This window comes from Prosopis cineraria, unplaced genomic scaffold, assembly GCF_029017545.1.
Source record: "Prosopis cineraria cultivar Desert tree isolate PC_DT_omini unplaced genomic scaffold, ASM2901754v1 PC3, whole genome shotgun sequence".
In the NCBI taxonomy this organism is placed as follows: Eukaryota; Viridiplantae; Streptophyta; class Magnoliopsida; order Fabales; family Fabaceae; genus Prosopis; species Prosopis cineraria.
Window position 1 is genome coordinate 3316802 of NW_026555334.1, and position 72089 is coordinate 3388890.

Here is a 72089-nt window from a genome sequence, read left to right on the forward strand (position 1 = left end):
TATATATGAAAACATTAGTAGTTTGATAATTGTTATTGAAATAAATTAATAATATATGATATTTATTAGGTAAGTAATAATACTTGTCTCTTTGTATTCATTTGTCAAAGGAAAATTTACACAAAAAAATAAGTTTAGGAAATCAGATATTACTGAATAAATAGTTGATTGAGAAAAATTTCTTGTAACCATCAAAGGAGGGGTAAGATCTAGTAAAAGAGACCAGTCTCTTATAACATTACAAATCAAAGTTTAAATTTTTATTAAGAAAAGTGTCTACATTTAATGCCCCGACCATGTCTTAAACTAAATTGTTTCTTATGATAAAATACATGTGTATAATAGAAAAAAAGCTCTTCAACCCTTTAAAATTAAAAAGAAACACATAAGTTTTACAACATATTTATGATTATTCAAAAAGAATTTATTTAAAATTTACATATGTATGAGGGGAGGGGAATTTGTTTGCAATAAGAGAGTTGATGGTGGGAGCTGGTATGAAACATGATGAAAGAAAAGAGGGTTATGATGTGTGAGATGACAAGGAAGAAAGAAGCATGTGTACTTTCTATGTGGCTTTTTTTTTTAATAAATAACTATGCAGAATTTAGTCTGATGGAAATTAAGTTTTGTAAAATCTAACATAGAGCATTTGAAATTTGAAATGTATCAAATCGAGTTAGAATTTATAGTATGTAAATAAATATTTTATAAAGTATACTATCTTGATAAATAAATAAATAATTTATAGCCTCAGACAACTCAGTTGCAATGGATAATACTGCAATGATTTACTTCGAAGCCAAGAGCAGTGATTGAGGAAATGAATGGTGTAAAGCAGACGTAGTAGCGTGTAAGCAAAGCTTCTCAGAAACATGAGCGTGACTACATTGCTGATCAACGTACCATTTCCTGCAACATTAATTTACTCACACTTTTGCTCCTTCATCCATAATATATATTCCTCAATTCTGTATATTAATTACTTTTTAAAAGTATAATTTAATTTATTTTATAAATTATTAATTGATAAAAAATTTTTTCCAAAATAAAATTTGTAAACTATCTTTAAAAATTAAGAAAGAAAAAAATAAAAAATAATATTATATTATTTATTTATTTTTAATTTTTAATTTAAGGGTTAGATTTAAAATTTTACTTAATTTTATTTTTTATATTTTTATTATATTAATATCGATAAAGTTGGTATATTTATACATAAATCAGGAGGGAGTATCTATCTGCTCCTCTCTCACTCTCTTCTCTCTCATGCCTGTCATTTCATGATATTCCCTCGGGTCCTTTTCACGAGCTGAAGGTTTTCTCAATTCTTTATATGTGTAAGTCGTCTTTATAAATATTTTTACTAATTTTATAAATATTAATATAAAAAAAGTATAATAAAAATATATAAATTTTTAAATATATCTCCATATAAAAAATTTAAAAAGTAATATTATATTTTTTTTCATAAATGATAATTTTAAAAATATTTTTTAAATATTATCTAAAAAATTATATTATAATTTATAAATGAGATAAAATAGACCTTTTAAAATGTATTTTATAAATGAAATTAAAGAGAATTTTTTTTTTAGCTTTTGTAACTTTTCATATTTAATTCCAAAATTATTCTCCTCCAAATTTTAAAAAGAAATGCAATGTTTCAATTTTTAAATTTAAGATAATTTTAATTCTAACAAATTTTGGTAAGTTAGTAAAAAATGACTTATAAAAAGAATTATCACATTATCCATTCAATCATTCATTAATTAACATCCATTTTTTTCAATCAAAAAATTATCAATCTTGCTGTTTATGTATTAGATTAGACGGATTATCACATAAAATTAGCTTGTTTGCGACTACATGTACGGTTAGAAAAGTGAATTCTTACGCTTGCCACGTGGCTCATCATACAAAAAAGGAACTATTTTTTCGCCCATGAACCAATACCTCAATCATATTCGAAAGCTTCAGGCCCAAAAAAAAAAAAAATTACATACATAAGCTTTACTAACGCCCGCATTCCGCCCCTAACGCTCATCAGACCAGGGGCAATCGTGACCCTTCATTTTAATTTAAATTGATCCCTACAGTTCAATTAAATTAATTTTTAAATATTTTTAATATTATATTATTAAATAAAAAATATAAAAAATTTTAATATTAAATCTAGATGAGTATATTTAAATGATTAATTTATAAAATTTATAAATCTTTTAATATTAAAGTAAATCATCTAAATTATATTTGAATTGTCCAAAATCTATTTAGATAATCAAATTACAAAGTTATAAAATTTTTAATATTAAATTAAACTATTAGATTAAATTTGTATATGTCAGATTGATAATGAATATATTTTTTAAGATTTAAAAAAATTATATTAATAAATATAAAATTAAAAATTTTTTTATTTAAAAATTAATTTAAATGAACGACAGGGATTGATTTAGACTAAAATAAAGAGCAAGGATTGCTCTTGACCCTAATGCTCACGCGCTGCTCATCACTTGAAGCAAATCGGCTTTACTACTTTAACAACTAATTTAAAATTTAAGCCTTCAATATGTGACTACTAAATTCTTCTTGGAATATATATATATATATATACTACACCATCCTTTTTAGTTTACCTTTGGATATTTGTAGGCTGGAAATGCAAGTTTAAATAACTATTTTTTCACTAGAGATACTTGTAGTGTGAATATGATTGACCTCATTTATAAATTTTTTAATATTTTTATAAGAACTAAAAAAATATTAAAAAATTAACTCTGATTAAAAATAAATTTTTAATTTTATTCCTATTAAATACATACTTTAAAAATAAAATATTTTAATATTTAATAAATTTTTCAATATTCAATAGGAGAAAAATAATACTCCTTCTGTTTAAAAATATGAGACATTTTTAACTGAATCTCACATCCTAATAAATAGTTACCTACTTTCAAATTAATTATATCTTTTTATAGTTATCCTTATTAAACACTCTATAATAAATATAAAGTCATTATAAATAAAGATATTTTTTAAAAAATAATAATTACATTTTAAAAGATTAAAAATATCTTATATTTCTAAACATTTAACTCCTTAAAAAATACTTTATATTTTTTAATAAAAAAATAAACATAATAACCGCAAAAATGACCAAACCAAAATAAAACCCTTTCAAGATCTATTTATTTAAGATTAAACAAAAAGTGATTTCTTTTAAGAATTTAGAAATTTTATAAAAAAATGCATTATTTTATAATTGATTATAATAAAAAATAATTATTATATATTTATTTTTAAATTTTATGATATTTTTCATTTTTATTTAAAAAAATAATGTATTTTTTTATTATCTTATTATATATATTTTTGTTTATCTCACTTCTTAAAAAAATTTTTTTATTTACTGTATTAAATTTTTTTTAAAAATTATTTAAAATATTTTCTTAAAAAATTAAATTTTTTTATTTTAATTATTTTTAAAAATTTAAACAAATATTATAAAATAAATGTTTAAATTTAAGTAATTTTTATAAAATAAATTAATACAAACGGGTACAGACATACAATTTCCTAGCCACTAGGTTACTGTTAAGTCAGGTATCACGATTCACAAGTTACTGAAGAAGCCAGACTGACTGACTTTTGCCAAACCCCAAAAGATGACATCTACTTCAAGCTCAACACTACACACATTTACAATTTTTTATATCTTCCATTAACTGTCAGAGGAAAAAAATATTTTCTTCAAACTATAATATAAATTATTTTTAAAAATTTTACTTAATTATACTTTTACTTCATTTATCATTATTTTTTAAAAAATAATATATTAAAATTTTAATTATTATTATTAAATAATTTATATAAAGTATTTAGTGACGATAAAATTAAAGAGATATAAATTTTAAAAAAAATTAAAATTTTAACTAATATTTTTTAGAATTATAAATTAATTATCAACACTTGATATTTTAGTTTGAAAGTAGTGTGTTATTAAAGTGTGTATATTTAATAAAAATAAATTTAAAAATTTGTTAAATTTTGAGAAAAAATTAATAAGTTTGAAATTTTTTTTAATTTCACTGAAACATATTGAGAGTAATATATAAAGACCCAAATGATATAATATAATCTCTCTTTTAAAATATAAACATTTTTAACTAATTTTGATCTAAAATATAAGCAATGTAATATTTGTGAAAAAATATCATTTTCAGCCATGATATTTATTAATCTAAATTATTGTGTCTGTAAATTTTAAAGCATTCTCTCATTCATCATAAGTGAAAATTAAAGATAAAAAATAATACTCACTCTATTTAAAAATGTAAAGTATTTTTTAAGGAATTGAATGTTAAAAAATATAACAATTTTTAGTCTTTTAAAATATAATTATTATCTTTTTTTAAAAGTACCTAGTAACTTTATATTTATTATAGGATGTTTAATAGGAGTAAATATAAAAAGATAGGATTAATTTAAAAGTAAATAGTTACTTTATTAAAGTATAAAATTTAATTAAAAGTATTTTATATTTTTAAAAAAAAGTCTATTTTTTTTATGAAAATAAAGACTTTATTAATATAAACATAACTATATCCGATAGCAATTGATTGGGTATTTTGAGGACAAGTTTGCCTTTGGCACTTTCGTCAACAAGCCGATGGATTTTTTTTTTTTAATATTAATGATGTGGTCAAGCAGTTGACCAATTACTTGAAGTTAGTGTGCGTTTGATTTTCAGTTTGTCAAAAATTCATTTGGTGAAAGTTTATTTAATAAAAGTCAGTTTAATAAAAGTCAGTTGTTGTAACAAAATTTGTGTTTGAATATATTTTTTCAAAAGTCAGTTTGATACATTAAAAGTTGTTTGGTTTGTGATAGTGAGATGTGCTTTTAAATATGCAATTACCAAAAAGGACATTAATTTATAATGATTTATAATTTTTATTATTCAAATGTAATATATTCAAAATATTTAAAAATATAATAAAGATTATAAATAACATAAATTTTGATCTATAATGCTAAAAATTTGATCTCTAATTATTTATATTTTTTAATTTTTAATTTTAAAAGATGTAATAAAGATTTGTAATTTTTATTATATATTAATGCTAAAATTTGACATGATTAATTACTCAATTTATAATACTAAAAAAATTGATACCTAATTATTATTATTAAAATGATAATTATATTTTTAATGAATTAACTATTTTTTAATAAAAAAATAAGAGATTAAACTTAGGGTAGTATGGTCAAATAACATCCTACTTTTTAAATCCACTTTTCAAAAGCTTCAAATAGTTACGTTTTAGAAATTCACTTTCAGCTATTGTTTGAATGTACTTTTAGGATTTGCTTTTCTGCCAAATATTCTATCCAAATAATTTTCAACTTTCTGAAAGTAAAATTTTACTTTCTGAACGTGAAACGGAAAAAATTAAATGTACCCTTAGTCTATTGTTTCTACATTATCAACCAGCAAACTGGACTTTTAAACTAGTAGGTTCAGTTGCCCAACGGTATCAAAATATTTTGAATCAATTGTAGTTTTTTGTTTTTTGTATTTTAAAAACAACAATAGATTCAGCCAAACAAACAGAAAAGCCACAATAAATGACAAGTCCTCGTAAAAGAATGGCATGACAGTCATACTTTTCAGTGCCATTTTTTTAATATTAAATCAATTTCTGATAACTTTATTCTCTCAGATTATGTACAGTAATGTCGATAATATATTATTTTTGAAAAAGTCGATAATCTTTTGTTCACCAAGTGCTTGCAATTTGTCTCCTTTCTTTATCTCCATTTAGTTTATTTTATTGTAAATTACGCACTGTTTGTCTGCCATGTCTTCAGAATGAATGGTCTTTTTTTCTTCATCCTTGTGGTAAGATTTTCTAATTATTATTCTTCAAAAAAATTATTTTACCATCTGGATGAATATTTTATTTGTTTTCTTTTCATTTTTTTTTTAAATTTTACCTCTAACCTAACATTTCACCCATAAGAAGATACACACCCACATACACATACAAACATATCAACACTGGATATGAATTTGAGAATATATATATATATATATTTTTTTTTTTTAAGGAGGTAGAATTGTCACTTGAACTCAACAGCTAACTGTTGACTATTTGTTTTTTGGGTAAAAAAAAAAAACACAGCATGATTGACAAAATTATTTGACGCCTAATGAAATGTGTTTGGACCAGCTTGTAGATTGGACTTATCGGCCTATTAACTAATTTAAAAATCCAAAACCAAACCTCTTGCTTGTTGGGCTTAACGACCTACTCTGTGAAATAAAGAATTAATTGGGCTGCGCCAAAAAGAAGAATTTATTGGGCCAGTTCATATTGCCCTGCATGGTGGAAATCAACGATATGAAACCAACGAGTTGGACCTGACAAAAAAAATTAATCTCTCATGATGTAATAAATTAAGACTTGAAATCTCATCAAAATATGTTTGGTTGGGAGGTTTTAAAAAGTCCCTCTCCTCCCCTCTAAATTAAAGTTTTTTGGAGGGAAACTAATTTTTTTTAACTATTTTATCCTTATTTATTTTTTTAATATTCTGAATATATCCAAAACTTAAAAAAAAAACTCTCATTTATATCAAATTATATTTCACTCTTAAGCCTTGATTGAGCTCATTAAATTTTTTTTAAAAAAATTACAATTCATCATATTTTTATTTATTTTTTATAAAAAATTATTATAATTATAATTATTGTTTTAAGTTTTTTATTCACATATTGACAATACGATAGGATAAAAGTAAATTTTTTAAAAAAATATACAAATTAAATTAAAGTGTAAAATTATTTTTTACAAGAAACAATTAAAATTTTTTTAAACTAATATATAAAAATATAATAATAAATTAGTTATTACCTCCTCTCTCCTTCTAATCCAAATAAAAAATTATTAAAAATCTTCCTCTTTTCTTCCAACAAAATCATATAAAGTAAAATTAAATTACCTCTCGTTTTTTTAAACTAAACACACTCTAAAAATAATGCCAATATTTAATATTTGATAATGCCTAAAACAGAATTATTTTTAATAAATAAATACTTGTAAAAAAAATCAGCCTTATCAAAATTAATGGGGATTGATTATCATATTAAAATAAAAAGGAAAAGAAACGAAAATGTTATGGGGTGTGGGCAACAGGACAGTACGACCTTCTTTCCAGCCTCGCACACTTTGTCTTTTTTTTTTTTTTAAGGAAAAAGCATTACTGAAATACTTAGAAGCATAATTTTTTAAAAAAAATTTAATGACAATATTTCAAATTGAGTTCTTAAAATTTAATATGACGTTTATGGGTAGAAAGTAAATAAAACAGCAACAAAATACCATAAATCCTCAAGAACAAAAAAAAAAAGAACAAATTAATTATTCAACTAGCATCGTTATCCAGATCAACACTTTCTTTCATCACATTACGAACTTAAAAGACTTTACATGAACCTCCTCAAGAACAACATAGACATTTTATCCAACATCTATCAAATTCTAGTTAACATTTCCCCTATTATCAACATAGCAACATAACAAAATGCTTGATTTCATCATAAAAATAGTCAAAACTACAATTTTAATGAAAGCACAAAATGGTTTATTTCCATTAAAACCAAAATTTTAATAATTTTAAACATAAACAAAACACGTAATTAATATTATAACAGACAACACAAACACATACTTTTCCAATTTCTGATCCCAAATAGAAGACAAAATTAGAGTAGCTACTAGTTATACGTTTATTGTCATTTGAATTTTTAAATAACAATTTATTATAGTCATTAATTTTAAAATTAAAATGTTACATATTTTTTTTACTTTCAAGTATTAATCCTCCTAATCAAAATCTTTTAATTGAATCACCATTATTTTGAAAATAATCAAGTTAATTATTAATTAATAGTCTCTCTCTCTCTCTCTCTCTCTCTCACAATTATGGAGTCAACATTGACATAAATATTTTATAATTTTTTAATTTCATCTCAAATTATATAATATTTTTAAAAAAATTTAAATTATGAAAAACTTTAAATAAATTAAATTTTAAATGTAATAATTAATTTATTTTTTAAAATATTAAACAATAAATATTTTTAAAAATTTATTTTTATTTTAAAAAATAAATTATAAAATACATTCAATAAAATTTATTAATATATAAAATTTTTTTAAAAATATCTTATAATTTACAACACACAACCTATCCAGCATACGTAAAAATATTCAAGCACACATTTCTTTCTTCGTTTTAAACATCAAGATCATCAGAAGTAACAAACTTGTCACGCAGTAATTTCTTTATTCCTTAAAATTATTCTCTCAGCATCAGTAGATTTTAACAAAAACTTCACGAACATAAAAGACAACGAATTAAACTTAGCATCCGATAAAGCTGTATGTGCATCAAAATTCATATTCATATCTTCTTCCACGTTCCATTGATGTTCTTACACTGAAGCCTTCGTAGCCTTAACATCTTCTCCAGAAGCAGCTTGATCCTCGGCGATGTTGATCACTCTAGGCCGTCTCTTCGTCTCTTCTTTGTGCTTCGGCACAACGATTCTCAGAACGCCATCTTCAATCCTCGCTCTGATGTGATCCAGATCCGCGTTCAATGGCATTCTGAACTGTCTCCAGAACTTTCCGTTCGTCCTCTCGGCTCTGTGCCACTTCTCTCCCTCCACCTCCGCCGCCTCCTCCTTCCTCTCGCCGCTTATCCTCACTACCCTGTTCTCCTCCACCTCGATCTTCACGTCCTCCTTCTTCATCCCTGGAATGTCCACCGCGATCACGTGCTCCGTTGGCGTCTCCCTCCAATCGGCGCGTGCCAGCAGAGCCAGAGGCGGCGTCTCCATGTTTCGAGGAATGTTGAGCGGAGATTGCTCGAGGATCCTGAATGGATCCTCCGATGGGAACATTGTGTCCCAGACGCTTCTCGTGTAGGGGATTAGGGCTTCGCTGGTGTGGAAGAAAAGGGACGACATTGATGCTATCAGAAGGAAACTGGAAATCAAAGTTCTGGAAGCCATTGTTTGGGTTTTACGATCGAGTACGCGAGAACTGGATTCAACGTGGATTTAGTAACGATGAGTTAATGATGTTTGTATGGCGGAGACGAACGAGAAAGATGAGGTTCTTATATAGCAGCAGGAGGAGATGTGTGTTTGGGTCTCTGGAATTTTCTTGAGATTTTCCAGACCAAAGGAAAGAGAGAGAAGCATCTGGGACTGTCTAGAGAGAGAGAGAAGATGGACTTTCGGTGAAGGAATGTTCGGGAAAATGTTAAAAATTAATATGTTGTTCTCATTATCTCAAATAATTTCTTCCTACCATATTAAATTAATTTTTAAGTATTTTTAATATTATATTTAATAAAATAAAATTCAGACAATCTTGGGTGCTCACCGAAAATTAAATATCAAATTCCTCATCATTCTTAATAAAATTTCAACTATTTAAATTTAATTTTTTTATTTCTATCAAATTTAAATTTTTTAAATAAATTTATTCTTCATCAATTTAGTTAGTATAAATTTAATTTGAACGGATTATTTTAAGTATATTAATTGATTGTTCTTGTGTAGTTTTAATATTATCAATATAAAGATAGTTTAATTTAATATTAAAATTTTTTATAATTTTTATAAATTAATTATTTAGATATATTCTGAATATTATAAATTTAATATTAATTTTTTTAAAACTTTTAGTTTGACAAATATAATATTACAAATACCTAAAAATTAATTTACAATGAACAACAAAAATAATTTTGGAATAAATTGGAGGAACCAAATAAGCTTTTGGGCTGGTGAACACACAATGCTAAGCACCGAACGCAGTCGTGTTGTTCAAGTGCTTGATACTTGATATAGTAGGTTTATTTTTTGGATCAATGGTCATTTTTACTTCTCAACTTTACTTAAATGATTATTAGGTATCCTAAACTTAAATATAGGTCATTTTTATTTTTCAATGTCAAAAATTTTCTTTCTCATTATCCTCACATTAAAACACCTAGAGTCTATTTGTCATTAGTGAGTCTCACCATTTTTAAATATATTTTATTAATTTTTATTAAGTTAAGGGTCATTTTTATCCTTCAATTTTTACCCAAAACAGTTGGGTACTATCAACTCATATATTTATATATAAAAAATATTAAAAAAATAAAATGTGAGGCCTACTAATGTGAATAGATGGTGACAAAATGACAAAGTAATAAAGAAAGAAATTTTTAATGTTAAAAAATAAAATTAATTCATAATTAAATTTAAAATGTTCAATAACTCTTTGAGTAAAGTTGAGGGACGAAAATAACTTTTAATTTTTTTTTTCCAACACATATGCCACTCACTAATTCACTATACATACAATTATTTTTCTCATTTTAAAACTATTTGAAGATTTATTTTAGAACTCTTTACATTAAAAAAAAACAATAACATTTGATAAGAGTGGGCAAAATTGAATAAAACTGATGATTGACCACACCACACGAATTCAATAAAAATTGAATAAATCAATTATTAGTAAGGCTTGTTTTGATTTTATAAATTTAAAACTCACATAATTTGGTTTAAGTTTCAATATTTTTTCTTTAAAATTTTAACCAGACATGAATCATACCTTCTATATAGACTATTAGTATCTATTTTTTTAATTTTAAATTCAATTAAAGTCCAGCTCAAACTCAAAATATTTAATAGAATCCCTAATCCTTCATTTCTTAATTTTTCTATTAGAGAGGAAAATGCCTATACTCAAGTTACTTCAACAATATGTGATCTTTTAATAATTTTAGATATAATTTTTTATTTAAAATGAGTTACTTTTTGTTATAGGCATTAAGAGAATTTGTAATAAAAATTTAACTCATATTGCTTACAAATGCATATACTTTAATGTTTGTTTTGAATATTTTTATCTTGGATATGATGTTTATTTCCACTCGTGAATGATAAAATCGATTATATGACTTAAAGTTGGATTGTTGGAATGTATATTAGGAAAACTGAGAGTGAAAAACTATATTTAGCCTTAATATATGATTTTCTTTGTTAAAAAAAATATTAAAACTCGATCTATGTATAAATCAAATTGAACCAAACTTCCTAAAAGCTGAACCAAATCAATCTTAATTAATAAAAAAATAAATTAAGTGTAAAAGTGATAAAAGATATGGTTTGGTTTGATTTTGATCAAAATATGAATCAAATCAAATCAATCAGTTTGAACAAAAATAACACTTAATTAATTTTTTATTAAAATTATTTTTTGAGAGCAAAAGACATAAAACTTTTATTAACTTGTTTTACGTAACAAAAATAAACATGGTTTTTTGCTATTTTTATAATTATTTAACACACTGTAACCATGAATTAATTTAATAATAAATTTTGAATAGAATCACCAATAAATAGTACACGTAGCATTGATTTAAGAAAAAGACTGAACAACATGTATAGTTAAAACTTGGATTAACATTATTCTAATCAAAATCTTAAAAAATTGATTTAAGTGGTACACAATTAGCAAGATTGCTATCAATATATAACACAAATCATGTCAATATTCCATCATGCCTTCTTTCTCCCTAAATTAAAGGTATGGCTATAAAGATCTTCCTCCAAGCGGCATCATAAAATTTAGTCAATGCCTTAATATAAATATACATCAACATATATATTTTCAATCTCATTAGGAAGAGTACTATGCATATGTATAATTTTACTCAAAATGAAGTTACAAAGTATAAATAATCTCCAAGATTAATTATTTCTAGCATCACTCACGATCTTGAGATTTTCTAGAAGAATACCATCGTGACCAAAACAAATAGTTGAGGAAGTTGAGAAAGCTCAAAGCAGCAAGCAGCCAGTAGAACAAATCCAACCTATCTTTGTTCAGATCATTTTCATGAAGCCACCCACCATAAGAACTTGTACTAGTGATCTTATTCACCAGAGAAACCAAAATTGACCTCAAGTAAAACCCAAAAGAGTATGAACAATAAGTGATTGAAGTCAAGAATGTCTCCATTCCTTTCATGTTGGACTGTAATTGTGAAAGAACTCAATGAGTCCCACTGCTGTAAACATCTCAGACAAGCCAAAAATCAAAAACTCTGGTGTAATCCAAAGAATGTGAAGCTTTTGGTTGAAGTTCAGAGCTTGATCTCTTCTCTTTTTCTCCATTAAAGATGATGAGACCATGGAAAAAGTAGCTACAAAGAGGCCAGACCCTATTCTGGTTAAAGGGGAGATACCAGAGTCATTGCCTGTGAGTTTTCTGGCAAAAGGGACGAAGAAAGTGTCATAGAGAGGGACCAAGAGAATGAGAAACATGTAAGGATGCTTTGGAGGAAAGCTGGAGGAATCTGGAAGGTTCTAAAAAGATGGGTGTCCATGGAAGATCCTTGTTGGACTGAAAATGTCTGGAGTTGAGCTAGGATTGTGTTGAAGATGTGCAGGCAAAGATGGGGATGGTTGAGAGTAATGTCTTCACTTGCTCAACTTGAATAATGCTGCATAATCTCCATGGAATTTCCTCTGGACTAGTCTCACCTTGGACTTTGATACATGCTTTGCCCAAAAACCTAAAATAAGGGTAAATTCTATGCATTTGAGCATATTGTGATTTATGTAAGAACATAATCAAAAAAATTACAAAAAGATGCTTGCTCACTAGTTAAGATATTGAAATCTCAATTTTGAGCCCTAAGGCATGCAGCTGTGTTAAACAAAAATGCCAAAAGCCTTCTTAATAGTCCCATATAGTGAGGGTTTTAAATTAATTTAGGTAGATGGTAATAATATTTTCAGGTTTTGTAAGAATCCAAAATATTCTAGTCAAGAAAAAAGAGAGAAATAAAGAGAGCTAGGGCCTATTTCTATTTCCATGGGGCTTAAAGTGATAGAAATTAAATGACTAATTAGAAAAAACCCATGCTCTTCAAGAGCAACTTTTTTTTTTTTTTTGTCTGTGGCAGTTTAAAGCGCCGCCTGTGTCACTGGCAGCGCTTTTGAAAAGCGCCGCATTTATGTGTGTGTGTGTGTTTGCTGAGATTGTATTCCCATCTATGATCTTGAAGCATGTGAGGGAAGTAAAATTATAGAGACAGGGAGATAGAAGTGGGCTCCTATCTCTGTAAGTACTGTGTTTAATAAATTCATTTTTCAAGTGTTTAAATATTACTTTTTTAAACATATTTACTCAAAATATTAAGAATAAAAATTATTAAAGATAAAATAGAAAGACAGAAAGCCAGTAGAAGTACCTGAACTTTTTCGTGTGACCCAGACCGTCTCCAAGTAAGCTAGTAGACTGGCCAACATTATTGGTTTGGTCTCTATGAACCTTTCTCTTTAATATTGCAGCCACAAAACCTAGAAGGTTATGGCATTACTTATTGTATAGTTTAATTCAGATTGAATTGCTGGAATATAATCTACACATTTTTAGACTAAATTAACTTTAGTTTTCTTTTTTTTTTTAATTGTATGTCCAATATCAAATCTGTCTCATACAAACCTCAATGAAATGTCAGCTCATCCAAACAGCACATGACAACTTTTATATACTCACAAACTATGAATAAATTATTACTCCAAAATTAAGGGCAGGTTAAGAAAAAATTATTTAGTTAAGCTAAATAAGATTGGGAGAAATTTTGGGTAATTAAATATGAGATAAAAAAAATTTTTTACCTTATTTTAAATAAGCTACTCTCTCTGGTTAGTCTTATAAAGCACTTCTATAATATCAAAGGAATGGAGTATTTGGAATAGCTTAACACAATACGCTTAAAAGAGTAACTCCCCCAACAAAACATTCATGTTTAACCTATAGGCCTCCTAGCAACTCCCTCATTTAGCTTAACTAAAATAAATTTTCTCCTCTTAGTCTTAATCTTAAACAAACGCTCTTTAAATATATGTCTGATATAATCATTAAACTACTACCATTAATTCATAAAAATGAGCAAAAATATATAGTCAGACAGGATTGTTCATACTTGAGCAATGGGAGTGAGGATGGTGCCTTGTGGAGTCCTATTCCTATAAAACAAAGTTCCACACATGAAGCTAACAAGCCCCAGAGCCATGGCAGCAGCAGAAACAGCAAAACCAATGTCCATGCCATAGTGGGTTTGGAACCAAACAAGAAGAGTGAGGGCAACAAGTTGACCCACTGAGAATGCAAATAGGCAAAGTTGAAATAAGTTGAGAGGCTCTTTATTTGCTTAGGGTTGTTTTGGTTCAACTGGTCTCCTCCATGAGCTATCATGTTAGGCTTCACAGACCCACTTCCCAGTGCCACCATGTATAGTGCTAAGAAGAACATTGCAGCCTTTATCCCCTTTGCTTCTTGGCATTTACCATTTATGTTTGTGCATTTAGGTGGCTTTAGTTGAGGAACATGAGCTTGTATTGATAATAATATGAAACCTTATCATGAAAATAGAGAACCATATGTATTATATAAATTAAAATAAATAACAAAGATTTCTTTTATGTGCTCTCAGAATGTCATTTTATTTGTATTCTAATTTATTAGAACAATTTAGATCAAATGAATAATGAAGGGTTAAAATATATTTTTGTCATTCAACTATTTACTCAGAGTATCTAATATCTTAAACTTATGTATATGATGCAATTTTCTTTTTCAATATTTAAAAATGATGCATTCAACATAGTTGTTGTGCAGTGGCCACAATTTTTATAGAAAATTGTACCCTTCAATAGTTGTTCCCAGTGTGCCTAGTACAAGGTACTCATTGCATCATTTTCAAATATTAAAAGAAAAAATTATACTACATGAAAGTTAAGTATACTAGATGCTTCTAAATGAATAGTTGATAGGCAAAAATGCCCTTTAACATGATAATAGATAATTATTTTTAATTTTTTCTTCATTTATCTTTTTTTCATTCTCTAGATATACACTTAGGCTTATTCAAATTGAGTGTGATATATAATATGGCATTATAATCATATGAAATGATTTCTCGTTCTAATTAATGCATTTTAAGTGAACTATATAAAGAGAGATTGAGAGAGAATACTGTAGACTCCAATCTTAACAATAAATTTTTTACAAGCGTGGTTGAAAAGAAGGTTGGAATTAATATGACAAATGGATTCTTAAGAAAGAGATAGAGGGAATAAGTTTTATATGTTTCATGGCAAAAAAAAAAAATTCTTTTAGTATTTTATATTAGAGTGAAATTTAAATAGTATATATATATATATTTAATCCAGAAAAAGAGGAAATGAAGATTATTTCTACTATCAACATAAAAAAAATTGATGATTAAAACTAAAAAGAATTAAAATTTTAAGGATATCTTAAAATCGATCAATGTTATTATAAAAATATAAAATTTCTATAGATTCTCATTATTGATAAGTCATGGATTACATAATTCACTTCAAATTTCATAGATTGATACATAGAAAGATGTTTCTATTTTTAGTCACTTATATAATTTTTATATTTGTATATAATATAAAATATATAAAAAATTGTACTATCCATAAATTAATGTGAGACATTTAAACTCTATGTAAAGTTTGTACCATAAGATCTAATTATATATGGCTAAGAGAAGAAGGGCTTACAAAAAACTCAAGAAAGCCGAAGATGAGAACTGGTCGAAAGCTGCCAAGAAAAGAGTCAGCAAGATAGCCCACCAAGGAGAGCCAAAAGGAAGGTAGTCCCAACTCCCAATGAAGTTAGTTACAATGTTCGCTGATATTGGAAGAGAGAAACGCATGTCGTTTATCAAATACGTTATCTGGTTGTTTCCCACTGTTGCTATTCCCACTATTTCAAATGCTTGAAACCCTGTCGTTTCAATTCTTATATATATTTGATACACACCCATCAATTCTACCAGAAAAAAAAAAAAAGCATACAACCCATCAAAATTAATGAGTGGATAAAAAGTAATTAAAACTAGCTAATCCAAAATTTATAAAAATGAAAGTCTAGAGCTTGTTTGATGTTGTTCCACACTTTTTTTTTTAAAAAAAAACCTATTTTATAAACTAACTTCTAAAAATTATTTTTCAAAACAAAATAAAATAAAAATTTAGTTGATTCTATTAATTTAAAACAATTTTAGAATTAACATATTGGCCGATAGTACTGATCACTAGTGATTAACGGAGATAGTTTATGATAGTGATTAATTAATCCTAAATGACAGTGATTATTAATAGTCAAATGTTGTGTGTTTAAAAACAGGAGGAAAAAAAAGGGTTAATAAGCATCCTAAGCCTTAAATTATTACTTGAATAATATCAGGGATCCTAAACTTTTAAAATAAGTAAAAACTTCATTAAACTTGTAAATTCTGAGCAAATTAGCCCCCATTATTTATTTGTACAATATTAATCGTTATATAATCCAGTTGACATGCCATGTGTCAAGAGAAAATCAATACCACGTTAACCTTTGATTAGGCCTCACAAAGTCAAAAGTAATGGCTATTATATATAACTTAACGTTGGAGGTAATTTGCTTGAAATTTACAAATTAAAATAATTTTTGCTTATTTTAAAAGTTTAAAATTCAGAATACTATTATGGACCAAGACGCCCATTCACCGAAAAGAAAATAAAAACAGCTAAGTAATGTTCTAATTTTTGTTTTTAAAAGTAAAAATAAATTATTTAAATTCAAAACACTTGCCCAAATTTTTTTATTTTTAAAAATAAAAAATTAAAATAGAAATAAAAAGCCCTAAAATCATATTTTTCTTGATATTCTTGACAAAGACTAGGCATAGAGTTTAGCTATATGAAATATTGATATTTAATTTAACTAATGTTGGTTAATTAAGTAGCAAACAGAATTACTTTTAGATAGAAATTGAATTGATAGATTTGTATCTATATTTTAGATTTAAAATCTTTCATTTCAAATATCACATTTTAAAATCTATAAATTAAAAAAAATTTATTTGGATAGTTTAAAAAATTTGAAATAAAGAAGAGAAAAGAGTCAAGATTTAAAATAAAAATGAAAAATAAGGAATAACAAATTTATCTTTATTTTTTAATCAATGAGAGATGAAAAAAGATCAATACGAGTCATAGAGATGTCAATAATAAAAACACTAAAAGAACAACAAGATGTTTAAAGTGTCTAAAATTTTAAATCTTTAGAATGTAGAAAGAATTGAAATCACAAAAGAATTATAATAAGAAGTGGAATTTTTTTCAAATTCAGATCTTCATTAATCTAAACGTACGGTAAAAGAGCCATGTTATGAGATATTTAACAACTAATAACATTAAATATTTGATTATTTGTCCACAGTAAAACAAGAAAGTAGAAATCAATTTTAATGAAACTGATTTCAAAACAATTATATGCATGTTTGGTTTTATGTGAGAAATCGTTAATATTATAGTTTTGTTGTTACTTTTTCTTCACTAAAACCATGATTTATGTGGTTTAAATTTCAACATGAATCCAAACATGCACTATAAATACTTTTCGAGACGTAGTATGTTGATAATTTATTTTCTATAGGATCGGGCTCAGATAACTACGAATTTGAGTAGAAAGAATCAAATGAAACACACCTTGATAACGGGAAGGAGAAACATACAAAGAAGTCTAAAATTAGATTTTTTTTTTCCTAAGAAAAAAATAAAATTCAAACTAATGTCTAAAATTGGAATTCATTTACACAAAATTTGTTGACATGATAGGTAACAAAATGATTGATAACCATGTAGATTCATGCAAAGAAGTATAAGTATTTAAGTGCGAAAACAAACTTTAAAATTAAAAACAAACAAAAGAATAAAACACAGTATAAGGGATAATATTAATAAAAATTAAACTAATTTTATTGTTAATTTGTTTTGTTCTCATTTAGTTACACATACATGTTAAGTATTAATTAATATACTTTATATATTATATTATTTATTTTGAGAGTTAATTTGTATTGCAAAATATAAAGTACCAGTCTGATAATTTAAGAAAATATAAAAAATTAAATTACTAAAAATTAAATTTGAGAAATAAAATCAAGAACTAAAATAAATTTGAATGATTGAAATCGCCAGAGTCCAAAATAAGAGCATCATTTACGATCATTGTTAGTAAGGCTTCTAACAACATTACATATATATTGATATTTTAATTATCAATAAATCAATATTGATAATAATGTCAATGTATAACATGTAAAAGCGATGCAACTAACTTCTTAGCTTCAATTTGTGAGGATTGATGCTATATTTATAACTCATTATAAGTATAACTATCAAACCATGTGCCATTTACTTGATCAACCAATCAACTAATAAAAATTAGGAGCTGCAATAAAATTCTGGGATTTTAAAATTTTAAGCTTAAAGAAAGACCAATGACAAGATATATAAACAAGAACCAAAGACGAAGATTATATATGTAATGATTTTTGTAAGTAAAAAATCATCAAGAAGATCAAACAAAAGAAATGGAAAAAAAAAAAAATAGAAGAGAGATGGATATAGAGCGATACCAAGAACAAAAAAAGCAGCTCTGATTCCACCATGCTTATTGGGATTGGAAGGTCTTCTTCTCCAATCAACACAGCTCTCTGATTTGTTCCTATTTGGATTCTCTCTCCTTTCCTTCATTTTCTCTCTCATTCTTTCTTCATTTCTCTTAAGCTTTTGTGTGTGTGTGTGTGTTTCCGCTACGTTTCTTTCGGTGAGAAGAAATAGAGATGAGGTTTGCCCATTCCTACTTTTATATACACAAACCACGCATTATTTGGTGTATAATTCCTTTTTTTTTTTTAGCAAAATTTGGTGTATAATTCATAAGGGTAAAAACTAGAAAAGTTTGCAAAAAGTTGTTTTTGGGCCAAGTTTGCAAAAAGTTTGATTTCGTGGTAATATGATGGTAGGAAATTTAACTTCGTTAAATTTTTAATATACATTCACTTAAAGAATATATATATATATATATATATATACATACATGCAAAAGGGGATTTACCCTTCCCTCACAAAAATCCAAACATAAATACATGTTGAATAAAAGTTGGGTTAAAGGTTGATTTAACCTTTAAATTATAAGTTCAAGAACATTTAGGATTCTAAATTCATATTTTGTATAATGTTCTCCACAACTTTTAAAAATAATACAATGTAGTCCAACCATTTACAAAAGTTAATTTTAATTATTAATTAATTAAAAATAATTAAAAAATTATAGAAAATGATTTAAAAATTATAAATAATGATAAAAAATTACAAGACATGACCAAGAAAATTTTCTTAATTCTTTTGTATAATTTTTTATATTCTTTTATGTTATTTTATGATCAATTAATGATTGAAGTTAATTTATATTAACAACAAAAATCACATTGCACTATTTTTAAAAGTTAAAAGAAAATATTACAAAGAAAAAACTCAATATCCTAGATTATTATGAACTTGTGGCTATAATTTACGGTCAAATTGTTATCTAATCCATTATAAAATTATAAATATATATATATATATATTTACAAAACAGACAATGACTTATACTAAATTTTTAAATAAATAATTATGATAATTTCATTAAAAGATAATAATGTTAAATATTACAAAATATAAGTTTTCTTTTTTCTTCTTCTTCTTTTTACTATCCAAGATATTTTCATAATTAATAGTCGTGGAGATATTCTCTCAAAGAATCTGAATGCCATTTAAAAAATTATATTTTTTTAAGTAATATGTTTCTATACATATCTCTAATAATCGAGTTCTGAAATGATACTTATAAAATTTAGACTGCCGTTATATGCGCTACGCTGACTTGTTTTTTCTTCTTTTTTAAATATGAGTTTCGTTATTAAATTATTAGTTATTATGAAAATATTATTATTAATTAGTTGTGCTCACAAATAAGCCAAGCGCGCGGTAGCGCCAAGCTTAGGCAAATTCTAATTCCACCGGTCCCTTCAAAAACCGACCTTCGAGGTGCGGGTTTCGCTGCTTCGCCGAGTTGGCTCAGTCTTATGGTCCACGTCCCATAATATCGGTCGGCTATCTACCCCGAACGTCATCGTCTCCAGCTTGGAGCTGGTGCTGAAGGAGCATGCACGGCCAGCAATTGGCCCACCGCCACAGTAGCCGATCGGCGGCCAAGTTTAACAGAGACGGCAAGAATCTCATTTGGACCGATTATCGGCCTCACTACGTGAAGGGGTGAGGAGGATTTGCACGCTAGCTTTTCTCTCCCAAGCGCCTTGAAGCCTTGAGACCGATTCGAAAAGACGAGGTCACCACCATGGTTGAGTCCATCTTCAAGGACTCCGCAAATGCTGGTACGCTTTTCGTCCTTGTTACTTCTCGTGGGTCTATATAATTTTGGTAATTTTGGTAGTCCAGAGATGATCTGATTTTTCTTCCACCGCGTTGTGTTTTGTACCTTCCTCTTTACGAAACAGAGGAGAAGTCGATCTGGTACCTTCCTCCGGGTGCTCAACAACTAGAGTCATCCCCCTTTCTCCTTTTAGCTTTAGTCGGTCCAGTAGCTTATTCGAACGTTGTGAACCCAGCTGTACTTGTAGCTTTCTTAACAGCCATTGAAAGATTCCTAGTTTCAGTCAAGCGCCCGGTACTTTTGTTGAAGGTATAATCTTGGCTTTGGTAGTTTACTAGTACTTCACAATGCTTGGTTGATTGATTACATTCCAATTATGACCCTTCATCTACATTTACAGTCATTCATAAATTTGTTCTGATAATGGATTTTATGGACTTTTTACTAATCAGATCGCGGGCATAAAATGGACATCAGTATCAATATCTATAAAATAGTATCTCCGTCAAGTTGTTCGTTGGCTATGATTTGCAGAGTTCTTCTCTTGGATTATACACGTTTCACAGAGAAAATGTCATATTTAGGGTGGGGGGAGACATTACATTGTTAATGAAGAAATTAATATGAAATTGTTTTTTTTTTTTATTTCTCATAGGTATCATTCCATTGTAGTCAATCCAATTCAGGACACGGTGGGGCAGTAAATGTGAGCATCTCTTTTAATAGAAATATAAACCTTAATTCATTATGTTGTGAGAAACTAACCCTTTCTACTAGACCTAAGCTTCATTAGTTAAAATTTTTTATTTCTTTATGGTGTGACTTTATACGCACACGGTTGTTTAGTACTGGTAGAAAAGAAGAAATGTGTGTTCAACTTTGACTTTTCTCTTCCAGTCAGTCACTATTGTTTCTGTGGTTCTTCTTTTTCTTGTTTCTTAGACAAACAAAAACAAATATTCTCTTTCCATGGTGCTTTCCAATCTTCAGACTTCGGCCTTTTGTTTGAGGGTTTGTTGCTCTTTTACTTGGTATCTGGATCCTTCCTTTGATTTCCTCTTTCATTAATTGTTGATCTTCTGCGTTCTTTAAAAAAAGAGGATAACAGTGTGATTTTATGCTTCTGCAAAACAATTTCTTTGTTGTTTCTTTCACCAGTTTCCTGCTTCTTCGTCTTCCAATTCTCAAGCAAAGAGGTAACTATGCATTATATAGATATATAGATAGATATTGCTTTCTGTTCAGTTTTGCAAATATAAATGTCACGAGTTGGGAGAGCTCTAAGAAAAAGTTTCCACACAAATAAAATGTATTTTAAAGTTTGCCAAAGAGATTTCTGACAAGGGAAATTCATCAAATTAAAGGAGTAGAATTTCTTTGCTAATACTGTCTCCTTTTGGTTGTCAATGTGAAGAACTGTTGATCATGTCTTTGCTCGATCCCTTTGGTTTGGTGGATTGAGCATCCACACTTCTACTTTCCAAGATACTAGTTTGATCTCTTGGTTAGTGTCCACTTTCAAACAACTCTTCAAAGATTCACATACTAATTTGATTCAGCACATCATCATCTTACTCAATCAATTATGGATGCTGAGGAACTCTATTATTCGTCCAGGATTAGTTCCTGATTCAAATCTCTTACTAAGAGATTTCAAGAGTCCATGTCTTTTTCTTGATCATATCTACAGATGGCCTTCTCCCCTAGTTTCAAGATTGTCTCTTTCAACAAGCTCACATCTAGTTTCATCTTATTCTACATTTCTTCCTACTTGTGATTTATGGACAGTTTGGCTCTAGAAATTCGAGAAGGATATGGAAAACTGTTTTGCTTTATTGCAAGTCAATTGCAGGTTGGTAAGGAAGCAATCTCAAGATTCATTTAAGTTTTTCTTCGTCTTCTCTTTGGTGGATCAATTCCTTTTGTGCACAACATGCTTTATCTAGGACTATCGTGCAAATCAATAGTGTTCATAAGCACTGCAGTACCATTCTCAAGCCTCATATTTGACACCGTCATCTTGGATATTAATCATTTGCTCCAAAAGTTTCAACATCATCTATTTAAAGTTATCCAGGAGGATTAATTTTACTCCCTTTTTAGTTTATCTCCTTGGTTGTATTGTAATACTTTAGCTTTTTACTACACATTTATTATCCTTTGTCTTAATATAAAAAAAATAAAATTCAACTCATCCTCATTAATTTAAAGCTTTAAATTGTTGGTGAAAATATGTAATTAATTAACATTAATGCTTAACAAAAAAATAATGACTGGTTATATAAAGTATAAGCAAATATTCTTTTTTTTAGGCCTAAGACTGTGGCCTTAACGGCCTAACACTCTACATAGCCCTGATTTGGAATATATAAAACCCACATATATATTAATCACAAATAATTATATTTTTGCTCAAAATAAAGCTACAAAGTATAAATAACATGTTGAGGAAAATTATCATCTCCAAGATACTTATCTAGACTTGCATCACAATCTTGAGATTATCCAGAAGAATACCATCTTGACCAGAAAAGATAGTTGAGGAAGTCGAGAAAGCTCAGTGCAGCCAACAACCAAAAGAACAAATCCAACCTATCTTTGTTCAGATCATTTTCATGAAGCCACCCACCATTAGAACTTGTAGCAGTGATCTTATTCACCAGAGAGACCAAAACTGAGCTCAAGAAGAACCCAAAAGAGTGTGAAAGACTAGTGAATGAAGTCATGAATGCCTCCGTTCCTTTCATCTTAGCTTGCTTGTAAAAAAACTCATTGAGTCCCACTAATGTAAACATCTCTGACAATCCAAAGATCAAAAACTGTGGCGTAATCCAAAGAATGTTAAGTTTTTGGTTGAAGTTCAAAGCTTGATCTCTTCTCTTTTTCTCCATTAAAGCTGCTGAAAACCATGGAGAAAGTAGCTACAAAGAGACCAAACCCTATTCTGGCTAAGGGGGAGATACCGGACTCATGGCCTGTGAGTTTTCTGGCAAAAGGGACAAAGAAAGTGTTATAGGGAGGGACCAAGAGAATGAGTAGCATGAAAGGGATGCTTTGGAGGGAGGCTGAAGGGATCTGGAAGGTTTTCGAAAGATGGGTGTCCATGGAAGATCCTTGATGAACTGAGAATGTCTGGAGTTGAGCTAGGATTGTGATGTAGATGATTGTGCAAGCAAAGATGGGGATGAGTGAGAGTAATGTCTTCACTTGCTCAACTTGAGCAATGCTGCATAATCTCCATGGATTTTCCTCTGGGGTAGTCTCGCCTTGTACCTTGATGCATGCCTTGTTCAAAAACCTACAATTAATAAGAGTACTTTACACACACTCTCTCTCTCGAACATATTGTCGTTTATATGTGTTAATTAACAGAATCATCAACAAAAACATTCAGTAAAGTGAGGAGGGAGATATGGATAAAGGTGGGGTCCATTTATATTGTTGCTAGACTTAACGACTTGAAATCATAGAAGGAACTGAATCCCTAGAGTGAGATAGATAATATTGGGGGGGGGGGGGATAGGATGAAATAGTTCAATTTGCAAAATTTTTCATAAGAATTTTAATTTTAATTATTTGATTGAATATTATTATTTTTCTTTAATATATTCTACTCAAAATATTATTAAATAGAGAAATAGAAAGAGTTGCTCTATTATTATTTTTTTTTGGGGGTGGGGATTTTAAGAGATAGAGGGGGCCCAAATCCCTCACTATGTGAGACAAATTAAATTAGAGATATAGGAAAATAGGAGTGGGTTCCCGCCTCTACATGTACATATATGTCCTATAAAAGTACCCACTTCATTCCCCTCATCTATGTTTTATTTTCATTAATTTATCTTTTAAGTCTTGAAATATTATTTTTCCTATATATGATCTACTCAAAATGTTAATGACTGAAAATTATTATGGATAAAAACCCAAAAAAGAAAAAGAAACAAATTAAAGCCGATGGAAGTACCTGAACTTATTTGTGTGATGATGGCCCAAACCTTCACCAAGTAAGCAAGCATTCCCCCTAACATTATCGTTTTGGTTTGTACGAACCTTTCTCTTTAATATTGCAGCCACAAAAACCTGACAGGATGGCATTAATTACTTGCATATATTTTTAAATAGCCCATATAATTTTAAGGCCTATTTGATAAAATAACTTTTGACTTGTGAATAGAGTTGGCAAATGGTAATTAGAATCAACCTGACTTTAAAGAGTTAATCTTTGAAAGGTCAAGATCGAAAAGAGACATGAGCCAAAAAGCTCAAAATTATTTTAGAATTCTTATTTTTAAAATTTAATTCTAGCCCTTAAAGCTAAAAGGCTAGCCCTATGACTTTGGTCCTAATATTATCAATTTTTAAATTTAAAAACCTGATAAACTTAAATAAATTCACAACAAACCTATAAAACTTAAACACCCAAATATTCAATGGCATAGCAACATTACACTCGTGAAATCAATCACAAGCATACATGATAGTTTTAACATTATTTAGAAGAAGAAAATTTTGATATTTGGTCAAAACATATGAACCAATACAAAAAATTAATTCATTAGCTATAACAGTTATTGAAATACTAAGAATGTTAGTAGCCATCCTTGAAAAAATTGAAAATTGATGTTGATTATTCATTCACCAATTCAATCTCTAATTCTTTCTAATTATAAGACTTAGTATTGGTTCACCCAAATTATTCTCTAGTTTAGACTTGTCTATAGAAAAATCATCTATACTCAAATAAATATCTTGATAATCCTACATTATAATTGTAAAGGATTATAAAATATCACTTAAATTCTAGTAAAATAAAACAAGATAAAGATAACAAGCTTAATTGACAAAGTATCTAAAACATACATTGAATGCACTATCAAATGCTAATGAGGGAGTTTAATAATGTGGGCCATTCAATTATTTAAAATTTTATCACACATTTTTCAAACATTTCTAATATATTGTATTTATGTAATAAAAACTTTAAATCATAAAAATAAATGTCTTTTTTTAATTATGAGACAAGTTCAAAGAGAAAGTTAAATATTGCAGTATGGCAAGTGATAAAGAAGGATTTGTCAAAAGAATTTGGAAACATTTCAAAGCATCAAATCATGATACATCCAATACCCTCAAATCTATCATTCTTGAATTAAATATGTCTAACATAATCAATTTTAGAAAAAAGAGCAACAATATATATAGAGTGAAGGGATTAATTCTTCATACTTGAGCAATGGGAGTGAGAATGTTGCCTTGTGGAATCTTATTCCTATAGTGCCAGAGATCAAGCAAAGGAGACTCAGAGCCATGGCAGCAGCAGAAACAGCAAAACCAGTGTCCATGCCATAGTGGGTTTGGATCCAAACAAGAAGAGTGAGGGCAACAAGTTTAGCAATTGAGTATGCAAAATAGGCAAAGTTGAAGTAAGTTGAGAGGCTTTTGAGTTGCTGTGGGTTGTGTTTGTTGAATTGGTCTCCTCCATAAGCTATCATGTTAGATTGATTACACCCACTTCCCAATGCCATCATGTATAGTGCCAAGAAGAATATTGCAGATTCCAACCCTTTTGCTTCTTGGCAATATTCACCATTATCAATTAGTATGGTGTTACATTTAGGTGGCTTTAATTGGGGAACATGGGCTTGTATTGATAGTAGTATGATACCCTGTCATGAACACACATAATCAACCATTTATATACAGGGTAAATTCGACATATTTCCTTACCATTTTGGCTATTCTTGGATTAAAATGAAAAAATACTTAAAAAATCATTGACCAAAAGTATCCAATAACTTAAAGTGAAAAAAAATACACGAGTATTTATGAAGTTATTTTTTCGGTCCTTCTTCCAATACATTAAAAGTCAAAGACAATGATGGTCATGTTTTGAATATGAAATTTAACAGATTAATCATAGAGACATTAAAAAAATAACTTCATAAACACTCATGCGTATTTCCTCACTTCAGATTACTAGATGTTCCTGACTAATGACTTTTTGAGTATTTTTACCCGTTCACCCTATATTAATCAACCAACCACAAAAATACAAGAAGTACAATACAATAGGTCAAACATTACAGACACCATTTTATCATTCACCACCTTACAATAAAGTGGAGGATGATCAAAAGTCCAAAAAGGATAATATAAATCATAAGAAGCTCTTACTAATATATTAGGACATTCATTTGCCTTTATAAATGACTAATACGAATAGTCCAATTTCTTTGAATTAATCTTCTAGCCTCTAGGATTTCCTTGTGGAGGGGGTGATTTGTAATATTATCTCTAAGAATCAATATTATAAACTGTGAAATTTCTGTGTGTGCTCATCTCATTATTTCTAAGCCATATGTACAGCGCAATTCGCTTCCAATTTTACGAATTAATACATAAAAAATGTGTCTATTTAATCAATCACTTAAATAAACATAGGGCTAAATGACAAATTTATCCCTAAATTATAAGTTTAGAAGCGTATAGAAACTTAAACTCACTTTTGATGTAATGTTTTCTTCAATTTTTAAAAATGTTACAATTACTCCTATAGCTAACAAGTGTTAATTTTAACCATTAGGTAACCACAAAATTATGAAAAAAGATCGAGAAAATTATCTTGGTTTTTGATCATTTTTTATAATTTTTGAGTTATTGTCTGTAATTTTGTCATTTTCATCCTTTTTGCACTTTTCTAATTAACTAATAGTTAAAATTAACTTTTATTAAAAATAAGAGCAACATTATACTGTTTTTAAAATTTAGAGAAAAACATCACACCAAAAACGAATTTAGCTCCTTAGACATCCTTGAGCTTATAGTTTTGTAGTAAAATTGCATTTTAACTTATTAAAACACACATCCGCGCGAACACACACATATAAAGCAAACTATTTTTAAGTCATTGATAATATGATAACCTAATTAGTTAAGAGAAGAATGGCTTACTTACAAAGAGCTCAAGAAAGCCAAACATGAGAAGGGCTCGAAAGCATCCAAGAAAAGAGTCAGCGAGGTAGCCGCCAAGAAGAGCTAAGAGAAGGATAGTTCCAATGAAGTTAGTTACAACGTTGGCTGATTTTGGCAGAGAGAAATGCATGTCGTTTATCAGATACGTTATTAGGTTGTTTGCCACTCCTGCTGCTGCTGTTATTTCAAACGCTTGAAACCCTGTCATCATTTTCATTCTTCAATATTTTAGTAATTAACCAAAATGATCAAAATGAATGAGTTGATATAAAAATAAAAAGTAAAATGCTCCAAAGTTCATAAGAATCATTTTTTTTATTTATATATATAAAACTTTGGAAGAAAATACAATTAGTTTAACCATGGTTGGACCAAAAAGAAATTACCAATAAAAAATTAATTCAATTAGTAAGAATTTGATTAATAACTCACAAGGTTATGGGTTCAAATTTCACTGTCAATATAAGAATCTTGTTGATAGGTAATCTATAAGTATTTTTATAAGCACAGTTTGAACTTCAAGGCATGCACTATTTCTAATGAGCCCCTAATACCTAACTCACCTAAACTTTATAAAAAAAAGCCCTAAAAAATTTGAACTAATATAAACTTTATATTGGCACAATATTATTCTTGAAGTTTTAAAAAAAGGGTGTCATGTTGTCCTATAATAAGTTTAACCAACGTTGATTATTAGTTGAAGAATTCTTACCAGAATTAAAGGGCATTTTTATCTCAAAATTTTTTTTAATAAGCAATTAATATCCTAAACTTTTGAGTGACATAATAATATTTTGAGACTATTAATGTTCAAATCAAAAAAAAAATATAACAACCGTTGTTTTAATGTTAAAAAATGTTTGTATTTCTGGAGTTTGACTAAAGTTTTATTCGAGGTTAGTTGGAAATAAAACCGACTCTACCTTAGTGCTTCGCTTCCTTTCCTTAAGCAAAGTCTTAACTTGTCTTTATTTTACCTATGAGTAAATCCGAACATGTGCCGACGAGCAGGTTTCAGCTTGTGCAACCTTAATCACCATGAGCAAATACAATCTTGTACCAATTTGTCCATGGACAACAATGACTAGCTCATATTCTAATTTATAAGCGTTCATTCTTCCTAGAATATTGTTCTTCCTATTTCAATGGTTCCTTGAGTATAGTTCTTCTTGGAAACATCTCTAATATTAAAAAAAAAAACTTGAAATAAATCCAACAATTAACAATCTAATACAATTTTTTTAAAAATAGTGCCGGTTGTGGGGATATCGTAACCGAAGAAAAAAAAAAGAAAAGAAAATAGGGGGAAAAAAAAGAATAGAAGAGAGATGGATAGAGAGTGATACCAAGAACAAAAGAAGCAGCTCTGATTCCACCATGCTTGTTGGAATTAGAAGGTCTTCCTCTCCAATCAACACAGCTCTCTGATTCGTTTCTATTTTGGATTCTCTCTCCTCACCTCCATTTTCTCTCTCTAAACCTAACTATTTTCTCTCTGTTTCTTTCTTCCTTTCTCTTAAGCTTGTTTTGTTTCTCTGATAATAAACACAGGAATGAGTAAAATGAGAAGAGAGATTTACTTTTAATTATATTTCTTAATTTGTGGAAATTTAGTTTTGTTTAATTTTTAATGCATATACAAAACAATGTAAAAGGGGATTCACCTTCTCTCAAATGCAAAATTCACATTAAATGTGTGTTAGATGCCTTAGAAGAATTACTTCTAATTAAGCACAACAATGTTTGAATATGATTAAGTCAAATAAATATATGTAAAAAAGTGTTATATATATTTTCATTTCTAATGCTTAGAGCTAGAGTGTAGAATGAAGGTTCCAAAGTTATTCTCCTTAAATAATATCTCAAATTTGAGTGTTGTGTGTGAAAAAAATTGACACTGTATGAATTTTACATCAATGTGGTTTGACCCAATTTGATGTAAATTAGTTAAAGTTTAAAATTGCTTACAGAAACCAATTGGTGCATTCCAAAAACAAACATATTAAAAATTCTTTAACAATGCCATATTTCAATTTTTTTTTCGAACTTTATATATGGATGTATGGGATCTAAATCTAATTTGATTAAATAATTAGTAAATATTTATGTCTAGAATTAATTGTACTTAAAGGAAATATCTTATGCAATTAATGTTTATGCTCTTTAGCCAAAAAAAATCTTTTAAAGTAATCAAATATTATTCCTTTTTATTTATGAATTTAAATACTGTATGAATATCCAATTAGTGCAACCTCCCAATTATTCAACAATAGCCAAATTTAAGTTCAATATAAACTCAACCAAAAAAAAAATAAGAGCAATTCACCATTTAAATCAAAAATCAACTAAAAGCATAATATGAAAATTTAAGTCAACATGCTTAGTTGAACAATTAAAACATTAAATCAATATCTTGACTACTTTAATAAAGTGATTAATTTATTATGGTTTTAATCATTAATTCTTGAATCAGTATCTTAACTATTTCAATAACTAATCCGATTCGGTTTCAAGTACCAATTCAAAAGTCTAATAAATCATGACTAATTCTACAATAATCATAAATTTTCAACAAAAGCTTTTAATTCTAATAAAAACTTAGCAAAGTCTTCCCTCAAAACTCTCAATTAATCAACAATAGTCAAAATCAAGTTCAAGTCAAATTCACAATTCAAATATCAAATCAATCAAAATAATTCTCATGAAATGTATACTAGCAGATTTCATCAATGGAAAATCAAGAAAAACATCCCTTGACATGAAATTCATGTTCCATTAATCAATTTCAAAATGCACAACAATTATTGACAAATCAGCTTTTAAAAAAAAAAATCAAGCATCAAGGAAACAAATTCAAATATAAAAAATCTTGAACAGTGCCAATATTTCCATTTATTTTTCAGGCTTATGGATGTATGGGATCTAAATCTAAACATTTATGTTTAGAAACTAATTTACCTAAAAGAAATATCTTGTGCAATCAATGTTTTTGCTAAAAAAAATTCAAGTAAATACAATATTATTCTTGATTTATGAATATAAATATTGTATGGATGTCCATGATTCAATGTCATAATGAGATTACGAGATGAACGTTCATCTCCCCTATGTTAATTACTTCACATTCCTCAAAGTAAATTCATGGATTCTTGAAATTTATCTTCCCCTAAAATTAATGTTCTCTTTATGATTCATTATTTCATTATTAATATGGTTGAGACCTTTAAGTTATAAATCTTTGCCTATACATAAGGCAAGCATCTCATTAGTATTGAAAGAATGAAATAGAAGATTAGAGAAACCATTCTCATTTTATTATTTATTTATTTATTATTATTATTATTATTATTATTATTTGATAAACAAAGCAACCAGCACATTACATCCTGGTTATTATTTGATAAACAAAGCAACCAGCACATTACATCCTGGTCAAACAGTTGTGCATGAAGCCACAATCCTTATCCACAAGCACCGCAAGATCAGACGGCGTATTAAGTACTGCATGGAAACCATTTGCAAAGACAATCCCGCCGCATAATTATGTTCTCCCTTCACGTGCCGCGTATGGACCTCCCCATCCCTAGACAACATGCTTCGAATGTTATCATAAGTATCTCAATATAAATAAGATTCAAATAAACTAACATGCATACATAAAAAATTCATGACAGAATGTGACCTCAATTACCTCAAATATAAATAAATTCACAATCTACTAAACCACTGTAGTTTAACAGAGAGTTCAGAGATAATGAAAAGTATATCATGTTTTGGTAATCGATTGATTGACTTATATAAACCAAATAAGTAACCACTTTTTAATTAATTAATTAATTATCTCAAATTATCCTTGATTCAATTAGTTAAAAGATAAAGAATAACTGACAGCTACAGGGTTACACGTTGGGCCTCTATCTATTGAACTCACTCATATGATCCATCTATCACAATTCATACAAGATGATAAAAATCAATTTATTTGGACTTATTAATTAATGCAAATTCATAAATATTTACAAATATTCCAACATCTAGTCTCCATCACCGCATCATTGCCATGGTGTTCCGCATTGATAGCCTCAGTGATTAGGGAAACCGCATCAGTAGTGGAGTCAGATTCAAGAACCACTTTCCTATGACCATGGTCCCAACCATGTAGAACAACCAAATTCTGCAGCAAGGCTGTCTCCCTCCTCCATTCTGTACATAGACCGTATTGATATTCTTCCACATCTGTTGCGTCCTCGCAGAGTCTCGTAGGACATGAAGAATATCTTCACTCACATGATTACAAGTCGTGCATGCACGTATCCTCCGAACATAAGCCACGGCGTTTTGGACAAGAGTTGGTCAGAAGGCTTTGCTTATAAGCAAGCCACAGAAATGATGATCTATAGCGTTGAGGCACCTTTAATTTCCAAATCCTTCCCCATATATTATCACCTCCTTGATTATCCTCCACAAGTCTCTCATTGGACGAAGAATTATAAAAATTATTTTTTTGGGGGGGGGGGGGGAGGATATTTCCCCGCATCATGACAATGGATGTAAATTATTACGCTATCACCGCAGCCACTAAGAAAAAAATTATGTAAATATTGAGGTCGAAGAAATGAGCATGTCCCCGTGATGGTGAAATACCCTTTTGCTAATATTCAGCACGAATTGCTCCAAATTACTCCTTGCTTCTGAAAAGCTCGAAAATCACAAACTAGTAGCTTTTTCCCCCCCTTTTTGCCAACACAAACTTGTATCATATTTACAAATTATGGCAGAAAAACAACCAATATCTCCATCACGCACCAATTCCCAATCCAAATAAAATTGGGTCCTCTCAATGGCTGAATCGCTATACTAGTTCACCAAAATCCAGAAGTCAAGGATACAAAATAATTGGCTATAGAAATTTTATATTATAAGGACAGTAGACTGTAAAGTTCATTGCATCTAAGACAAAGTTCTTCTATTGAATGATTCCACCGTTAAGTTGGCAGTGAAAGCAGGAATTGAGTTCATCTTCCGAACAAATATCTCAACCTGGGAATGGGCAAGTCACTAATTATGATTCAAGAAAAGAAACAGAAAAATAGTCAAAATTGCATGCATGGCGATATTTCTTTCTCTGAATCAAGTCTTCTTTTTCCATCTACGACGGGTGGGTCTGTTGCGGGGAAAATTAAAAATTAAAAAAAAATTAAAAAAAAAAATCATGTTTAGATTTTAGGATGATTGTAAATCATATATTCAAGGACGGTCAGAGCCACAGGTCCTAATAATCTTTCAAGTGTCAACCGTTAAAAACAGGGATTATTTATAATGAGAATAAAATAGAAATAAAAAATCTCCAAAGACATTAAACAGTCACAAGAAATTAAAACTGAGACAAGGCGAGATACATTATCAAGAGCCATCAAACTAACTGTCAGGACCTAATAAATCCTGACTTTGTTTCTTCCTGTTTGGCAAAGTTATACCGCTGAAATCATAATATGAAAATTTAGGTCAACTTGCCTGATTGAATCAATAAACTATTAAACCAATATCTTCGCCAGTTTAATAAAATACTTCATTTATGACCAGTTTGATCATAGTTAGACTATAGCTTTGACCATTAACACTTGAACCAATAACTTAACTGATTTAATGACTGGCTTGATTTTTAGTACTTGGTTGAAATATAAAACCAAGAAGTAACTACTAAGACTGAACCAAACCTACTCATGTACAAAAGAAACAAAATAAAAAAGGAACCTGATCTTATTTCTGTACAAGATTAAAGAAATGACTGTCCGAGATCTTCCACCTTCAAAGGATGTACATGAAATAAAAGTGACAAAAATACTAGAACCTCCTTACCTGACGGGATATATCAGGCTGTGATGTGTAATCGTTTGCCTGTTACATTGACGGAAAAAAATAAAAGTCATGCTACACATTTGAAAGGATTCAAAAGATATTATTGAATCACCACTGGATCTTTGAAAATCAATCTATGCTTTTTTATAATTACTGAAATCACATAAAATTTAATAAGTCATACCACAGAAAATTCCCAAGGATACAATTCCAACGCTATAATTATGAACTCAATCAGAATTAAATGACTTACCAAAATGTTGGTATTCCCTGACTCGTATTCAAATTCAAGTTTCTCTTCATCACTTTGAGCATAAATTGATTGCAGGGTAAATCGAGTCACCGGGATTCCATTTGACCGCTGGTGTTCGTCCATCACAATCTGCCAACATTTTTTTAATGGAAGAAACCTAATTAGAAAGAAAGACAAATAAAACTAGGTAGAGGGATTAGTTATCTGCTAAAGCAAATTAAACAACATTAAATCATAGACCTTGTAACCAAAAAGTTCACAGCATGCCCTCCTGAAAACTGAAATTCTGTCTGCAAACACTGTTTTGTATCTGTTGATAATCCAGCATTTCAGTTATTCCAGAATCATTTTGAATTTTAGTATCTACAACCCCATAAAGGAGCAACTAGCAACTTATAAATCACCAACCTTTCTTCTCTTTTCTCAAGAGTAGCAATCTGTTCTTTCAATTGTGTTAGCTTATCTGATATGTAGTTATCTACAAATCTTCCAGCTTCACCTGAACAGTAAATAATTATGAGGCAAATATTAATATATTCAAAAATTATCACTACACTGTTGACAAGCTCATGATACAACCCCATAGGACATTTGAAACACTCATTTCATTTAGAAAACTCTCATCACAGATGAAGTCTCACTAAAAGGATCAAGAAGCCACACCACTGAAATAAACAGGAAATTTCATTTCACTAGTAAACATAGGTTTATTTTTCTTTGTTTTAATTATCCCATCTTCACAGTACTCTTCTTAGCAGGGCTCCTCCTACGTACTAGGAATCGTGCCTAGAGTCACACGGTGATGACTTGGCTAATTAATTCAATGATGCTAGACCACTAAGAATGCCGAAGAATCTAGTTCAACATGATTGAATAAAGCAATGGGTAAATCAAATCATCACTTCATCAAGGAAAAGGTGGATTTAGGATACTGAATTTGCCTATGCCACTACAAAGACCCAAGTTGCTCAAGTTCTTGCACAGACTTTGGCCAAAGTAAACTTAGAAGAAACTAAATTCAAATTGAAAATGATTTACATCTACTTCCCAGCTCGAGGGAGGGTGCTAGATGAGTTTAGGACTCCTATGATTTAAACAAAGAAACATTCAGTTTATATCGCATGATTTCCATGTGTATCATAGAAGTTCTCTGGTACTTGTGTGACCAATGTCCCCATATTTATCCCCTCTGCTGTTCAAATAAGATCATCATTTAACGTGAAAATGAGATTTCAGTGCTAAGCTTCTTTAATGTAGATATCTTGCTATAAAACTATAGACTCAAAACTTAAACACTTTTTTATATAATTTAAGTACTTGATGTTGTGGTTTAAAGATGATTATGTTCTTATGAGTGCCTTTTTTATGTGAGTTTGATTTCCATACATGGTCATTGTGAATTGACTTATTAATTTATTAGATTGTACCCTACATTTTCAAGTAGCTCAATAACATAAACACTACAGCATTTTTATAAGGGAAAATGACAATTAGAGACCCCATAAAGACAATTAGAGACCCCATAAGAACATTAATGACAATTACAAATCCTGCATTATTGAAATGCCAATAACAGACCATAGTCCTCAGTCCTTGCTTACAATAAATTATTTTTGTTAGTTGGCTTGAGATTCACAACGGACTTTTGTAAATTTCAAATTAGCATTACAAAGATTCTCAAGTATTTTTGTTGATTTTCCAAGCAATAGCAAAAAATCACAAGCATTTGACTTGTAATTCACAACTAACTCTCATAAATTATCAACTGACGTTACAAATAATTCCAAGTGCATGTTGTAGATTTCCCAAGCAATTTATCTACATATTGACAACAAAAAAATCACAAGCGATTAGCTTACGATTCACAACTAACTCTCATAAGTTCCCAACTAATATTATAAATAATTCCAAATATATTTTCTAGATTTCCAAAGTGGTTTATATGTATATTGACAACAAAAAATTGAGATTCACAACTGAATTTATTAAATTCCCAACTAACATTACAAATAACCCCAAGTATATTTTGTTAATTTCTCAACAAACTATTCACTTTTTTTTTAATTGCAAGTAAGGACAATAGTCTATTATTGAGATTTTAATAATTCAGGGTTTGTAATTGTCATTAATGTTCTTTTGGAGTCCCTAATTGTCATTTTCACTTTTCATAATCTCTTCAATATCTCATATACAACCAGAATCTGTTTCATACTCAAGCCAGATGTTCAAAAGGAACAAATGAAAAGAGCTAGACACTCAATGTGCGTGCATGCAAGCAGAGCAACAATAGAAAATGACAAAACATCCCCCATCAAATACTGGCTAACATAACAAATCTCTTTCAAACATAATTAAATCTTTATATTCACTCTTTGTCCCCAAAAAAGGGAGAATTACATACAAGTTCCAAATAAAAATAAAAAAATTACCCACACGTCTTAGCCACTTGTAAATAGATAAGTTTGACAGGTAAATGGGACTTAGGAAATAGTTAATTTCATTTGTATTTCTCCCCAAAAAAAAAATCTTTATTTCACTGCCCGTCATTAACAAGGTTCATTACCTGATTGATTCTTCAATTCTTCAACAGCTTTTAACTTCTCTTTTGTTTTTTGCAGCTCAGTTTGTAATGCTTCTATGGTTTGTTTGGCCTCATTTTCTACAGAAAGAGTATTCACCATTCGAAGAACTTTTGTATTTGCAGCAGAATAATCACCATGGCCCAACTATAGAAGGAAAAGCAAAATGCAAATCGTTAAATAGTAGGATGAATACTAAAAGCTGGACAGCTTTATAAGATGAACTGTGTAACAGCTATCCAGCAAAAACAAAAATAGCGGGTTTCAGTACTTTATGGGAAGCATTGATAAGTAAGAAAATCATTATTGTTCAGCATTTCCCCATACTCCACAAAGACATAAGCTTCATCTTGCAAACTAGGTGAGACATACCCAAAAATTTCCCCTTTCCAAGTCTATCTGTCATATATATGATTAAACTATTCTCTCTACCCCTGTCAGTAGCAGCATAAATTCTCAATTAATTCTGCAACCTCCAATGAAGAACCAGTTTGGTCATAAAAAAAAGCATTTGCATCACTCCATTGATGGTTCAGTAATGATAAAAGAAAATAAAAAGACATATACGGGATATGATCATTAAAAAACTAAAATAACCTTAAATATATATTCCACACACATGAAAAAAATGTTCAATGACAAATAAATCCATGTATCTGCCAAAGTGTATCCCACACCTACCTTTGCCTCCAATAGAGCAATCTCTGAACGAAGCCTATCGCTCTCCCTCTCCAATGACTTTATTCTTCTAGCTTCGCTATTTAACTTCTCGTTAAGTAGCTTTATTTCCTCATGCTGTCGATTATTAACAGCTCTCTGTTCTAATAAGGTACTTTCTAGTTCCTTTATACAGCCATCTCTTTTTGCAAGAGAAGATTCAAGATCCTGCGTGCAAAAACCGATCAATCCAATGGCAAACAAAGAAACATTGAGAATGATACCCAAAAAGGGATGAAATGCAACCTGAACAAGATTAGAACTTGCCAGCACATCCCCAGCTTTGTCACTCTTCAAACTGGTGGCATTTCTTAATTTGTCTCTTTCCTCAGTAACAATAGCAAGCTGCAGTTCACAATAAATACTATATAAAAGCACACAACTGAAACAGTTGACTCACAATAGACTATAGATGTCAAAACACCTACACCCAAAAATGAAAAACAAAATACCCACCAACCAACACATATCTACCATTTTACCATATGTGTCCCAATAACAAACGCTTTCCATAACATACCGCATGAATAACAATCCCAGAAACATCATCACAAGTATCATCCTCAAACAGAAGCTAGAACTAATTTAACAGAGTCAAAACTTTCAACAATATTAATGACAGGAAATGTTATGAAAAGTGAAAACCATGCCGGTCATTGAACATGTAAGAGCACTGGTTCATGGTTTATTAGTCTAACAATGGTCGAACCGAACATCAAACAAATAGATACATATACTTCTATAATTTCATATGCCAAATTTTTAAGATGACAAATAAATACTAATAGTAATACAGTTAATTATTTTATATGAAATATCAGAACAAAATTCTAATAAAAAAATTACAACTAATGAAACATTAATTTAGTACAAAAATTAAAATTTCTATTTTAATCTATTCCTCTATGGGCTGCAAAATTTCTTTCTTTCTTCATCCTTCTTCCACCATCTTCTCAAATCTATCATTCTTTTCTCATCAGTCATTCTAATGTTCAAACAAAAGGAAACATCGTAGCGTATGCCACACCCTATCAGTGAGTTTAGAAATCTATGGTCATAGCTAATATGATATATTCTTGGGAAAACACAATTTTAGGTCCCTGCACTTTGCTCAAGTTTTGCTATAGGCCCCTACACTTTTTCTTTAATATTTCAGGTCCCTACACTTTTCTCCATCTACGAACCCGTTTGTATTTCAGTTGAGTATAATTGATTATGAAAAAAAGTGATTAATAGAATAGATTTTTACAATAATTGATTATGTTATAATGTGATGGCGTTTGGATGATATTTTTTGAGATTGATTTTGATAAAATTGAAAATGTTTGGATAATTTTAATAAAAATCAATTTTAAATGTACAAATTACAATAAAAGACATGAATTTTAGGGTAAATATTGATAAAATTGCATGCAGTATATGAGATAATTAATCATTTGATTCCTCAAATTTTGACTTGGCTATAATTCAATCATTGAACTTTAACTTATTATAACTCACTCCTTATAGTTATAACTCAATTATATATAACAAATGATTAATTTTTTTCATATTATTAAATTAAATTTTGATTTATTGAACAAAAAAATATAATAGTGATATATTTAATATTTATTAAATTATTTAACAAAATGAATGCATGGGATATATTTGAATGCTAAGAAGATGCTCTGAAGCCTCGCAATGTCATAAATTATGAGCCAAGAAATGCCAAGGGTATATTGGGTACTACTTGTGCAAAATGCCAATGCAATAGAGCATGAATGCCTACATTTGGAAATGCTGACAAATAATAAATGCTTCAACAGCCATAATTGAAATTGAAAAGCTAAGGAGGTCAGCTTAAAGCAAAACACTATTTGAGGCAAATAATCGATTATATAAAAATATGAGTGTTTGGATAATTTTAATCAAAACATGATTTTCCATACAAATAATCAATTATAGCAACTATCCAAACAGGCACTACACCTTAAGTCCCCATAATACTACTCGTGGAGGGACCTAAGGTACAGACCAAAAAAAAAAGTATAAGGACTTGGAACACTAAAAAAAAAAAAAAGTGCAGGGACCTATAACAAAACTCAAGAAAAGTGCAAGGACCCAGAGTTATGTTTTCCCTACATTCTTCTTCTCTGACTTTTTATGATTCTTATTTTCTTCTCCAGATTCTATGACCTTTGATTCTTCTCATCTGAAATGCTCTCAGATTTTTCAAAAAACAAAATGATCTTAGTTTTAAATTGAACAAACCAGTTGAACTACCAATTTATTTAGTTTTCACTAGTTTTTGACCGGTTTTCATTTTTGTCAATGCACCATTATATTCTGAGCCAAACCAACCACTGGTTCACTAATTTTCTAGTCAAACTAGCTAGTCCAGTCTGCTTTTCAAAATTGTGATGCCTGGTGACAACCAAGTCCAAGCACAACAGCAACATACTTAACATTCAAGAAAGGGGAAACAGTATTATAGCCCTCACATAATTCTTAAACCCATTGCTTCATTGCAGTAGCAGAAGTTGGTTGAACCATCTTGACTTGTTCTGTTCATTAAATTAAGAGACCAGAGGCCATAAAGTACACTAATCCCTTTAATAACTAGATGCTTCATTTCATAGGTTTATGATGCAGGATAATATCAAAGAATTATTATTTATTGGTGCAATTATTGTTTGGTTTGGAACATATAGATTCCATAATTAAGTATTAAATAATTACAGTAATTTAAGATTTGCTTAAGAGTTATCAATAAAGAAATTTGAGCCTAATTAAGATAACAAGTTCTCACTTCAGTTGCATGTAATCAGAACTTCAGTCAAATTAAGGTTACACTTCCGAGATATTCAGAAAATTTTTAATTTTCTTTGCATCCTATATCAGTTTAATTTTTACTTCAAAATCACACATTCGTTATGTTCCCAAATATCCAAAATCCAAGCTCGCATCACCTTGTACTGATATATAAAGTTACATCTTAGAAAAAGGCCAAAAGACCAAGGTTGCCAAAGAGTTTTATCAGGTTCTATAGTTTTTTACAAGGTCGTTTTATTGATTTAATGATTTTCTGGTTTGGGTTGCAACTGGAAAATAAATTGTGCACCTTAAGAGAGATCAATAAGCAAGGGAGTTTGGAAGTTTTAACTTTTGACAAGCCATGAAGTCTTTTGCTTGGAATTTTGTCTTATGATGAAATTTCACTCTAGTTAATTGGTATGTTAATTCTAAATACATAGTAAATTAGTTCTTTTATGCTAGGGATAGTGAAACTTTTAGTCCTTCAAGCTTGTCTCATTTATCGATTTAGTCTCTCAAGTTTAATTTTTATCAATTTAATCTCTTTAGTTTGCATCAATTATCAATTTGGTACTTACTGTTTAAAAAAGAGGCAACACTGCTAAAATTTGCTGACATATATAACAAAATATTGATGGCAACCATGTAGACTAATGAAAAGAAGTATCATTATTTATGCAGGAAAAAAAAGACTCAAGCATTTATTGTAATGCAATACCAACTTTCCAATGAAAAACTGACCGTTAATTCAATCTGTTTAATCTCTGATTTCAATGATTCTGCCTTCTCTTTGGCCAACGCAGCCTCAGTTTCAGCATTTTGCTTACCAATCTCCGCAGCATCCAGTGCCACCTCCAATTGTTTCAAGCGGGCATTTCCTTCACCCTCCTTCATTGTGCTATCAATGATCTCTCTGCATTGATAAAAATATCAGTCAATAAAAACTATGTGCTTGCTTAATATGTAAATCTAGAATTTAATCTCGTCACAAAGAGCTCCTGCCCAAGTCTTGCTGACATCCAACATAGAGTCATCACGTTCAAACTGGCACACTCCCTTCATTTTCAAATATAAGAAAAACTACCATGTGTCTCTTCGTTTTTATTTATAAGCAAAACTACAAATTTCAAAAAGTATTTATCACATATTTTTTCTAAATTGTCCTTCATAAAGTCCATGTTTATTTTCACTAGACAAATTTGTTTTATTAATTACATAGATAATTTAGTCCAAATTTTTTTAATTTCAGAAATAATTATTATACTTAACCAACTTTTTAAACTGTGTAAATTGGTTATTTTCTCTAATATTTGAAAATAGAGGGAGTCTATCAGTAGGCACTGCAAATTACCTTATAAAAAAACACAAAGACAAGTCTTAGGGAACACATCCTTGAATACTTATATTTTCCATTTTCTTTAGGAAAAAACCATGAATTGTGTGCACGTTTGTGGACTTTGAATGTCTGCTGCAAGCCTGCAAGTTTGGTGCATCCTCTCACAACAATAGTTTACAATAATTTAAAAAACAAAAAGTTAAAGAGGCACCCATTGAGTAGGACCTAATTGTAAGAGGATTTAGCAAGGGTGCACCAAAAGTTGTAGCAGACCTTCAAAATTCATATTTGTGCAGTGAGTTTGTCCACTAGCATGTGTAACCCCCAAATAAAGTTTTTATAAATAAATAAAAAATCAATAGTATTGACTGTGTTTCCAACAGCTCCGAAAGTAACCTATTAATATACAGTCATATACACAAGAAACTATAGCTACTATCGTACTTCTGTAAAGCAGCAAACTTCAGAGGTACATCCTCAAGACTTGAGACACCAGGAATGTCCTTAATCATCAGTTTCCATGATGACAATTGATTTTCTAACTTCTCCTTACTTAGCTGGACTTCCTGTAGTTTAGATAGTTCTGACTCTGCCCTTTCTCTACGGTTTTTTTCCTCCAATAACTTCTCTTTCAAAAGCTCATTGTCCTCAAAACACGATTTTAGCTTTCTTGCTTCCCTTACTTCAGATTCCTAAAATGTCAAGATAAACAGGGCCTGGTTCAGGTTTCAAGATTCAGATAATTACAGGTGAAAGAAATTCCAGTGAGATATAGTATTTGCTTAGTAAACAGGTTTATTCATTATCCGTCATCTTCATTAACTCAGGAATGAAAATAAGTTTGCAAATGGAAGAGAGAGAAAAAACACCAAGCAGCAAGCACAGGAAAAAACATCTTCAAATAAAATGAATGAGAAACACCAGCCTTGTAAACCAACTGTACACATGTACATTGCACATCATCATGGAATCCAAATCACGTTTTTGCCACTGCATAACTTTCAAAACAACCAACAGTTGACTAGTTAATGTCTATATTTTGCATGACCAGAGAGTCAGTCTCAGTGCAATGATCAGAATTGAACCAGTGCTCGACCATAGGTGATTGGTGGGCAATGTTTATAGGGAAGCTAATAAGTATGCTAACTAGCAGGCAAACAATGCTCGCTCCTCTGTGAGAGATTTTGTTGTACTCCTTGACCCTCATCTGCAATGCAGAGAGCTTTGTATATGAATAAAGGTGATAGTTTACAAGGTCATAATCACCAGAACTAATCCTTTGTATGGTTCGCCATAGCCTTGTGTTAAAAAAAATTTAGAGCTACACCAAATTCTGAGTTGAAGGGTGAATGTAACAATTATCCCAACTCATACGTGAATAGTATTGTGAACTCCACTGTCCAAACCAGCCCAATTGGACCAAGTCCCTACCCAATCTTCTGTTGGTGCTCTCCATATTCTAGTTATAAACCACACGCACTAGATTCACCAACGACCAGCAGAGGGCCAAGTATATGCTATAGAATGCATGCCAAGGCACAAAATTGAAATTAAAATAAGAGCAAAAAAATGGCTTAAGCTTACCACAGAGGAAAGTGATAGAGAGAAGCAAGTGATAGGCATTCACTTATTTGGCCAGGCTCCCTATTTATATGTGTGTGTGCTAGGGAAATAAATTTGGTACCCGTGTGGTACAATAAGATATCAGTAATCACCTAAGCGTAGGGCCATTGACAAGTGAAGGAAGGGAACCACAATCAGTTTGGTGGTTTGGAACAGTCACAGCAGAGAGGAAAAGTGGGTAGCAAGGGAAGCAGGAATCATGGAAAAGAGGCAGCCATGTTACCCTAGCCACTAAGCCCCTAAGCCACTAATTACTCCATTTACCCTCTTTAAATGATTTAAGGATGTTTTATTTATTAATATTTTTTTAATTACTGTTGGCCTCGTTTGGTATGATGGAAGAGTTTTTGATGGAATCGGAATCGGAATTGGAATCAGAATAGAATTGAGTTATAAATGTATGTTTGGTATGAAGATGGAATCTGAATATAATATTAATAAATATATGTATTTAAAATAGATAAAGACCAAAATATCCTTATAAAAAAATATAAAAAACTCAGCCACCATGATGGAGTGTGTACGTGGGGCACTTATGACAATTCCATGGAATTGTGGCAATTCCATCATGATGGAGATGGAATTGAATTCTAGGTATTTTGGTAGAATTGGAATCCATAAGGAATTGGATTCATGCATACCAAACAATTGAAAGCATGATTCCAATTCCAATTCCATTTCTCTTGGACCCAATTCTAATGTACCAAACATGACCTTATTTCCTAGTCTTATAAAGAGCTACTTTAGGTGTGTCTTAAGCAGCTAGGAATTGATTTTACTCTTTTGTAATTAGGAGATGCTCCTATGCTATTTGAGTGGAAAAGTGAGATTGGCACCAATTTAGAAACATCCAAAAAGAAAGGGTGGGGCCTAGAATAAGCCAACCAAGTGTATTTTCTGTTTGGTATTCAAACGATGTCAACAAAATTTTCCCATCATCCATGTTTGAGTTACAATTGTAATTGTTCCATGCATCAATTTATAGTTATAAAACTTTGCAACACAATAAACACAATTGAAAAGGGAAACGACACATAAAATGAGAACCAACATACATAATTCCGAAGCTCCTCTTGCAGATGTTTAATCAAAGAATCATTATTTGATGAATTGGCTTCTTGAAAAGTCAAAGTTGATAGCTTTTTCTCGGCTTCACTCTTCTGGCGCAAACACTGGAACATAAACCATCAAGTAGTGCTATTACAACTCCACTGGAAATAGAAATATGACACCTACCTCATACAAGATACATGAACAAAAGCCAACATAAATATCGGCCAGAAAATCCTTCAGCTAGTTTTCAGGGCTCAATACAAAGGAATATTTAGCATCATTGAGAAAGCAAAAAATAGTTTATAGAAAATACTAAACGGACAATAAAAGCCAGTATGCAATAAGACAGACTTCCAAACCTCATCAAATTGCTTCCTAAGGTGAGCCAGCTGGTCTTTAAGCAGCTGTGCTTCATTCTCAGCATTATTAGCTTTGCATTCCATTCGTTCCAGCTACAACAAATAAGTTAAGCAAATTGAGCTACAGCTGACACCTGTAAATGGCCAATTCAGCCTCACAATAAACAACAAATAACAACTCACATTTGCAGTTATTCTAGAGACAGAGAGCTTTGAGTCACTTTGCAGTTGCGAATGCTCATCATGAAGACGCTTTTTTTCCCTCTCTATGCTCTCCGATAGATGGCCTAGCTTCCCATCTAAAGAGGTTGCTTTCTCTTCTGCTGAAGCCGCATGAGACACAGCTTTCATACGAAGGTTTGTCTCAGTTTGGAGCTTTACCTAAATTCCATTTGAAAAGGGGATTATCACCGTAACCCAAGCAGAGAAGTAGCAAGGTTGGATGGTAAGAATCAAGAAAAAACCTTACGCATTAGCACAAAATTTAATTCAGTTTGAGGTAATGCCCAGCTGTAAGCACCCATATTGCTTCAAAACTTAAAGTCGAATGATAAACCTTATTGGTAAATTTAGATTATCACCAACTATATTTTTTTCTTAACTATTATATGTCCCTTTCCCCACCTATTTCATTCTTTTCCTAATCCTTGCTGCGTAGAACCCAAAGACAATATATTATCAACTATCATTAAAATCTATCACAGTTCATTGAATCTACATCTTCTAATTGACCAAGAATTTTGTACAATGTGAAAAACATTTAATCTGGGTTCATAGAAGAAGAATGCAATCTAAATCAATTTGGAATAAATTCAACTTCAGAACTCAACTTTGAAGAAAGATATCAAGGATGACTCAGGATCAGAGAAAAGAAGGATGAAACCAAACTGAGTCCAAAAATCCAGTATGAGGGCTTGGCTTCAGCTTGAGTTTGAAAGTTACATGTTTGAGTTTCCAAATCCAAGCCAAAAAAAAAAAAAAGAACGCTACTTCACTTCATATTCGAAGTAAATTTTAAAAGAGAAAATAAAATAATTTGACATCTAATTCATCATTTGGTGGACTTACAGACATGTAAGTAATCCAGCTAAGCTCACTCTTCGCTGTGAGAATACATTGAGACCAGGGACAGAGCTACGTACTAACAAAAGGGGGCAATCACCCATTTGAAAAGTCCGTAGATGTATGTATGTATGTAGGCATGTAATCTAGTATTGTCCCCCAAAAATTATTATTTGCCCCCTCAAGCCTTTAGAAATTATAATTCCTCCCCCCCCCCCCCCACATTTTTTTCAGGCTCCATCCTTCATTGAGCCGAAGAAATAAAATTTATTTGTCAGCTGCCATCTCATTGAGTTTCTGCGTGTGTGAGTGTGTAAAGCACACCTGAAGTTTTTTTTTTTTTTTTTTTTTGACCGGACACACCTGAAGTTCACCGTTCAATTGTATTTGCTTTCTCAATCTATCTTGCGAATCTGAGACCTCCTTCAGAAGCTGCTCTTGTAGTGCCTGTTCACGCCCTTTTGCAGCAGCAAGTTCCTGTTCAACAAATAAGAGCTGATCCAGATATTTCTTCCTCTCAGACTCTGAAATAATTAACACTGAGTCAAATAAGAGAAGGTATGAAATGATCTACCAATAACATTATATGAAAAATGAATTCCAAGAAATAAGGAAAAGGTGTATGCAGCAATCGGCATAGCAAGTGAAAATTTTAAATTAAAACATACATTCAGCAATGCATTCTGTCTTTCTCTCTCTGTTTTTTCCCCCCCCTATATTCAGTGATGTGTTACTAAACCTTTAGTCAACAAAAGTTTAAAATAGAAAGACATTTCAAGAAACATCTACCAACCAACTTTGCCGAAATTCTCATTCAAAGTCTCCAGCTTAGATTGATATTCACGAGCCTGCGTCTCAGCTTTGCTTAAGGCGTCTAGAAAATCCACTTTAACCTGCAATAAATAAATAATTGCCACCGAACTATGAAATCAAAAAACTTTTTTTTGCGATAAAACTTCACTTGAAAGCCAAAACTGACAAACCATTTGACGGCACTGATAAGTGCAAAGCATGTGCCCGGAAACGGACGGCTCCTGCGATGACTCCGGCACCGGCGGATCCTCGTAGATAACGAGCTGGCCATCCGCCACAACCTGAGGGCTCTCCGGCGGCCTTGATTCGCCGCGCGACCTCTTCGGAGGTGGAGTTCTCAGTATCATCCTTCCTTCTTGAGGATTCCTACCAGGTTTTTCACGCCTGTGATTGAGAGCGAACGGGCAAAGACAACGCTAGTCACAGAATGTAGGAATGAGCTAATTTAAAAAGCGAAGGCGCCAATTTCCGAGAGACTTTGCGTTGAGCGAGCCCCAACTTTATGTGGCCTTCGGATTTTTAGTAGCCTTTCAGGAGCGAGCAATGAGATCCCGCAAGGCCACGTTTGATACTAGGCATTGGTTAATGAGGAGGAACGGGCATGGGAACGGGTGAAGGTAGGAGCGTTCACAGACTAAATTTTGATCTCTCTCCCATCCCATTTTGTTAGAAGTCGAGACGGAATCAAGATAAAATTAAAACATTCCACCGTTTTGATAAATAAAATAATATTAAAAAAATTTAGATAATAACATTTATTAAAATTTTAAATTATATAATTTATTAAGTTTAAAATCAAAACAATACATATACATAAATTATAATAATTTAAAATTAATTATTAAATTATATTAATCCTAACTACAAATTATAATAACAAATACAAGTGATCTTTATGCTATAAGAATAATAACAACAGGCAAGTCAGCAAATATTAAATCATTGTTCTTCTACTTTAGTGAAGATGTACTAAGCTAATTACTCTTTTGAAAATAAAGCAAGAAATACATTATAAATAAAAGTTATTAAATAGATAGATATAAGAATAAATTATATTAATATAATTAATAAATTATAAAGAAAGATATCACCATGTTTACTCCATATCATTAAAATTATCAATTAAAAAAACTTTACTTTTAAATAAGAATTGCAAGTATTGAAATTATAATTGATATAATTAATATAAGTATAAATTATATTAATATAATTAATATATTTAAAATAAAAAATAATATATATATATTCGGGAGGGGATAGAACGTCCTAATGGTAATCTCGTGTCCCGTCTTGTTCCAAACTCCTTTCCTTTTTTGCCTCGTAAAGTCCCATCCCGATTATTTTCGGGCCAGGACAAGACTCATCTCGATATGATTAGGATGATACTAGGCCAATCAGGACGGATCCAAGTTAAACATTTCTAAGTGAAGGAAACAAAGAGAAAAACAAGGGTGATGGATTAAACATTCTATATTTGAGGCTTTGTTTAGTTGTGGTTGAGGGGGAGAGGAGGAAAAATTTCTTCACCTTACCAAACAAGCAAAGGGGAGCCCTCCTTGCTCTTGCAGGGAAGGGGCTCCCTCCTCCTCCCCCTCCCTCTTCTCCTCTCCCTTATCTTTCATTCCCTTTCCTCCCTTCTCCTCTCTTTGAACCAAACAAGGTTTAAGAAAATGCCCACTTCTTCCGCAACCTATGGGAGAGGAAATCCATGACAAGGATGAAAATTTTGGGGACAAAATTATCTTTGATAATGATATTTTTTAGCCAAGATTACCCTTGTCATGTTTGCCCTAAAATCACCCTAACTCATTTTCTCCAAACAACTTGATAAAATGGTGCATTAATTCTAATTTGACTTGAATTAACGGGAAGATGGATTAATAAGAAAATCAAATTTCAAAAAACCCAAAAATCAAAATCATAAATAGCCACAGGAGGAGGCATTCTATATTCTATAACAATGTTATTATTTTTAAGGAAAACATGATCTCTTATCTTTATAGTTTCATTTGATTTGCTTTTAGTTTTTTTTTTCAGTGAAACCACTGAAAAATTGAAATTATAAATATTTGAAAAATAAAGGTCACTCAATTTTTCTGAAACTATAAAGACTGAAAATACTAAAAAATTACAAAAATTAAAAACAAAACTCGATAAAATTATAAAGACTAAAGATTATATTTTTGCTTATTTTTACCATGGCCTAGGATCTTTCTTTCTTGCCTTCTTTTGGATTTGTAATCAATGATTTATATTTATATTGTTTTGTTTATTGATTTGGGTTGGTTCAACTAACTGTGATGTGTGAATTGTTCGAGTTGAGCCTTATTTTGGATTACTTATGAAAATGATTCAATAACAATATTATTTAGTTGCAAATATGCTGGGCTTGTGTTGAATTATTGGGATACCTGTATTTAATAAATTTGATGTGTTTTATATTCTCTAAATAATATTTTTTGTAAAAAAATGACAATATTGTAGGAGGGATTTGTCTCTCATAATATAATGAACTAAAATTTAAATATTCATTCAGAGTAGTTCTCATATTTATGCAATGTTTGACGGGTAAAAAAATATTTTCTAAAATATGGTTAATACGCCTATCATATATATACATTCTCCATCTTTTTTAGAAAACACTCAATTGTGTATGACCATGTCTAAAAAGTCACTTTGTAAAATTAAATTAAAATCTCATATAAAGTTGAAAAAAGAATTTGCACGTCTTCTTCAAACCTATTATACTTTAATTTTGATGGTAAGAAATTATACTTTAATTTTAATATAATAAATTTTAAATTTTTATTTAAATATTATCATATATATTTAAAATTATTTAAATTGAAGAGCATAGTCAATCAAATTATGTTGACAAATTAATAATTTTTTAATTTTTAACATAATGTCGATTAAATCAATTAAATAATTTAGAATCTTTAACATATGTTAAATATTACATTAAAATGTAAGTTTTAAAAAAAGAGACTAGTCTCTTTAATTTTTTTTTTTTAAGTAGTCTTATTCAAGGCACGGCTAAGCACTAATAGTGTGCTTGACTTCTAAGGGAAAATGAAATGAGAGAAAATGAAGAGAATATAAAAGTAGATGGGTGCAATTTTTTTCCATTATACTTAGTTGAACAAGAGGAAAAAAGTTACTAATTTTATATGATCAATAATAATTTTATTATTTTAAAAAATATTTATATATAATAAAATTTAATATTCTAACATATTATATATATAATAATAATTTCTATCATGCATTATTGATTGAATAAAAACATAATTATATTTTTTATCCAATTTATAATTTTATTTATTAGATTATTGTGTGTGTGTGATAATCTTGAAATTTTGAAACCAAAAATTTAAAATTAACACTTGTCTAATTAATCTAAAAATTGAATATACCATTTATTTAATAAAAGTCCATGATCAAAAGGTAACGAAACTTTAAATTTAAAATTTAGAGATTGGTAGGTAAATTTGAAAATAAAATGTTCTTTTCAAAATTTTCATATTAGGAGAGAATTGTTTGAGGTAAGAATATATGGGTCTTATATCTTATTTTCTTTTCACTTTTCTCTTCATAGCCAAGGGAAAATACTACTTCCCCCTACTTTTTTGTTTTCCTCACTTTTCTTTCTTACCAATCATAGCATAAATGTAAGCTCATTTTTAAGCAAAAATCCGAATCTTGATTCGTCATATTATAAGGAACTAGTTCATTTTGTTAAATCTGCTCCATCAATATAGTCTCTTTAACTTTAGCAAAACTAAATAAAAGTTATATATATATATATATATATTACTTTTTTTTATTACTTATAGATACTTTGTTGTTGGAAACAATTATGCTTAAAGCACAGTCAAACATTAAAATGTGTACATCTCTCATGGTAAGGATTTGAACTTTGATTATCCTGATTGTGAGGGACTAATCTCCTTTATGAGACCCAACTTTTGTTGGTTTATTTGTTTAAAATATATATATATATATATAACTGATAAATGTAGAACTGCTTGAAGAAATATAAAATATTATAAAACAAACAAAACAATATTAAGATGTAGAGAAATAATGAAAGAACATAAATGGGGATGTAAACCAGAAAAAATATGAAAGAAAAAAGAAGAAAAGAAAATTAAAAATAAAATTCAAAAGATATCCTAAAGAAAAATATTATAAAAAATATAGTAAATATAGACCAAGAAAATTCTTTAAAAAAAATACAAATTATAATAAAAAACCTAAAAAATGTAAATGTTATAATTGTGAAGAATTAGGACACTATCACCTAATCATCCAAGTAAAAAAAGATAAGAAAATTATGAAAATAATGGAAGAAGCATATAAAAAAATTTAGAACCAATAGGATATGATGAAGAATTATCTGAAATAAAAAATAAATTAAATAATTCAGAAATAGAAATTTATAAATTAAAAATAGTCAATGAAAGTGAATCTAAAAATAGTGAATCTGAAGAAGAAGAAATAAGTTATATGTATATGATGAATAGATTAGAGGATGAACCTAAGAGTAGTAATCAAAATGAATATGATGAATATAAAAAAATTGTAAGTGTAGAAGGAGGAATAGTTCAAAAAAGAATGACTTTTAATCAAAAATAATATGAAAAAAATAAGAGATTCAAAATTAAATTTAAAACTTGAAGAATTAAAAAATGAAAGTTTTATGAATATAGTTGGAAAACTTGTGAAGTCTTAAAAACAAGAAAAATAGACATGTGTAGTATTAGAAAAGAAACACTCTATAGAATCAACATTAACAAAAGGAGTATTGAGAATACCATTAGAAAGCAAAGTCTTAATAGATATTGAAATTAATAAATTATCATTTAAAGATGAAGTGACAGAAATATATATTGCTGGAGTACAATTATTAGTAAAAGCTTATTTTCAAAAAGGAAGAAATTCACCAATAGAATTATTAATAATTGATGGAAGAATAATTAGTAGTGTTGAAGATAGTATTTTAGGAATATTAACTGGAAATTTAATATATCAAAAACTAAAATTTACAGTAAATACTAATTATTGTATTTCAAGAGCTGATGAAAATATGAACAAACCTTGTTAATATATCATAAATTAGGACAAATAAAATTATTACCAGGATCAAGAACAATAAGTATAACTGCTATGATAGGATTAGTATTTACAAATGAACATAAAATTTATAAAAAAAAAGGTAAATTAACAATTGACAAAAATTTTATGCCTGTATTACAAGAAATAGAATTAGACCTAACCAGAATAACAATACCTGAACAATTAAGATTAGAATTAGATAATACAATAGGATATTATGAAAATGAAAATAATTCGAGAAGAATGATAAACAATGACAACATAGGACAAAGAACATTAAGAATAAGTACACCCATATTAAATATTAATATAAATCAACCTAATATAAGAAGAAATTTTAGTTTTGAATCAAGACTAAGTACAAGTAGAGAAATGTCTAGACAAGAGAGATTATTATCTAGAACTAAGACACCAAAAAGTTCTAATTTAGAATCAATAAAACTTGGAACACCAATAGAAAACAATAATTTTATAGCTATACAAATAAAACAAGATGCTAATTGAATAGATGTAATGGCATTAGTAGATCCAAAAAAGCAAAAAAGTACAATACAATTAGGTTAGACAAATAATAATCTTGAAGTAACAAATGAAGGAGATAGAACAATATCTATAATAAGAATAAATGAAAGAGATGTGTTAACTATAAGATTTTGGGTAATAAATGATAATAATAATTAATGTAAAATAATCCTAGGAATAGATTTCTTAGAACAAGTAAAACCATGGAGAATACAACAAGAAAAAATCATGATAAATATTAATCATTAAATAATAGTTATAAAAAAAAAATTGATATGACAAAATTATATTACATATTGGTAAAATTTAATTATCAAAAATATAGATTTAGAAAATATCATGCTTTAGTTGATACAAGAGTAAATATTTCAGTAGCAAAAGTAAATGTATTACTAGATGAATTATGGAAAAAGAAAAAATAAAATATTAAGAATGCAAGGAGTAGGACAAGAAATTAATTGTATTGAATTAGAAGCAAGAGAAATTATGGTACAAATAAGAGAATATGAATTAAAATAAAGAAATTAAACCAATATAATGATAATTCATGTGATGTAATATTAGAAATAGATTTTATTGAACAATATTATCCTCTACATATGTTTGAAAAAGCAATAATATTAACAACACCTTGTAAATACCAAGTATGAGGAGTAAGAGTAACTAAACCTTATAGTAGAAGAGATGAAAAATTTCAAAAGAAAACAGAAGATTATAAAGTACAATTTCTATCAAATAAAAAATCTTTGTATAATAATGAAGTTATAAATTCAATAAAAATGTTAAATACTGCAAAAGAAATTAAAACAATTGAACAAAGATTATTAGAAAATTATAGTGATAATCCTTTAGTTCATTAGGAAAAATCTAAACCTTTACCAAAAATAAAATTAAGAGATTATAATAAAGAAATAAACTATAAACCTTATCTATAGACAGAAAATGATAAAAAAGAATTTATTATTCAGCTTTATGTACTTAATATGATTGTTTCCAATTAAATAAAGACATGTCAATCTTCTATACATTATTTATTTTATATTAAATTCTTGTTTTCACTTTTAATTAACACACTATGATTCACGTATCATGATTAAAATTGATATAAGTATATTAAATATATAAGATTAAATACATAAATGCCCTCTTTGTTTTTACTTTTAGTGATTACAAAAGCATTTATTTGTTATATTAGCCAATCAATGTTATTGAAATTAATGTTATTAAAAAAAGAGACCCAACAATAAATGCTATTATAAAGCAAGCCTAATAAAAATTATAACAAAAAAGGGCCCACCAATAAATGCTATCATAAATAAGGGCAAATTTGTAACCTTGAATCGAAGTTCCAGACTTAGTTCTATTTGATTTTTTTTTTAAAAAAAAAGAGTTACTTTCATGGGTAATACAAGATTTTTGTTAAACATATGAAACAATTATTTTTTTAAATATGATCGTCATGAGTATAACCAATGACATTTTTTTTTTATAAATTTGGAACAGTAAATAATTTTAATCAATAAAGAAGTCTTAAAAATAAGAACTTTTTAATATTATTTGTTCATTTTAGTGAATACAATTTTTAAAGGAGAAAACTTAGATACTTAATTTTATATATTTAATATATTTATTTTCAATCAAATTAATACAAGTGAATTTTAATATTTTTAAAAATTTAAATATTACAAAACGTTTTTAAAATGGTAATTCCTGGGTAAAATGTACATGTTTTGATTTTGTTAGAAATAAGTACCTTAAGAATATAATATTAAATATTTAAGTTTGCCCATTTTCAAATTACACCTAACTAATAAATCCTATCATAATTAATATTATTTTTTAAGTAAAATTATAAATTCTAATAGTAGAAGAAGTAATAGTAGAGATTATCTCCTCTGAAACACGAAAGATAAAAAAAAGGTTACAATGTATACAAAACTGTAAGAGCTGGGTTTCAAACCCCCAAATGCACTTTTGTTACATTAAGTAATATTACATTACTTTATATAAGAAATATGTATTGAAAATAACATGCACATGGCAGGAGGAACCTCTATAGTCTATACTTATTACTTAAACTTGCCCTAAATTATATAGAACTTTTCTAAATTTTAAACAGCATATAAATAATGGAGCATAATATAAGTGACAATCATTTAGTGTGTGCAGATAATTCATTTAGTGACAATTATTTTGTTATTTTAATAATGGAGCATAATATATCACTGACTATCTCAATCAAAATTTATTTTATTATGAATATGTATCTATTTAAAGTTTGTGTTATGTGCAAATAATCTTCGAAACTATGTTATATTACTCCAGTGAGATAAAAAAAAAAAAAGACAAATTAACAATAAGAGAGTTATCAATATAAATATTTCAAAATAAAATTCTAAATATGAGATAGGGTATCTGGACATGGATCAAGGTGCAAGGGGGTTTTGTATATTTAACATTAAACTAATGTATTAAGAGGTCTTTTTTGATTAAATTAAGGCGTTTATATTTTTTTTATCTCTAATTTACCCCTATAACAAACAGGATGACCATGTATAACTTTATAAATAAAAACATATGTAATTAAAGGAGCAAGAGAATTCCACACGCAAACGCAACGCCTTTTTACACCGCTTCCTTTCATTATAAATAGAGAATTGTTCGTTATAGCTTTCAGCAGCTTGGCGCATGATGCAAGACGCTTCGATAAAGTGAACACACATTAACAGTGAAGAATGGGGGATTGGCAATTTCTGAGTTAGGATTTTGTTATCGCATGACGCAGTAAGTCCATGTGGAATTTGAGCTTATTTGCAAATTTAATCTTCAATTTAAATTGAATATGAGCTTCATCCATATGCACCATGTGTTACAACTATGCTATTTTATTACGTGGATGATGATTGTGTTTATTTGAGCATTGGAATGGAATTGAGTTTAATTATATTTGAGGGGTTAAGAAAATAATATTGTGTTTTTCTAATCAATTTAAATACAATTTAATTTTCCTAATAAGGTTCTGCAAATTATACTGCAGTTCTTTTGGCACTAATGATATTATTTGGAATGTTGTCAATTTTTGTTGGAATCATGAGAAGATATAAATTCCATGCTATCAATCAAATATTTCTCTCCTTTTTTACATTTTCTTTCCTGTCCATTCTCTCATATTAAACACACAACCTTGATAAAATTCAAAAGATACACAAAATTTACTAATACTTTTCAAGCATTGTGTAAAATTAAAAAATAGCAGAGAAACTATAAGGGTCTTTTAATTTGGTTAGCTCGATCCTATCTTAGCATACTAAGGATGATCTTGAGGATCGAGTCAGGATGAAAATCAAGTTGAGTACAAACCCGACCTCACTCAACTAGAGGTATCTATATTGTTTTAAATTTTTATGAACATTAATTAATTTTATGAAATTGTGCTTTTTGATACATTATATGTAATAAATTGATTCCCCCTTACCTAGCTTACCTAAAATTTATTAGATAGAAAATTCAAATTTTAATTATTATTATGAAAAATTTTAAAAATTAATGCAATACTTTTATTTTAAATTTTAAATTTATTTTTAACCAAATGTTATGTAAAAAAATGAGTTATTCTTTTGTCTTGACTTAAAAATGCTACTTTTTATCTAGATATTGTTTTCAAGGAATCTAATTTAGATGGCGATAATTATAATTTTTTAGTGGATATAATTATCTATTGTTTTAAATTTTTTAATAGTTCATTCAAGATTGGGCTAAGCTTGACAACAATTTTGTAGATCAACAAGGACGACCAATCTCAACTTAAATTCCCAAGTACACTATACCGTGTTGCAAAGACAAAAGGTACAAACCAACAATTGAATCATATGAAAAACAAATAATGATTCAGGGATTGACGGTAAGATCATGGTCAAACTGTGTGATTAATCTAATCTCTATGTACCTATACTTCTATACGACACAATAACTGTATTTATTATTTATAACTATTATCTTGAGATTATAAGCAAAATTGAACTTATGACTTTCTACTTACAAAAAAACTTACATGCCACTTGGTTATAAGATCATTGGCATAAATTTATTATTATGACATTAGTATAAAATTTTTCTATAAGTCCTCTGAGTTTTAATTCTTATTTTATAGCCACTTTACTTGTATAATTCCAATCTTTTTCCATTTGGTGTGACACTTGCTTTCGTTATGATTTGTGAGGGATACATAATTGCCAAGTTTAACTAATTTTTATTTTCTACAGTCAATTTGGTATAGAGATATAAAAAAATCCATTTTTCTTAATGTCTATTTTCCTTTTGTACTAAATCATCACCATTGATTTTTGTAATGCACCTAGACATCTCTCATTTTTTAATTAGATGCTACAATATTTCTTTCAGAATGCTGTTGCTTTGAAGTTTTGTTTTTCCTTTTCCAAAATAATTATCACTTGTTACAATTTCATCTTTTGGTAATAAGAGTGCTCATGATTTTTTTTTTTTGGTCAAGCAATGCTCACAAGCTAAACTACCTCAAAATTACTTTCTTTCTTCATTAATTAAGAGTATCTTAGTCAAATAATATCGACTTTTTCACGATAATAGTGGATGGATGTTCAATCAATTTTTTAAAACTATACACCTTAACTTGACTACCACTGAATATTTTGAAATTATTATTTATTTGCAAAACAAGTACTTTCAAATATGAATTCTCTTGTGGAGAGTCCGGAACTTGTAGTTCAAGTAGCATGGCCCTTATTCCTTAATGGAATTATGTAAGCAATGTTAAAACCCCATGCGATTAAAAAAAATAAAAAGGACAAAATTTGATGTAGGTTTTGTGTGATGTGTCATATGCGTGTGACTTTATTTTCTATTATATACTCCCTCCAATTCAAAATTGCTGTGTTTGGTTAAATGGGTCAAGAATAATTACTATTTAGATTAGATTACCCCTTAATTAAGATTAATCTACCTTATTTTTTTTATTTCTTTCTCATACAATCTCTCTTTACATTAATAGAGATATTTGTGAAAAATAAAAAATTAATGTTATTGATTTTTTACAAAGTGTATTACACTTTGAACTAATATTAATAGGTATGAAATATTTTATATTTTGCATTGAAGGGTGTACAATTAAAAAATATTTTACATTTATGTCATTTGAAAATAAAAATAAAAGTTAGATTATTAATTATACATTTTATTAAATATATAAGTACAAAATTAAATGGTGATAATTAATAATGAATACTTTAATAATTATCAATGATGAATGATAATAATTCATAATTATTAAATAATTAATTAGCTTTATGCGCGTGACGGTCAAAATGGGGCAGCGGGGAAACCTGTTGGGTTTTCAGGGCACGCCTTGTACCGCTGTTCTCTTTGCTTCAAATCTAGAGAGAGAGAGAGAGAGAGAGAGAAGAGTGCGCAGTGCGCACCCTGAGACTCTTTCTGTTCACTGCTTCAATTCAACCCCTCTCACTCTCAAAGGGACACGCGAAATGTGAGGAGCCGAAAAAAAAAAAAAACAGGTAGAAGATTACAACTTGATACGAATAAACAATTCAGGAGATCGTGAGAGGTGAGAGAGAGGAGGGGGAGAGACAGAGCTGAAAAAGAGGCAGGCAGGGAATAGGGGGTCGTGTCGGCTTCAACCAAACACGACCTTATCAACCATCCCCTCCATCGAGTTTCGATCTACTTCATTTGCTTTACTTTTTTGTGCCACCTTCTTCTCCCCGAAACCCTAGCGACTTGCTTTGCTACTCCGACTTGGGGGTCCGGAGAAGGTAACTCAGCTTTGAGGTATACTGGGTGTTCTGTTTGCTTTCGAAATTTTCTACTTGGGGCAGCGGTTGGGCGAAATTTTGGGTCATTCTTATTTTGGGATTCTGGGTTTTGGATTCTGATTCTTACCCTCACTGGGTTCGTGCATCTGATTTTGGGTTTTGTTGTGTTGGGTATGGATTCAATGGTTTTAAGACTATAGTTTTTGGCTGTGTTTGCTTTGTGGGAAACACTGTAAAACTGTGTTTCTTGTAGTATTCTGGAATGTGGTTTGCGTCCAATCGGCGTTATTCTGCCCCCTTGGATCCGGTGTTGTGGGAACTGGAAATGGAAAATGTTCATTTCTTCCTCATAATTTTCCTAATGAAATATTTTTCCTTTTTAAGTTCTTTTTTGTCGACAGAATCAATTTCCTCATGCTCGTTTGATAACATTTCCCAATTTATACCTGGGATCGTTTTTTTTTTTTTTAACCACCGACCCCGGGATTGCTTTAGGTTTTTGAAATTCGGACGATTATTTCCATTATAATACTTATAATTGTTATAATTAGTCTAAAGGTAAATCTCACTTGCTTCATTTAAGGCGCAGAAGCTGAGTTAGTGAGTTACCTGACCCCTTACACTATTGCCAATAAAACATAGACAAAATTAAGGCTTTATTTAGCTGCTTCAGAATTCTCTTGTCTTGTTGATTGTTAAGAACCAGTGTGTTCTAATAGTTGGTGATAAAATTAATGGAATGATTTTTTGTGTAACAGAACCATTTTAAACCCCGAGTTCTCTTAAATTCTGAGTTCTTGTGAAGATTTTTCTCATGGCATTTATGGCTTCAAATCAGACTTCTGGCGGAAACTATGCAGGTTTGAGTTTATACTGTCACTAGTTTTCTCAATTTTCTTGTGTTGGTTTTCATTTGGCGGAAAACATGCAAACATGTTTGGTAGCTTAAAGCTACTTACTATTTCCAAAATGTAAGTGACAATTGTTGAATGGTAAAAATTCTATGACGAAGGGAAGAAATAAAAACTTGTCTTGATATACAGCTGCTTATGATGGCCTAATCAATTTGATTAATTTTATGTCCTATCATTTCTTTGTTATTTGTGAGAATGGTATTGGATGTATAGGAGCTTTTGCTCTTGGAAATTTTGAGGCAGGCATAGGAATAGGACCTACTTTATCTTGTTCTTTTCTCCTTTTGGTTTCTTACATAGTACAACTATGAAGTGTTTGTTTGGTTACATTTTCCTAAAGTATTTGTCAAACTGAAATTTTGGTAAAAGTTAGTTATTGTAACAAGATTTATGTTTGAATACATTTTTATTAGTATTTTGGATAATATGGGAAATGAGGGTTGTTAGAAATTAACTGCCACTAAAATGTTAAACTGACTTTGTGAACGGTAAAAGCAACTTTGACTTGCGTTTCCTATATTGACTATTTATAGAGGCTCCACAGCTTGTAAATGGGCTTTCAAAAAATAGATATTTCTACCCAAACATGGGTTTAGTGGATGTAAGTTTAACAAAAGGACTTTTGGGGTAGTAAAAGTGGTATCCAAACACTCTCAAAGTATGAGTTGTAGCTGTTAAGTTAATGCACCTGCTAGTGGTGTGTAACATTGTGTCCACTTCTACAAGGTCAGCCAGTCACTCGAGCTTTCTCCTTTATCTATGATAGTGCATTTTTCCGGTAGGTTTAAAGTGTAGTCCTCCTAGTAATCATTTTATTCTTGTGCTCATGTACTCACTCTTCTTCTGTCATTCATATACATATGATAGAGCATTATCTCTGTTGGCTGGTGATTTTATGATTTGTTTTGAATTTTTCAAATGGTCTGACCTAAATGCTATCAGGTTTGTGAGACTGCTATTGCCTTGCTTCTCTGGTTGTGATCAATTTTATGTAGTCAAAATTATGGATCCCAAGTGTTAGAAGTTGTGTGAAATATGAACTTAAAGTTTGGTGCCTAGTTAGATGCAATATAAGTTTTTTCTTCTTCATCCTTGCTTTAGTGTGTTTTTTCTTCTTATCCTCGATGAAATTATCTCCGCATGCTTGCTTTTTAGGGGCAATCAATGATGATTTATACAAGGAGTTATGGCGTGCCTGTGCTGGCCCCCTTGTCACTCTGCCTCGTGAAGGGGAGCGAGTTTACTATTTTCCCCAAGGTCACATGGAACAGGTATCTGGGTTTTTGATTGCAATGAGTCTTAGAATTTTCATTGACGAGCTGTGTACAAAATATATTGGTATCCGAGGAACATATCTAAATATGTATTCAGGATTTTTTTTTTTAATCTAGTTGAAGCTTAGCTGGTGCTTAACTGCATAGCAATTTTAGACTTGTTAATGGAAGCCAACTGTTTTGCTGTTTGCACATTGAATTCAATTATTTTTTTTTAAATCCTTAGCCTACAGCTCTTGTTGATGAAATTTCATGATGTGATCCGATAACATTGTGGCTTTTTATTTTGTAGCTTGAGGCCTCGATGCATCAGGGGTCTGACCAGCAAATGCCTTCTTTCAATCTGCCTTCTAAAATTCTGTGTAAGGTCGTAAATGTTCATCTACGGGTGAGTTATGATTTTTCTTGCACTCTTACTGCAAAGTTTTTTAGCTTATCAATCATTTACTTAGGAATTGGCTGTGTTTTATCATCAGTATCATTTAAAATGATTAGTTTAATCTTGGTTTTGTAGGCTGAGCCTGAAACAGATGAAGTCTATGCACAAATAACTTTGCTTCCTGAAGCTGATGTGAGTTTTTATTTTTTATTTTATTCAGCAATTTTTTCACATTGCATATTCATCATCATCATCATCATTTTTAGGCTAAAGAATAAAATTAAAAGGGAAGATACTAGTTAACCTGGAAGCAATGTTTTTAGAACCAGATCGGATATTGAACTTGAAAGGTCAGCGGTTCACAGTTTGTACGGCTCAATTGGGTTGGACCAATGGTCAAGCCAGATGTAATAATTAAACTAAAAAAATTATATATGTATATAATAATCTAAATATAAAAAATAAATATGAAATTTCTACTTACCTTAAAGATAAAATCAAATATTTTAAGTTTATCATGACTTAACAAACCACATGATACAATATAACATCAAAGATTTAAAATTGGTCATTTTCTAAAATAAATTTGATAAAAGACTAAAAAAAGAATTTTTTGAATAGTCTGGTTTCTAAAATTGGATCTGGTTACCGGTCCAAAACAGCCCAACTCCTAAAATGGTTTTTACATGCTGACTCAACTGAAATCCAGACTGGTCAACAGTCTGATCTGGTCTTTTTAATCATTGGCTGGAAGATACCAATGAGAAGGATAAGTATGCGCCAAAGAGATGGTTAAAGATAATAAAAAAGTTTGCATGACAAAAGAACTTAGGTATTGGTCTTGTGCATTATGACTGCGAGGAGCCCAAAAATGAAATGACTGTTCACATTTTGTGAACAGTCCAGGTTGCTATGGGTTTATATTTATTTTTTGGGTCACCGTGGATTTATATTTACATGTAGATAGAAAATTAAACAAGCAGCACTTCGAATCTCTATATTTTCAAGAGACGCTCTTTCATAACTTCCATGAGCTGAGCATTATAAAGAAGTACCAATCCGCATTCTTGCCCATGTCTAAAGTCAAAGTCGAATCCCTGAAGACGTGAGCATTCCTAGCAGGAAAATACACCAAATCACAGTAAAGCCTTGCATTGCTATGGTGTTCTATTTTTTGGCACATGGCTGTTTATTTAGTGTTAAACCTTTTTCGTGTTCTACTTGTTCATAGGTGATTTTCATTTTGTACTGCTTTCCATCCATTAAGTTTCTTGTAGTTTTCTCTCTTCTATACCTTTCTTATGCTTCTCTGCTTTGTTGGCTTTAGCAAAGTGAAGTGACAAGCCCTGATGATCCTCTTCCAGAGCTTCCTAGGTGCACAGTTCATTCCTTCTGCAAAACGCTTACTGCATCTGACACTAGCACTCATGGAGGTTTTTCTGTTCTTCGAAGACATGCGGATGATTGTCTGCCACCACTGGTTAGCTGCTTGTTTTCAACATTCCATGTATTAGATGCTTGGCAATTATTTTACTTTAACCTTCACTTTTATAATCCTCATGTTTTGCTCAGGATATGTCCCAGCAGCCACCATGGCAAGAATTAGTTGCAACTGATTTACATGGGAATGAATGGCATTTTCGACATATATTTCGAGGCAAGCATCTTACTATATTTCTCTATTTTTTAATCATTTGAAGCCTGAGAACCTGGTAGGTTTTAATATTTAATTTCAGGCAGTGTGAAAAATAGATTTAACATATTACATCAAATGTGCTTAAGAAAAGAAGATACATGATTTTTTTTTTTGGTTAATTCTTAAATTTTTAATTGCTAATAGCCTAACACTGCAAAGCGGAAAAGAAAAAAAAAAATCTTCTGAGTGCTAGATAAGCAGCAACTTTTCTGGCTTCTCGTGGGAGGTCAGACTGTTGTTTGAAAAGTAAATCTAAATCATGTCTTCTGGCCTGTTCTTGTAATGCCGAGCTTAACTTGCTAGGGAAGAATCACTCCAAGACTATGCTTCGGAGGGATTAATTCCTAAGTCTCATGTTCAACTTTTCAAGTCAATCTATAAATGTTTAGCGTACTAGTCTCATGACATCTCAAACTAACCTTTGGTTGGTTAACTTGTGAAATTGATTCTTCTAGCAGAAAAGAAATGTTACCAGGTTCTATTTATATAGGTGTATATCATTTGCCACGTTAGTTTGCAAATGGATAACATGTTGATTTTACTGTTTAATTGCGATTATCCTCTATTAATTTCTGATGTAGCAAGTGACGAATTTAATCATAACTTTCTGGGGCAAGGGCAAGGGGTGTGTTAAATAGTCCTGTTCATGTTCTATTGTTTGTGGGTTTTTATAACCCACTTGTTCTTTCCTTGGCCAGTTGAGTTTGGGATTGTGACATTTTATTTTTGTGCTGTGCCTAAGCTCCTTACTGAACACTAATTTTCAGGGCAACCTAGGCGGCATTTGCTTACTACTGGATGGAGTGTGTTTGTAAGCTCCAAAAAATTGGTCTCTGGGGATGCTTTTATATTCCTAAGGCAAGTTAATAAGTAGTAATAACTTTCCATTGGTTCTTTATTTCTTGCTTTTGTTGCTTGGTGTAGTGATTGTGATTTGTTTTTCTTATTTGCTTTATTCCAGGGGTGAGAATGGAGAGCTGCGAGTTGGAGTTAGGCGGCTCATGAGACAGCAAAACAATATGCCATCTTCTGTCATATCCAGTCACAGTATGCATATTGGCGTTCTTGCAACTGCATCTCATGCCATTGCCACTGGAACACTGTTTTCTGTGTTTTACAAGCCCAGGTATTGCACTCAACATCACACATTTATTATTTATTAATTATTATTATTTTTTTAATTTTTAGTTCATTATGTTGTCAAATTGTGAGTGGTTCCCCTGTACTTGCAGCTTGTGTTCTTGTTTTCAGACATGCCTGCCTTTTATGATCTAATTATGTGGTGGTGAAGTGTGTTGCTCTATAATTAGTCAGATGGCTCTTTTAATTGAACCTCAGGTGCTAGGAAAGGCACATTGGATGGGTTGAGTTATATTTTCATTCAAGATTCCGATTCAAAGTCAAGATAAAAGGGAACAGAGAGGGGGTTTGTAATTGATTGGCCTTTTATGTGTATTTTGCTGCATATTTTACAACATTTATGAATAGTTTTGTATTGGATTATGCTAATTTTTATTTTCTTTTTGGTTTTGGGATGATGTGTTTCTCTTGCTTCTTAACTGAGTAGACTTTAAACTGATTTGTCAATGTTGGTATCAGAACAAGCCGATCAGAATTTATTGTGAGTGTCAACAAGTATCTTGAAGCTCGAAGTCATAAGCTTTCTGTTGGGATGAGATTCAAGATGAGATTTGAGGGTGATGATGTTCCTGAAAGAAGGTGCATGATCTGGTTGGTTTTATGGTTAAATATGGGATGTTATTACATCTGATGTAATGTATTCTTTGACCCCTTCATACAGGTTTAGTGGCACAATTGTGGGTGTTGGAGACAATAACTTGACTGTTTGGCCTGATTCTGAGTGGCGATCATTGAAGGTTAATAATGACTTCTTCAACTTATAGTTTGTCGGATTCAGTAGTGTTTGTAAATTATTGGCATATTTTTTAAATAAATAGAAATTTTTCCAATCAAATTCTTGTAACTATAATAGTGATTTTTGTTATGAAAATGATTGGTATCATTTATAACGAGATTTCTAAGATTTTTTTTGTTTTATTTTTTGTTGTTCTTTTCTTTTTTTCTTTTGTTTTTTTTTTGCATGTACCAACTATTCAGTGCTAGTTTTTTTTTTTTTTTTTTCCCGCATATACCAACTAGGATCTCAAACATTCACACTTAACTCTTTTAAGTGAATTTGAAGATAAGCATGATGTATTACAGAGTGGCTTTTGGTTCATTTTATTGTGCTGGAGTCTTCAGAGGCTAAATTGTTGTTTTGTGATCCACGTATAATGTATTTCAGGTGCAATGGGATGAACCATCATCAATTATACGCCCTGATAGAGTCTCACCTTGGGAATTAGAGCCACTTTTGGCCACCGCTCCTGCGAATGTTCCAACCAATGCAAAGAAATAAGAGGCCCCGGCTTCCTGTTATTCCTCCAACAGTACCCGATTCTTCTTTGCATGGTACGCTGGTCTTGGACTATTTCTTTATGCCAAAAGTGTTATCCGTGTTCTACATATTTTTTTTTTTGGACTTCAGGGGCGTGGAAACCATCAAATGAATCCCCTTCCTTCTTTCGTGACTCACAACATGGACAGGATCTCTATCAATCATCTAAGTTCAATTCTTCTGCAACTAACTTTCTTGGTTTTGATGGGAACAAATCTAGGGGGACTGTTTCCGCCAATTCCATATATTGGTCTGACAGGATCGAGAACTCTACAGAGCATTTTTCACCTTTAGCTTTTAAAGAATCTGGTGAAAAGAAACAAGGGACTGGAAATGGCTGTAGGCTCTTTGGGATTCAGCTACTTGAGAATTCCAATGTTGAAGAAAGTATGCCGAGAGTCACTATGTCAGAGAGGGTGGGGGATGATAAGTCAGTTCCATGTGTGGATGCTGAGCCTGACCAGCTTTCTGAGCCATCAAATGTCAATGGATCTTATATCCCATCAGTGAGTTGTGATGCTGACAAATCAAGTCTTCAGGCTCCTCAAGAATCACAAAGCAGGCAAATAAGGAGCTGCACTAAGGTAAGTATGCTATCATAAATATATATCATTTTGTGATCAATATATTGTAGCATGTTTTAGTTTCTATTTTTCTCACTGATATACAATGTCTTTGGTATTTTTCTATGTTCCAGAATCCTGATTATGGTCTTGTACAATTTCCTAATGTGCTGATAGAATCCAAAATTATTATCCACAATTTTCTCTATTATTTGATGTTGGTTGTCTTGCATTTAAAAAACAGAAATTCTTTTGCAGTGTTTCAAGTGTTATTATTATATATATGGGGTCAAAAGGCTTCTGTTTTTTTTTTTTGGATGCTATTAACAAATAAAATTGTACTTTTCATCTTGCCACTCTTGGTTTGATAAAGCAATTTGGCATTTTCTGTCCACTAATATTTGTTTCTACATGGCATAATGTGGATATTTATTTCTATGTCCAGGTTCACATGCAAGGAATGGCTGTTGGTAGGGCTGTGGATTTGTCACGGTTTGATGGATATGAGGATCTGCTTAAAAAATTGGAGGAAATGTTTGACATCAAGGGCGAGTTGGATAAATCCGTGAAGAAATGGCAGGTTGTCTATACTGATAATGAAGATGATATGATGATGGTTGGAGATGATCCATGGCAGTAAGTTCATTTGATGCTAGCAGTTGCCTTGATTCTTTCTTTTTTTTTTTTCTTGGTTGCATTTTCCTTTTTGCAATTCTGATGGACATAAATAAATATTATCTGATCATCGTGTGATCAATAAGCTGTGCAATTTCTTGAAAATTGCGGGCTTCATATTTTTAATCATAAATATCAGATACTTTGTTAGTATGTGTATGTCAATGAATATTTAATTCTTTCTATTTTGCTGTAGTGAGTTCTGCACTGTGGTGAGGAAAATATTCATCTACACACCAGAGGAGGTGAAGAAGCTCTCACCGAAAGTAGGGCTTCCAATCAATGAAGAAGTTAAGCCAAGCAAGGTGGATTCTGAAGCTGCAGTCAATAGTGAGGACCAGTCATCCACGGTGGGGCATAGCTGCTGATACTTTTGGGCCTTCTGGCATGCCCTAGCTGGTTTATACAATAAAGTAGAAATTAGAATGTTGAAAGATTCGAGAAAGGATTCTCCTAGCGGTTGACCGTCGGCTCCGTGTCTATTGTTCATCTATGGTGGCATTGCATAACCTTGTGACTAGCAGCATGGAAACACTGACCTGGAGGGCTGGCTTTTTAGTGTAATGCTGTTTGATCTGGTTCTTGAAGATAGGATTTCCTTTATTGTGGGCGTCGTCGTTTTTTTTTTTTTTTTTCCCTGCTTGTGGACATGGCTTGTTCAGTTTTGAATCAGCCACAAGCATGGGGAAATGTGTTGTCTTTGCTCATTTATCTTGCTGGGTATGGTCTTTTTTTTGCCCCCCCTTTTTTTTTCTCCCCTTCGTTGCAATTCCCTTGATGTAATGTTGCTTTTTCATTGTGTATATAGTTTTTTTTTTTTTTTTATAAATGAATACTGCTTTTAATATATGTATATGAAGCCATTTTTCCATGAATAGCAGATGTGCACAATCTTGTCTGCGGATTGACATTATAAATATCATGTCATAGCTGGCCTTCTGTTGGGCTCATGTGCTTATGATTTCTCGATGCTCTTTGCATTCATGTGCCTTGTTGGCGTATTAACTGTTGTCTCCTAATTTTTACTTTCTATCAAATAATTGAAACATTCTTGCAGGAATCGTGGGACTGTTGTCTCATAATGAGTTTTTTTGATTTCCGAATAACCCTTGTCTTGACAAAATTTAGCATCTGGTCCAACTCTCTTTTTTAATTTCATGTTTCAAGCTATTTTTATTTTTAGTAGCTTGATATTATTCTTGGTTTATGAGATTGGTTGGTGAGAGTCCACTGTCTTTATATATGTACAGTACATATATTTTGAAATAAGATGAATCTGTTATAAATATTGTAATATTATGAATGTTCACAACTTTTTAATGAGTCGTCTTTTAAAATTCTGAATTTAAAGTTTTGTAACCTACATGTATGGCTTTTTGAAAGTTTTCTATGATTATGTAAATGTAATTTATTTTACAAATTGAAAATTTATTCTTTTGTAGCTCTTTACATATATTTTAAGGATTTATTGCCTATAAATATTGGACATGTATCAAGTAATTATAAGTTTAAAATAAGTAAGAATCACTCCCTACTTTCCCTATCAGTTATCTCGTTTTGTTCATTTTTCTGATCTCAAATTTCTTGTGTTTTTTCCTAGTTTCATAATAGACTCAGAATCAAGTTTAGGATGTTTTATGATATCAAGAGTATCAAATTATTCAAAATTTGGCCAATCTAAGGAAAAAATAAAAACTTCTCATGGGTTGCTCTAAATGACAGATTCATAGAAATTTTCTGTTGCACAAAATTAATTGAATGTGTCACTCTGATACCTTATATGGGGAAAACGGATTAGGACAAAGAATATCGACTTTCTGTTTATTTACTACGTGGTCATATCACAATGCTGGTTTCCTTATTCAACCCAAGATGTTCATTTCTAAAATTTGGATTTGCCTTTTCTTTTCTTTGTTTCTTTTTTCTTTTTAACAATTTATAAACATAAGATTTAGAGGGGAGATAATACAAAGTATGGGACTCCCTCAACAATAAAGAGAATGGGAATAAATGGAGACCATACCCTGGGGCTCATGAAGTATGAAATTTAGTTTTCCTTCTCAGAACCATTTGTTTGTTGTTTATAATAATTTAAATATTAATTTTATTTTTTTTTAAGAGAAAAAAACCTTAGTTGAATTGGGTATTGAGAATTTATCAAAGATTAGAACATGCTCTCAGGCATAAAAAATGCACCTAATGAAGTACTTACAAGTTGCTCACTAATAAAGTCTTTACATGAACAACAAAATTTAAATGCATATCTTGTAAATTATAAATCAAATCTTTTTGTTAGCTCAATTTTTTCTTCTCAACATAATTATTATTGGTGATCAATACAAAAGTATCATGTCACTCTAAACAATCACAGACTTCTATTTTACCTCAAAAATCTTAAAAAATATCATTTTATCGATAGATTTGAATTGATTCAGATGAGGGCAAAGTGGTACGTATAAATGTATAAACATTGAAAGCATAGTGTATTGCATATTCTTATTTTTTTTATTTGCATATTCAATACAAATACTGAAATTCATATACAAATTACATAAACCCCGACACATCATGTTGATCCGCTAAATGAGTCGCCACATGAACCAATAAACTACACTCGGTTATCATGCCCAAGAGCTCTGAGGAGTGAGGACAAGCAAACAAAATGATGAAAGAAATTGGAATAGGGATTCTAATCCCATGGCGTCATGGGATGATCAAGTTGATAAGCCGATTGTATTTCCATCATAATATAGAAAACGAAGGAAATGCAAAAAGAAGAATAAAAAATAATAAAACCTGGACTCCCTTAAATTTATTTGAATTATCAATTTAATTCTTGAACTTTAATTTTATCAATCAAAACCTTAAAATCTCATGAATAGTCATAGCAATCATATTAGTTTAAAATTATTCTATAATTTGAATCAATATCAACGTCGTTTTCCCCACAAACATGAGGAAACAAGATTTGTAAGGAAATATTAGAAGAAATACGAACATTAGAAACTCAAACAAACGTGTAGAGTTTTTCTTTCTTTCGAATAAAAATTAACTTCCTCAGGTCTAACACTTGACGAACGCATAATTTCCATTTTGTTATTAAGTCACTGAATAACAGATATCTTGCTAAGTACTAACAGATTCATTAGCAGAACACTATCATATACTTTAAATATGTGAAGTCAGCTTTCTCTCTTTTTTAATTTCATCTCAAATTTTTAACTAAATTAAGAATGTAATAACCAAGACAATCAATCAGGAAGATAGTGTAGAAAAGACATTTTTTACAAAATAAACATCCATAATGTTCGAAATTCACACAATTTCAAGAGAATTAATAGATAATGAACTTCATCAAAATAGGACAGCTTATTAAATATTTCATTACATTACAGCTTCACTAGTTCATTAAAAACCAAAGTAAATAAATAAATAAATAAATTTAAGAAAAAATAAAAATACAAAGAATATGCTACGTAACACTGAACAGCACTAGCAAGAAAGCGCAGAGTGCATTTTATTAATAAATGATCTATTATCAAATCAGTATTTCGCGCGCTCGCGCGCGCACACACATCTTGATTAAGTTTGGAACTAAAGATGCCAGCTCCTTTCTTAGTTTTGGCACCACGTGATATAATACAATGGTTCTACGCATCTATCACGTGAGTTCACAAAGTTGAGCACCAAAGTACAAATAAAAGCTTTTACCTTACAGAAAACCTTAACCTTCCAAAGCGAGTTGGTGAGAATCAAACTTTGGCTAGAGAGGCCTGAATCAAACATCAATAATCTGGAAGCTTCAAGAGACCCATGATAACTCCACTAATTAAAATCAAGTTTCTCGAGTTTCCACGGTCCAAAAGAAATGAAAAATTCCAGGAAAGATGGGAACCTTGGGAAAAGATGATCACGAACTGAAATTCCAAACACCAGATTGTTCCATCCTCTAGTAAATTAGCCACGTTGACACTAAAATGCAATTCTGGGGTCACAAATTACAATGTCCTTTCACAGCCATCGTGTCAACCAATCACTGCCATCATCAGCATTACTAACCATCTCTCAACATGCTCATCCGAATCCAGAGTTCAAAATATTACGATGTTTGTCCCCTTGCTGTCTGTATAAAACCCGATTCCTTTTCGATCCTAGTGAACATTCTTGTCATCTTGATCATCATGGGACTCCAACTTCTTTTGTTTTTAACTCTTCCTCTTTTCATGGTGATGTTCTTGTCTGTCCTCCATTGACCAGTCTCTGTTGACTTCATTTCTGTGTTCATAATCTTCATAATCATCCTGAGAACCAGATCTCCTGTGTTTGGAGCTTTTCCTAGAAGAATGACGTTGAGTTTGTGTGTCTCCATCTCCATCAAATAAACAAGCGTCAGATTCAGTATCACTAGTTGCATATCTGTAGTCCCTGCTCCTATGTCTAGAGCTTCTGCTTTTGCTATGCCATTTCCTATCTCTATTCCTATCTGACCAATCCCCACGTCCAGCCTCATCATTGTTTCTATTCATTTTTCTTGAGCTCCTTCTTTCACTACTATGCTGTTTTTTCCAGTTCTCAGGTACAGCATCTGAATCAACATCAGAATACCCCTCACGGTTTCTTCTCTCATCACCCTCATTACGATTAGTTGCGCATTTTCTATGGTGCTGACAGTGTTTTTTTCTGTCCCCAGGTTCCGCATCTGAATCCACATCAGAATACCCTTCATCGCTTCTCCTCTCATCGCCCTTGTTCCTAGTAATTGAGCAATTTCTACGGTGTTGATGGTGTTTTCTGTCCCTAGGTGTCGCATCTGAATCTTCACCAGAATACCCTTCATGGCTTCTTCTCTCATCACCCTCGTTCCTGTTAGTTGAGCGTTTTCTATGGTGTTGATGCTGGTTTTTACTGTCCCCATGCATCACATCATGATACCCTTCATGGCTCCTCTCCTCATCCTTGTTCCTATTAACTGAGCTTCTTCTATGGCGTTTATGGTGTTTATGGCGTTTTTCCTTATCTGACCATTCTCTATCAGAGTCAGAATCAGAAGTTCCACCTTTCCCGTTATGGTAGTCTTTCAAGTTGATATTTTGTTCATATATTTCCTCATTGGGAGTTCTGCTCTGATTTCGTTCGTTCCTATGTTTTCTTCTTCTACCTGAACCACTGTTATTGAACTCACCAATCTCCCTTGATCTTCTTGAACGGTACCTGTAAGAGATGGGATACAGCAAAGGCCAGTATAAATCGCATGCTTTAATCGAAGAAATGCTGACAAAATTCAACTCAATATAACACATCAAAAAGGCAATGCAAATTAACGTCACTGCTACAAAACTACTCCTGATACATATCCTGCTCAATATATACAAGTATATATAGGCTGCAAATATAAGTTATTTCCCTTAAAAGACATGCAGACTGTGTTTGGTGCAGAACGTGTAAAAGCCAAGATGTATAATACTACCTGTGAAACTTTTTCTTGGATTTCACAAATAAATTCAAGACAATTTCTTTAATTGGGAGCTTGATCTTGTTCACATGATTTGAAACCAAGCGGGTTGAGAATCTTGTCAACAAGACAGTCACCATTATCAAACCCTTTCCTTTTTCGGATAAGAGAATTATTAAACCCCTTTTACTCAAATGTTCTTCCATCATGACAAAATCATTACAATATTTGCATAATTTGCATCCATCAAATTATCTTTTTTTCCCCATTCAACCATTGAATTCATAACATCTTGAGAAACTGAGAATGAGAAGTTTGCAAGGCTTTTTATTCTTGTACCCCTTGTTGACAACAGACCTTCTCCACATACCCTCTAAGAAAGTTGGACGTTCCGCAGGCCATTTAAATGTTGATAAAGACCTTAAAAGGGTCTATTATTTAAACAGATTGTGGAGGGGAAACTAGTGTATGAATTGGTGCAATCATCTAATGAGATTTATAGCACTCCACTTAATAGCTTGGATTAGATGGTAACACATACATTAATAAGCATCAAAGCATCACAAGAGTGGAAATTAATAAGCCAGATAATATATAGGGTAAAGGTGCATTTTTGCACTTGAAATATTCTCTGAGAAGCACCTAGCACCCTAAACTATTTGGTGTAGCATTTTTGCCCATAAAGTAATTAAAATGTAGTATTTTCTACCCCAATGTTAAATAACAGACGTTGACCATTAATATGATGTGAGATGAAGGTAGTTTGACCAACAAACGGATGTTTGTGAGTATTTAACATTAGAGTAAGGAATGCTATGTTTTAACTATTTTAAGGGCAAAAATGCTACACCAAATAGTTTAGTGCTGCATGCTCTTCACAAAATACTTCAGGGGCAAAAATACACCTTCACCCTGATATATATTGAGAAAAAGTGGTATGATAGGGGGGAAATAATAAGAATTGAAAGCACACCTATCTGAATCTGCTTTTTGTTTCTTGCTTGAGTTCTTCAGTGCACTCAAAGCATCTTGCTCCATCAATTTCTCATGTTCATCAGAATAACCAAATAAAGCTGCCATCTTTTTCACCCAATACTTTGGGGGTGGTTTGTCAGAGTCAGCCCATGCATAATCTCCTCCAGGATTACGAAAACAGTGGATAAAATTGCAAGCTGATCCGTGAGAACAAGTCTGTTAAGGTACATAAGAAAAAAAAGATCAGATTACCATCAATGCAAGTGTATTACTGTATGATGTAGGACCAACAACATGCATCAGCAAAAGTGGGAGAGAGGAGAATTAAAGGGAAGGACAAAAGTAAGGAAGGATAAGTAGAAAAAAGAAAATATTATAACTCGAAGTCTTCACAAATAGTTAAATGTACGACATCCTAACAAATTAACGATGTTAGAACATATTAAG

General features: G+C 30.5%; 5 protein-coding genes and 1 pseudogene across 8 annotated transcripts in view; 1 reads left to right on the forward strand and 5 right to left on the reverse strand.

Annotated features, from left to right (window-relative positions):
* Positions 1–8345: 8345 nt before the first annotated feature.
* Positions 8346–9296, reverse strand: LOC129304575 (22.7 kDa class IV heat shock protein-like). The gene has a single exon (XM_054944283.1). The coding sequence runs from the start codon at positions 9083–9085 to the stop codon at positions 8504–8506; it is 582 nt and encodes a 193-aa protein (XP_054800258.1). The 5' UTR covers positions 9086–9296; the 3' UTR covers positions 8346–8503.
* Positions 9297–12103: 2807 nt separating this feature from the next.
* LOC129304415 (protein NRT1/ PTR FAMILY 4.4-like) lies at positions 12104–14381 on the reverse strand. Its single transcript, XM_054944060.1, has 3 exons — positions 14366–14381; positions 14074–14249; positions 12104–12445 (listed from the first exon to the last, which is right to left on the reverse strand). The coding sequence occupies exons 1-3, from the start codon at positions 14379–14381 to the stop codon at positions 12104–12106; spliced, it is 534 nt and encodes a 177-aa protein (XP_054800035.1).
* An 8510-nt stretch (positions 14382–22891) lies between these two features.
* Positions 22892–31630, reverse strand: LOC129304418 (protein NRT1/ PTR FAMILY 4.3-like; annotated as a pseudogene).
* On the reverse strand, positions 31269–46457 carry LOC129306531 (mitotic spindle checkpoint protein MAD1-like). Of its 2 annotated transcripts, none has more exons than XM_054947172.1 (16): positions 45983–46457; positions 45793–45892; positions 45363–45523; positions 44121–44318; positions 43938–44030; positions 43581–43697; positions 41347–41594; positions 40308–40479; positions 37017–37115; positions 36735–36938; positions 36038–36200; positions 33883–33973; positions 33715–33784; positions 33475–33603; positions 33222–33260; positions 31269–32402 (listed from the first exon to the last, which is right to left on the reverse strand). In XM_054947172.1, the coding sequence occupies exons 1-16, from the start codon at positions 46157–46159 to the stop codon at positions 32313–32315; spliced, it is 2151 nt and encodes a 716-aa protein (XP_054803147.1). In that variant the 5' UTR covers positions 46160–46457; the 3' UTR covers positions 31269–32312. The 2 variants fall into 2 exon arrangements, with proteins under 2 accessions (XP_054803147.1, XP_054803148.1); XM_054947173.1 differs by having other exon boundaries at positions 45789–45892; positions 45983–46116.
* A 10466-nt stretch (positions 46458–56923) lies between these two features.
* Positions 56924–66195, forward strand: LOC129306445 (auxin response factor 1-like). Its single transcript, XM_054947059.1, is given in 16 exon segments — positions 56924–57256; positions 58015–58116; positions 59326–59441; positions 59737–59832; positions 59959–60015; positions 61151–61303; positions 61396–61480; positions 62287–62377; positions 62481–62645; positions 63119–63238; positions 63321–63396; positions 63825–63919; positions 63921–63991; positions 64068–64561; positions 64986–65176; positions 65412–66195. Coding segments are annotated over 15 exon segments (2028 nt in total). The 5' UTR covers positions 56924–57256; positions 58015–58070; the 3' UTR covers positions 65584–66195.
* A 2497-nt stretch (positions 66196–68692) lies between these two features.
* The window catches only part of LOC129305738 (zinc finger CCCH domain-containing protein 5), an 8359-nt gene continuing 4962 nt past the window's right edge, over positions 68693–72089 (reverse strand). For all 3 annotated transcript variants that reach the window (XM_054945773.1, XM_054945771.1, XM_054945772.1), the window contains 2 exons: positions 71641–71858; positions 68693–70426 (listed from right to left, as the gene is read on the reverse strand). In XM_054945773.1, the coding sequence (XP_054801748.1) occupies positions 69421–70426; positions 71641–71858 (1224 nt within the window). In that variant the 3' untranslated portion in view covers positions 68693–69420. The remainder of the gene's footprint in view (positions 70427–71640; positions 71859–72089) is intronic.

Excerpts from the sequence above, each read along its gene's own strand:
- LOC129306531 (XM_054947172.1), bottom strand. The coding sequence starts at position 46,159 with ATGATACTGAGAACTCCACCTCCGAAGAGGTCGCGCGGCGAATCAAGG. Across the intron at positions 45,893-45,982 it reads CTTATCAGTGCCGTCAAATG|GTTAAAGTGGATTTTCTAGA; the intron begins GTTTGTCAGTTT and ends TATTTATTGCAG. Across the intron at positions 33,604-33,714 it reads GTGAACTTTTTGGTTACAAG|ATTGTGATGGACGAACACCA; the intron begins GTCTATGATTTA and ends AAATGTTGGCAG.
- LOC129304415 (XM_054944060.1), bottom strand. Across the intron at positions 12,446-14,073 it reads TCCTCACTCCCATTGCTCAA|AACCTTCCAGATTCCTCCAG; the intron begins GTATGAACAATC and ends CCATCTTTTTAG.
- LOC129304575 (XM_054944283.1), bottom strand. The coding sequence starts at position 9,085 with ATGGCTTCCAGAACTTTGATTTCCAGTTTCCTTCTGATAGCATCAATG.